The sequence below is a fragment of the Lissotriton vulgaris genome, chromosome 12 (assembly GCF_964263255.1).
Source record: "Lissotriton vulgaris chromosome 12, aLisVul1.2, whole genome shotgun sequence".
NCBI classification, from domain to species: Eukaryota; Metazoa; Chordata; class Amphibia; order Caudata; family Salamandridae; genus Lissotriton; species Lissotriton vulgaris.
The window spans coordinates 86772906-86844994 of NC_141700.1; the positions used below are offsets into that span (position 1 = coordinate 86772906).

The 72089-nt window shown below is 45.1% G+C and overlaps 1 protein-coding gene across 1 annotated transcript; it reads left to right on the top strand.

The window, feature by feature from the left end:
• Nucleotides 1–9810: 9810 nt before the first annotated feature.
• LOC147673422 (uncharacterized) lies at nt 9811–30984 on the top strand. The gene is made up of 5 exons (XM_086947267.1): nt 9811–10019; nt 15925–15996; nt 16123–16196; nt 18107–18248; nt 27139–30984. Exons 3-5 carry the CDS (start codon nt 16173–16175, stop codon nt 28326–28328), a joined length of 1356 nt encoding a protein of 451 aa, XP_086803393.1. The 5' UTR covers nt 9811–10019; nt 15925–15996; nt 16123–16172; the 3' UTR covers nt 28329–30984.
• The last annotated feature ends 41105 nt before the right edge of the window (nt 30985–72089 follow it).

The following is a 72089-nucleotide window of genomic DNA, read 5'->3' on the forward strand; positions in this document are numbered from 1 at the left end:
GATGGAAATTATGATTTGCGTGTCATCTGCATAAGAGAGGACCTGAAAGCCAAAAGATCTCACCAACGAAGTCAAGGGGGTCACATTAAGATTAAAAAGGGTGGAGCTGAACGAGGAGCCCTGGGGGACCCCACAAGGAAGGCTGAAGGCATTGGCGTTGAACCCGCCATAACTGACGACATTGGTTCTGCCGTGCATAAAAGAGTGAAGAAGCTGCAGGGCCCTCCCAGTGACTTCTGCTCCGGCAGTCGCTGAAGCATGTGAACTGGTGAGATGGTGTCAAATGCCACAGAGAGGTCAAGCAGAATCAACATCGCTGATCCGCCTGGTCGACCTGCATGCGATACAGTCTGAAGCTGCTATCTAGGCGTATTCTGGGCTATGACCTGCCTGAAAACCATGCTGTAAGCTGTCCAGGATGTCCTGCACTTCAATATATTTCATAAACTCGACGTTGATATATTTTTCCAGCATTTTGGCGGGAAGGAGGGAGATAGGCCTATAGTTCTTCAACTCTGAAGGGTTGGCACTGGGCTTCTTAAGGAGAGGTGAGTCAGTGGCTTCCTTCCAGATGTTCGGAGATTGACCAGATAAAAGAATATTATTGAAGACTTTGCACAGGAAATCGTCTGCAAGCTCCGGAGCAAGTCTGAGTGTGGACACCCTGCAAGGATCCGTGGGAGCACCAGCTTTGAGGCCAAGTAAGAGTTCCTGTATGCGAGGGACTGTAATAGAAGAGAAGGATGTCAAAGCAGGCATAGGAGGTAAGGATGCCAGAGCTGACTCTGCGGCATGGTCAGTTTCCTCAGAAGGGGAGAGCTGGCAAAAATTGTGAACTAAATGGGATTAATTAAGAGTAAAGATAAATGTTGAATCTGTAGTAGGATCTAGTATCCAATAAACGCTGTGCATTTGGGATTGGAGCATCTAAACGCGCTCCCCACAGTATCGTAGTAATTATGGTGCTCGAAGACAAGGCACGTCCCAGTTTTGCACGCAACTGTTTAAAGTTTGAGGAACGGACTATATTGAGAGAAATTACAGTGTGCATACCACCCCTTATAATGTTTCTTATTCATTCTTCTACATAATATATTTTTAGGGGGTAAACTTGAGATGGCCTTAGTGTGGGGAGGAAAAGTAATATCGAACTCAACCAGGCAGTGGTCAGCCCAGCTGAGAGACTAAACTGCCTTAATCTTAGGACTACTATTGTTGGCAAAGATGCCGTCCAGAGTATGGCTTGCCCTGTGGGTGGGAGAGTGAATAAGTTGTTCAAAGCCCATCGAGGTCATAAGGTCAAGAAGGTGAACAGAGTCAATGTCCTGGTTGCATTCAAGATGGAAATTAAAAACCCCCAAGAATGGTGTAGTATGCCATGGTGGCAAAGGGTTCAAGAGTCTGGCCCCACGTCTCAAGAAAGGTGGCCCTAGACCCAGGCGGACAATAAACCAAGAGGCCAGAGAAATTGCGGTTTTCCACAGATTTGATTCCAAAAATGGCTGCCTCCAGAGGCGTGCTGGGGGCACCCACCAGAGGGGTAAGAGTGCAGTTGAGAGAGTCCCTCGCAACCAAGGCTAGGCCGCCACCTATTCTGCTGGGGTGGTCGTATCTGAGGATAGTGTTGCCTGGGTGGATGGCATCCATCAAGTCAGGCCCCAAATGTTCCTTTGCCCAGGTCTCAGTGATAAAAAGGCAGTCCAAATTAAGTGTTGTGATAGTAAGGGCGAATTCAGTCTTATGCCTAATCATGTTACAAATGGGGGTGGGGTCGCACACTACTCACACACCGGCGGTGTCGCCCCTAAAGACTCTGGTTAATGTAGTAACGTGTTCGCGATGCATCATCTTTCGATCTTCTGCTATCTTCGCTGTCTTCGCCATCCCTGGACACGTGTTTCGGGGTATCACCCCTCGTCAGCAGGGGTTGCCGATGGCTGCCAAATATCTGCCAGGTTTAGTACCACTCAGGAGCATAGGTGCGGGATCCCAGGCCTAATCATGGAGCGAGTGTTAATGAGGGCTCCCTTGAAAGACGTAGGTCCACTGGTTATAGGAGATTTGTGTGCGTGCATCTTAGCTCCTCCAGGTCTCTGGGGCAAATCCGAAGGACCCAAAATGGAGGCCAGACCACTAAAGGGGCAGAAGTTGCAGAAGGGAGGAGATGTGGCCTAGCAGCTCGATTTGCTGCCTTTAGAACCTGCTGACCTCGGTTTGAATTCCAGGCTCAGCACCTAAATGCAACATCATGTGATCCGGGGCAAAACAGATAATCTCCCTCTGCTCAAATGTTTGTAGATATCTATTTGTGTAATCCCAACTTGATGTACATGATCTTGTAGACTGTGTCCCACCACCCCTCAAGTACACTGCTCACTTGATTTGTTTGTAGGTTTGTCCTACATAAACAGCAATATGTACACCAAAAGAAAAAACAGAAGTGTTAATGTCAACAGAAAAGTATTACCAGTTCATTTATTGAGTGCCAGATCGAAGTCATTTTGTCCTGTCTTCATTTAAATGACCTTGCAGCACATGCTCAGAGCTGTTGTAGAACAGCTTGTCAGTGGTAATTGTTTATTTATTTATAGCTTTGCACACCTTTGAGAACATCTGGTTATAACTTCAAGCTTTGCTTCCAAATACAAGAAATGTCAATGTGTGACATCATCCCAGTCTCCGCCTATCAAAGCTGTTACATTAAAATGCTTACCCTACTGACCGTTCCATTTAGATTTGATAGTTGGATAAATTATTTTTGGGGTGGTTCAATAATTTCATAAAATTAGGGAATGTCCTAGTAAATGAAGATAATATTTATGTGTGGCTAAATATAGCTGTGACTGCCTTGCGGGGCAAATGCCACAAGATCACAGATAGAAGAGCAACAGGTCTTCCCTCTAAGCCACTTGCTGTTGTGAGATCCAATCTCATGTGGATCCTGCCGCAGGTCAGGACCATTGCTTGTTGTAATATCCAATCTCATGTGGAGCCTGCCGTAGGTCAGGACCATTGCTTGTTGTAAGATCCAATCACATGTTGATCATGCCGCGGATTAGGACCATTGGTTGTTGTAAGATCCAATCACATATTGATCATTCCGCGGGTTAGGACCATTGGTTGTTGTAAGATCCAATCACATGTTGATCATGTCACGGGTTAGGACCATTGGTTGTTGTAAGATCCAGTCACATGTTGATCATGCCACGGGTTGGGACCATTGGTTGTTGTAAATATTATTTATCCAATGGAAATCTGCCTGTGCAAAGCCAAACGTTCATCTCACTGTTACATTAAGTCTATAATTAAACGTAGGGAAAGGCAGTTTTCCCGTATTTTTTAAGAGTACAAAGTTGTTACGTTTGGAGCAAGTGATGCAAGCTGCTGTTGATGATTCACATAAATAATTTGGAAGGAGGCACCTCTCCAGGTCACAGTACCCAAGGTGCCAACTCGCCGGATGCAGAACCTGAATGAAGGTATCTCAGCTAAATGTTGTTGAAGTTGGCTTCCGAATACTGATCAGCCCGCATTTATCAACTGATGTGTAATTCCATTCGTCCTTACATACAAAGCTTTCCCATTGCACCAAAAAGACAACCCTCCCATCAACAAGCATTCAGCCCTGTTACTGCACCAAAAAAGCACCTTGCTCCTTTAGAGAGAGAATGAAAAATGTTCCAGCCATCGTGTCGAAGAGTTTTCAATTCTATTATGGATACTGAGGCAAGGATTGTGTTTCTCTTTCTTTATCTACTGAAACACAGCAGTCAAAGAAAATCAGTATACAGAAAATACCACATTTCCCATGAGCTGCTGTGTTTCAGTACATAAAAAAAGAGAAACATAATCCGAAGTCTTTGGTCCTGCCATAATCGAAGATGAAGGTGTAGCACAGCAGTGTGGCTCCGCCAGTTTGCTTAGACTCCATTAATCCCATAATGCGCGTCATCAGTAGTATTCTAGGCCTCTCTTGTCCCTTTGGGGTTTCCTTCCCGCTATACCGTCACTGTATCCTTGCGGCTGCATGAAATTTATGCTACCAGAGTTTTCTTATAATTAACACAACTTATTAATTCCACTTTGCAGTCAGTCTACTGAGGGTAAAACAAAGCACTGGCAAAGCCAATAGTTGTGAACCTATCCGCTTTGTAAGAGGTTCTAGCCAAGCTGTACAGTATCCCTGATGCTGTACAGAATGGATTAAATGTTGTTTTTTTAAAACCATACCTGGCTGGCTGCTTGGTTTAGTAGGCCCCTCGAACAAACCATGTGTGTGCCTACAAAATGATGCAAGAGGGTTTTTATTTCTGTTTGACAATCCGAGCTGGATTGGTTAAAATAAAAAAAAAAGCAGAGCAGGTGGGAGAAGCAACACAGGGGAGGGGAAGCAACAAGGGTGTGAGCAATAACGACGTGGAGAGCAACACAGGGGCCTGAGCAACAGGAACGGGGATGTGAAGCAACACTGAGGAACATTTGGGGGAAGCACAAAGGAGGGCACGGGAAAGAAACATGGAGTGGATGGAGGTGGGAGCAAACAGAGAGAGGAACGTGAGCTAGGCAAATGGAAGTAAGAGAGTGTAATGTGGAGATGGGGAGAAGCACATGGGAGAAAAGGCAACATGGGGTGAGATAAGCACAGAAGGGCAGGGGGAAGCATATGACAGTGAAAGGGCACATAAGCGAGCACTGAGGATGGGGAGACATACATAAGGGAAATAGCAGCAAAACACATGCCCTCTCGAAGACTGCTTAAACCAAAAGAAAAAAGTAGCACCTGACAACATGAAGCAGTGGAAGGGCACAAGTAAAGAGCTCATTCTCCAAGGGAGTGACCAACCCAAAAAGAGGAAGTGGAGCCTGCACGCACTATTAAATTAGAAGCAAGCAAATAAGGGAGACAATGAAGTCAACCAATGGTAAGTAATGGGCGGGCTCTAAGTCCACTGTAAGCTAACAATATATCTCGCACCAGACAGTGCATGTGCTGTCTTAGGCGAGACCTAAAAACCAACCTTGATTTAGCTGACTCACTGATCCCACAGAAACTGATGTCTTTTCTGTACTGAAAAGACCACTGTACAATACCCACCTGCTTTCCTCCCTTTCCACCTTTCTCTCAGTCTTCCTCCTCTATCCTGTCCACAAAATGTCCCACTCTCCCTTGAGCATTCCTGCCCACTCCTTCCCAACCTGATGTAGACAGTCACTAGAGGGTGAGGCTTTCTATTGCCTCTGTGGCAACCTCACACAAACCAATGGTCAAACAACAAAATGGGGTGATCCTGTGTCCCTCAGAACCTGGGTATAGAATCATAAACAAAAAATGGTTCTGTCGGGTTCTCATAGGTTACTAATCAGCGCACTAAGGGGGTCATTATGATTGCGGATTTTCCGCATCCTCGGGGCCGGCGGAAGACACCGCCGGCCCCGAGGATGCGGAAAATCCGCAGCGGACTGACCAAAGACCCACCGCCAGATTAGGATGGCTGGTGGGTCCTGGTTTCCGTCCGCAGCTTTTCCGCCGCGGTCGGATTACAACCGCGGCGGAAAAGCTCTAATATGGTGACGGTGTCTTCCAGACACCGTCCACCATATTAGGATGGCCAGTAAAGTATGCTTTTCCGCGGCCGGTTTTCCACCGCGGAAAAGCATACGGAACTTCACTGCGGGGGCCCGTTGCGGGCCCCCTAGGTGAAGGGGGGGTGGGGGTGCACATGGGGGGTACCTATGGTACCCCCCTGCATTTGCATGCAGAAAGCGGCAGGCACCGCGCGGTGCCTGCCTCTTTCTGCATGCAAATGCAATGCGTGCATTTTTAACATTGCCGCGGGTGCAGCTTGAAGCTGCACCCGCGGCAATGTTAAAAATAGAGGATGTGACCGCCAGGGTGGCGGTCACATCCTAATTGCACAGGAGGGAACTCCGCATGCCATGCGGAGGTTCCCTCCTGCTCTGGGGTGCGTCCGTCCGCGATCCTAATCGACCCCTTAGTGTCGCATACAGAATACCCCAATAAATTTTGCCCATGAATCTCACACACGCCTGAACACAGAGGTTCAGTTCAAAATAACGACCATAACGCAGTATGTACGTATCTACTGTTCATATTTATCAGAATTAAATCATTCATGTATGTTCACTTCTGCAGTAGATTAAGGCTGTTTACAATGGGTGAAATATTTACATATACAAAGTGATCATGTGACATATGTGCTTGGTGATAAACAATTGTGCAGTATATACAGGGTGGTTCAGGACTTTTGTACAAGGGAAAGGGAAAAGATTAGGTGGCCAGACATAGAGCCAATGGCCCTGGTCGCTAATGGTGCTCCTTTTGGTCTGCAGAACCTTGGTTAATATGAGCCTTATTTTGTCGTCGACGTTTCAACCCACGATGTGCTCCCTTCGGTAGCCACTAAGGGTCTTCATCAGGACAGAGTGCGGGGGTGTAGTACCAGCCTAAGGATGGAAAGGACACTAGAATGTCAGCCGTGTGGATCGCTTATGTAAGAGCGATGCCTTAATCTACTGCAGAAGTGAACATACATGAATGATTTAATTCTGATCAATATGAACAGTAGATATGTACATACTGCGTTATGGTCGTTATTTTAAATTGAACCTCTGTGTTCAGGTGTGTGTGAGATTCATGCCCAAAATTTCTTGGGGTATTCCGTATGGGGCACTTAGTGTGCTTATAAGTAACCTATGAGAACCCAGCACACAAACTAATTTAGCAGGTGCATGAAGGCTAGCTAGAGTGTTTTAAGCTGCATGGTGGTTCCTCAATGAGGTCACTTGAGTGCCTGGTGTGTATTTGTGACTGCCCACTTTTTATCAACATGCCATCTCATCCACAACCAGCTGCTCTCTGCAGTTTCCTCATTCTGCCCGCTCTCAATCTCAGCATACCTACACTCATCAACCCTAGAGTTATCTTGTCATCGGAAATGCTGTGTTCCAGTACCATTCCTTTTACAATTCATGGTTTACAAGTGTCATACTTAACTGGTTCTGCTGAAGTGAATAGGTTTTCAATCCACCTTCTGTGAGTTGGTCTCTCTTTTAGGTGGCTTGTCCCATGGCCCATCTAGAACTGGTGCTAGATGCCAAATGTCCCGCTTTTTAAAGGTCACTGGCCGAACGCAAAAACACCAATCAGGAGCACACGAGAGGCCGCCCTGGACACCTCAAACAATTTGGAGGGGTGCCCCATTTTTAGTCTTTCAGCCTACATAAGCTGCAAAGAGCTAGCATTTTTTATTATGTAGCTGGGATGCAGAAGCTGCAGCACAGGTGTGGTACTGCACTATGCAACCTCATGGAATATATTTATCAAATATGAAACAGTCTGTTGCAATAGGGATCCCAACCCTGCATTGCTGTACTGCAACCACCAAAGGCTATCACTTTACCACCACATTCATTTTTTGTGAATAGACTATGATACAAGCCATCGTTACACCCTCAACCTGAGATAATATCCAATCCAGTCCAATTTTTACTTTTTAATATACACTTATTATAAGCTTTTAGACTGATTCTTAAAATGTGCATGGTTGGCAGAAAATGAGAGCAGAGGATTAAGTTAAAAAGTAATCATCCAAGAGCACACATTTGGACTAAAACGGAAGTCTGGCATTAAAAGCCATGCCTCCTAATTTCAAAGTTTCCAGTTAGTCCATAAAGGAGGAGGAGGGACTCTGATGGCAAGACTGAGGGACTAACTATAATTCCTGGTAATGCTGCCATTACTTGTCAAGTCTTTTAGTCCATGGCTAAAACATATCTGGTAGAAAGCTTTATTCGAGTTGCATACTCATAAAAGCACAACATACATTTTAAAACTTCGCAATTGATAATAAAACATTTAGTCAAATACATGTTTATAAAACAGTTGTGCAAGTTTGATCAATATAAAAATTAGCACAGATTTAAAACAATAATCAAAACACATTTGAGGAAAGAGCTCTCCGCCTAATGGACCAGGCCCACCCCAGATACTTAGCTATTCCCATGACAATAGGCTTCTCCGTGGTGGTACAGATAATTCTCTGAGCCTCAACAGCACTGGATGTCCCAAGGTTCTTACAAACTGGGGTTAACCATACCCTTCTTGGGGTGGCATAGGCGTTACAAGCAAATAGGAAGTGACCCACACTTTCATTAATTGCGCCACATGCTGGGCAGCACAGGGTATTCCGACTCTTCCACCTGCCTGTTAAATGTCTCAGGGGGAGGGAGCCAGATCTTAGCTGGAAAAACAACTTCCTGTCCATAGGGACAGTTATGCTGTCCCAATACTGTTCTAATATGGGACACATTTTCCTTTCCAAGAAGCGACCACCCATCGAATCAGATTTTACCCCCCTCCAAAGCCTACCATCTATCCACTCCCAATATAGAGTTTTAAGTGTGTTTTTGCTTGGGAAAACTTCCCCCGCGGGATTATCATAGAGGTTGGAAAGACCCAGTTCACCTAACATTACCCTTAAGTTTTTCAACCATGGTATTTTATGGAAGGTGTCCATTTTAATTATTGCCAGAAACCCATCTGCATAGTGCTTAATCTCGGGAGTGGACCAAAGTCGTCTCCAATATAAAATGGGACGCAATCTAGCTCGATCGCTGACAGATCTTCTCCCCAGAAACATATCCACTGGACCACGTTTTGTGGCTGTACCTACCTACCTGAATGAATTGTCTATCATGATAAGAGTCATGTCAACATGCTTATTTTTTTTATTTTTCATATTGCTAATTGTATTGAGCCCGTTTCTAAAATCTCCCAATAGTTTCATAGAATAGAAAGGGCAGAAGTAGATTATGAGACCTTTCCTGGGGGTTTTGGCCAGTAGGTGAGTTTACGGGCAGTATCTGTGGAGAATACTGGTGTTTACAATTGGTGGTTTTAGGGCCTGAGAGTATTTTGATTTGGTTGGGATGGATTATTCATTTTATAACACATATGTCTAGTAACAGCAAGTAATCAAGCTGTACTCTAGGAGGTGGTAAAGACATTGGAATCAAAGCACAGTATGAGACATTAATCAGGTACGCTGACTAATTAGGCAAAATAAGGCAGAAAGACGTAGAAAAGAATACAGATGACTTCATGTTAAGTACTACTACAGAATCTTAACACCTGAACAGATGGCCGGAATTTTCTCTAGGAAAGGTGAAAAAACTCAATGGCACTTAGTTGCCAACATTTGGAAAAGAAATCCTTGGACACTTAGCACCACAGGGCTGTTTCAGTTAGAAAGTTCTTGTTTGCGTACCTATATCTAATAAAGAGGAAACGTTTCTGCAACAATATTACCCGCGACAGTATCCAATTTGCTGGGACTGTCCCTGCAAAAACTGGACATTTGGCAACTATGATGGCATACATTGGCACACCCACAAATTTGACAGTGTAATTCATTAAGCCGATTCAAAACTTGCCACCCAACATTTGACAACAGGAAAGTGTGAGATTTTGAAAAAAATAATCGAGGTGATGTATTTTCCCATTGACTTCTATTGAAGCAGAAGCAATTTCAGCTGTGAAACCGCTGAAATAAAGCCTATTTTGGCTGCCAAAAAAAATCGGTAGTCTGCCGCCTGAATCCGGTCTATTTGCATGAATACTGATAGTAAACTTGTTCTGTAACCGACCTCCGTGGCAGCTAAAGAACCCGGAAATCGAGTAGTTCTGACTTCTGAAGGGAAAACGCTTTGACGTACCAGTTACGCGGCGTCGTTGCTAGGGACGCCAGAGAGCCACGTTCCTGTACTTGAAATCAGACGTTACCAAACTGTTATGCCAAAGTGACTAAGCACCGGAAGTGACGCGCTAGCGACGTAGGGCACAGGCCGACTGGCTCTCCTCAGAGGAAGTCTACTCACAGCGCCTGGCGGACTGTGGTCTCCCAGTCGTTTCAGGCCTAGGCGCCCAGCGAGAGGACAGGCAAAGGCACCCAGTGCAGAGCCACGCGCCGGCCGGGAGACGGACTCAGGACGGACGGCAGGTGAGTTCTGTGCCCGGGGACGGGTACGTTACGTGCTGGGAAGGCGTAAGGTGTCCTGGGCGGGCCTCGCAGCAAGAGCGAGCTCGGGCGGCAGCACCTGCCTACGCGGGCGGGTCTCTGCGCAAGTGAACTCGGGATCAGGCCTGGAAACATACAGAGGCCATTACCTGCTGGGTTTTCAACGCAGGTTCCCAAAAGAGTGACTTATTCTACGTTTAGTTGCCCCACGAGGGCCGTTTTACTGTCACTGGCATAGGAGCCACTGTCTACTCTTCAGCGACGCAGTAAAGTGGTGTTTTCAATTCTGTGCGCGTGAGAATGCTGTGTCTGCGCGTGGCGCCTGTCTCATCCCTACTGTTTGCCGCATTCTCATCAAGGTGGATGTGTCAGGCTTAAGATCTCTTACCCTGACACGAGACAGAAAGGGTCCAGCCCAGTTTGAATAATGTGTTTTGCACTGATGCTTTCCTTGAAACAGCAGTGTTGGGAGTTGCCCTTATTCAAGGAGCTATAGTTGGTTGGAACTTGTGTAGATGTTTTTTTTTAAATATGGTTGGAAGGGTTAAAACATACAGAGCTTGTCATTATTCTCATTCGATTTTAGTGTCAACGATTTAAAGACTCAAATTAACATTTCATTAAGAAAAGTAAATAATCATAACGCACCTTGATATCTCTTATATAGTTCACAACTTAAAAAATAATTCGCCTATATGTTACCGTTGGCTCTCTTCAGTGTTTTGGTATCCGTTTATCATTGCACCGTTTCCTGATCACTAAAGTGTCCCTACTCCATTCTGCTAATCCTCCTGAACTCTGGCCTTTTTCCTGTCCACCATCCCAAAATCTTTTTGTGTATCTATACTTTCCTTAGGATAATTTCTAGCACGTACTGTAGCATTGTGGGTTCCAGCTTTAGCCCTCACTACTTTATGTTCGCAATTGTCCTACATTGCCTTTTTGCAATTATGCCACCCATTTCTCCAACTGCTGTCGTTGCTTGGCACTCTGACTCGTTGAGTTAATCTAATTCCAACATATGTTGTGTATTTGGTTTGGTTTACAACAAAGTGGAAATGTGTGCACGTTTTACACCCTAGCCATATTGGTATTATTAGAAAGTGTCAGAATTAGTGGGAGTAACTACCTAATCTACTATCCAAAAAAGCAGAGAAATTCTAAATGAAGCCCTTTTTATGTTCTGCTCATATTGAATGGCTTCAGCAGTACTACATTACCGTGGCAAGCGTTTGATATGAAGAAGGCTTTCAAAATATAGTGTGCGTGTGTGTATATATATATATATATATATATATATATATATATATATATATGTACACATACTTTTTTATTTTAACAAATGGCATTCTACATTTGGCTCATCCCTATTCTAACCACGTATCAAGCTTCCATTTCCCATACTGTCAAACCTTTCATCTTGAACATTGCATTGCTCGGAATCCTCATTAAAAACACAGGTGAGCTGCCAATATAAACACAGACTCTAACTTTTATAGGTTATTACGCCACATTTAGTAATAAAAGCACCTCGTATTTTTGGTTATGATTCAAACTGGTGGCAACTGTGACCGTGATGTTGAATCATCTAAAACCGGAGTTTCTTTCAATACTCACAAAAATGCTGCCACCTCCTAGTTACTGATAGATGGAATAACCTGTTAACAGTGGCATTGCTTATAAACTGCTAAATCAAGCAAAACAATATGGATTCCATCTCAATCATAGATTTATTTGGTTCGAACCGTCGGTAAAATCAATAATGCTATCCAATTTTGGATTGCACTCCTACTGTTTTCATTGGTTTATCAAAGCCATGGTCATATGAAGATCATTTTCCTGTAACATCCTCGTTATTATTGCCCCCTCATCAACTGTAGGCTGTAACAAGAGGGTAGGTCATAGTACAGCTGCTTGTTTAACACCAAGAATGCACAATTTCAATTGAATTCCAAAATGTCATGAAATCGCCCCGTTCTGATAGAATTAGTCAAGCATAACAGTAGGGAGCACAGCATTTGTATGGATAACCTAAAAACCTTCTAACCTCAAAGTACTTTCAGGATCGTCCTCTGTACTGCCGCTGCAGTTGGACAAAATGATGTATTCACTGTTGAACCTTCAGTGAGCAGTGTCTTTTATTTACATACTCTAATGGTTCTGTAACATATGATGAATTTTGTAATACATTTATTTTTTGCTCTGTTTTAAAAACGGGCATGTGCTTTAATGCAAGGAGCTTTATGCCCCATAATGTGACAGAATTATTTGTAGGCATATGGCAGGGCTGTAGGCAGATGATGCCAGGAATACGGATATAGGCGATGGGTGATGGAAATATGAGTCAATTTCGGGGTGGTGATGGAAGCAGTGGTGGCAGAGATAGTGTTAGGGTGTTAATACTTAATAGGATTGAGCCAGCTTGACCCATGGAAGGTTCCAAATTGTGCATTTTATCGCACAATTTTCCATAAATTGTATTAAAAATCTGGAGTTTTGAATGTTTTTTTTTTCTGCTACATTATGATGTACCCTCACTAGGGGTGGTGTGACTCGCTATCTTCACGAACAATTGGCATTAAAATGGTGCTGCATAAATTCCCTAAATATTGACTAAAGAAAATGAGAAGTTAAATCAATCTAGTTGCAGTGTCAAACGGCCCATCATTTTTCAAAAAGCCTTTTTTCACTTCAGTTTTCAATCCACTTTTTTCCTTGTTTGTTCTAACTTGTGTTATGTCTGAGTTTGCGCTTTGAAGGGGCAGAGTTTGTAAATGAAAAATAACACCGATTACCCAGGCATAGCCCAAAGGCAACTCCTGCAGGCTCTTAAAACACTGCTATGGCCAAATATGTAGAGCTTATAGAATCAGACCAGTTACGCTATCTGTAGGTTTTCATGCCTCAAACAGAGATAGCAGTAGTATCATAGAAGCTTTACTAAGCAAACATAAGCAGTATGTGGCCACCAAAGCCCAAAATATTTAAAGGATGGGTCTACATTTTACCAGGAAAAGCGAGAATTATGCCTAGAATGTACACAATGTCATAGATACTCAGAATGTCGCAGTAAGTCATGCTGGGGGCTATATTATACCAGGAATAGATGGAATATCACAGACAAAACCCATAGTATTTCAAGGAGAACCACTATTATGTCAGAGATCGCCAGAATCCTCAATAGTGCATGTCTGTAAATTTGTGCACACTTTAAAGTGTTGTTTGCATTGATTGTCCCTTAACATTGTGTGCTTCTCAATGTAATCCATAGCACTACCTGCACCACATTTGACATTTTTTGCACTCTGCCCCTCCACGTTCACTTCTCTTCACCGCTCATCTTGAGAAAACACCTCCGCTCCTCCCCTTTGGGAGGTGTAGCCCACACCTTGGTGTGAGGGGGGAACCGATATGATGAAGCATGTCACCTAACGGTGAGTGATGGTTCTCAGCCTGAAAGGATTTCTCCCTTCATGCTTTCTTTGATATTACACAGCTCCTATTCCCTTTCTCACATTTAGCCAGGTGTACTTTGTGTGTTATAGAGTAATTTGAAGGGATCAGTACCCTCCTGGCTTTTCCAGATCCCTGTTGATCCTTTGTGTGTGTAGTCTCATTTATCCATGTCATTGGGTTTGGTTCCACTGAGCGTTGAATAATTGTGGAGCAGGAATAAGTCAGTGATCCTGTTTTCTGGAAGGTTTCCTCAATGTGAAATTGGAAATATTGGGGTCCCAATTCTTATGAATTTTGGAGGTGTTTAAAGAAGAATACATGGGGAAGTTGCATTTGTTTAAAAATGTAATAAATACACCGCTCCCTGCCATATAAGGCACTGCATTGCGTGCATACTTGCACCAGCTCTCCTTTGGTAGCTGTGCTCATTAGAGATGGGAAACTTTTGAAAACCTCTCCTACAGCAATGTAGCAAAAGCATTTTTAGTGTGCCCATTATTAGATGATCTCATGGCATTTATCATTCAACCTTCACTCAATGCCCTGATCCAGGATGGCCATCATCCTATTTATAGGGGCTGTCAGCTATTTTGTGTTTTCATGTATATGTCCTCCTCAAAATATATTATAATAGCTGAAAATATTGTTGAAGCGATTGGCAGATATTGCTTTAAGTAGGAACTAGCGGAGAATTATCTTGGAGATTATTTCTCAAAGATTAAATGCTTCCCCATACCTTTAACTTTATCTGCTGCATAATTTCGGTTGAAGCCTTTCAGGCAGTGCAGCTGTCTTCTTGCAAAAATTACTTCTTGTGGGTATTCTGAAAGTTTCTGACGAAATGCATTCCACCCATTGCTTAGCATTGTATTTGTGGTTTGTAACTCCACATTTTCTGGCTTTCTGTTTTCTGACTTTGTTTTTTGCTGTCCAGCATGTCTTTATCCATCCTGTTTGGCATACACTGCTCACCATCACTCCTTGTATTCTTCCACCTGTTTTTGCTTTCTTTAAACAGGTCTTTAAATGTTGTTCTTGTCACAATTGCTGTGCTTTCATATACAGAGGTCAAATGCCAGTCTCTAACTTCTAAGGGAGCTTGGTGCTTCCTTTTCTTTCTCTGACTTCAAAGTGAGAGGATTTTGGTGGCAATCTTGCTGGGTACTAGAAATAATTAGTTTTTTCCAGCACACACTCCAATTTAAATGTTTGTAAATGAATTTTGCAAATATTTCAGAATTAGGAAAGTGCAAACAAAGCACATTGTTTTGTAATTCTAAAGTGCGTTTGAAACAACTATTCTAATACGTTCAAATCGGTACAATAGGTGATGTCATTTCCACACATTGTGCGCTATATGGTTTTATCAGTAAAACTGTACATGCAAATGAAATTGATCATTTCAATTGAAAACATGTTGTCTGTAATGGTACCTCGCTAACAGACCATGTGTACTCCTCTCTAAACCACTCCGATGTATGCCACTCCACAGCATGTCTCTCTACTCTGACACTACTGTAGGACATGACACTTTCTGACGCTCCACGTTATACCACTATACTCCACTCCTTGCCACTTCAATCTCTGACATTCTACTTTACTCTGACACTCAGCCACTCTGTGCCCCTCTACGTTACTGGCACTCCACTCTACTTCACGCCACTATACGTCACACTATACTCCACTCAACTAGATTTTTTAACACTCAACTCTTTGCCACTCCCCCTGGCCAATCTACTCTATGCCAATAACTTTTAGCCATGCTGAACAGCATCCACGCTGATGTACAACATGCCTAAACACATTGACAAAGCCAGTGGCTCTTTTATAGGCGAGACCTACTGGCTTTGCCAATGCTGTGTAAATGAGTGTGTAGTTAATTTGCCAAATGGTTATTAGGTTTATGCAAAGGATAGCCCAAGGTAAACAGCTTGCCTAACCTTGGATAGGAGTTTCAGTTGGGGAAATTAATTGTTAGAAATTGGGTGTTCCCAGTTAGCTTTGTAACTAAAATACAGGACGATAAACAAATATATGATTTGTGTAAAGAATAGAATGTATTGCTGAGTGAAACTATGAAAATGTGCTGGTATTCTATTGCAATCCATTCATCCATCTGTGCATCAGACTTCTCTGTCACACGAAACAGAGGCTATTAGTCATATTAATGGCCTTGCTGCACACCATCTTGAATTGAAAGCTGTAAGATTAGTTGACAAGTCTGTGGTTTTGTTAGTTTCATGTGAGACAATTACTTTTGTCTGAGTGACTGATTTTGAAGAGTATCCCATAGTTTCCTCCTATTTGAATGACGATACATTGCAAGAACAGATTGTTCATACAAGTGCACTTAATGCAAATAAACAGAATATTAGAAAATGTTATTAGTAAATACCAAGTTTACTGAATATGTGTTTTAACTTTTCTACAGGTGGATAAGGCACAGAATGGACGAATATATAAAAAATAATGTGTTTTTGCTGATTTGATAACAACCAAAAATGTAAGTTGATAATGAAATTAAAACCTGTAATAGGAAGAAAGGAACTGTGTTGAGTAATAAATATCAGAAAGATGATGGAAGTTTGTGACAGACTAGAGCTAATCTTTGTTTCCTGACCCTTCGCAGAGCCTCTGCGCGCATGTCTCCTGTTTCCGGCACCTGTCTGGAGACTCAACATGACGGAACAGTTCTGTACCCAGGTAGGACATGGCAGAGGAGTGTTCACAATAATTTGGGTAGTTCATGGATACTTTTATCTTCTAGACACCCAGAACAAAGGATGCTTTAAAGTACAGAGCAAGCGGGGCGGGTGGAAATTTCACACCATAAGACATCTGTATGAATGTCATTCTTGAGATCGATGTACTTAAACTTTTTCAAGGAACTATTCCTACTAATCCATTGCATTATTGTTTTTCCAAATGAATGACATTTCCAGTATGTCAAATCTATGCTGAAGATGCTATGCTTGTAAAAAAAGCTAGTCCTTTGTCCCAGAAATACATACATGTCTCCTTTCTTCCATTTTCTCTTTGTTTTTTTTTGTTTTTTTTGGTGGGGGTGGCTCTCTTACGTTTTTGAATTAGGGCGGTCTTCTGTCACTAGTAGACCCTAGTTCCTCTCTGCGAGTAAATCATGAGCTACTCTAAGTTAGTATTCCACCCATGCCTACACCCTATTACATCTAATCCTACTTGTACGCTACTAACACAGGATGTGTATCCTAGAACTTATAACTTTTCCTGAATTGCCCTCCCTATAACCTGGAGCTAAGCCTCTTGTCTGTAACCTAGTGTACACTCCCTACTGCCTCGTATCAAACCTTACCTCCTAAATCGCCTAAACCCTAGTACCTTTGCAACTGCCTGTATCCTAGTACCTCTGCCTGATCCCATCAATAGTAATAGTACCCATTCTTCATATCTGCTTTCTTGGGTTTATTTTTTGGTCCATAATGCTTCCTCTTATTTCATTTTATATTTGTCTGAAATGTTTTACTGGTAAAGTGTTTTTCTAATTTTAGGAGATTTTAATATTCTCCTTTTTGCTGTTTACTCCATAGTAAAGTGGAGCCAATACATCCATGTATCAGATACATGTATATATCATACATTCTTGTAACTAACACATGGTGCATAAGGTTGATGTGAGAAGCTGTGAAGTGCTTGGCCCCGATTGTACTAAACTGACTTCATTTTGTTCCATCCTCAGTTAACTAGACCCAATGATACGATTACGTAACTCAATTAAAATCGTTCCTAGCTCAACTCTCCCTCATGTGGGGTGATTTACTACTGTAATTGGGAGACAACAAATGGAGTTTTCTCCAACTTCTGTATTAAACCTAGGTGTAAACCTGCAGTAAAGTTTGGTGTTGAGGGGGTAGGTTCTTGGATCGATCCGTCCACTTTAAGAGCCTTGGCCACTATCTGTTCATTTGCTTGCATTTAGCTGAAAGACCTTTGCATGTGCCCCAGACATTTAGGTTGACAATGGCAGCAATAGCAAAGTCGGGGATGAAAGTAGAATAGCCATCGCTTGAAGGCTTTGAAATCTCTCGTCTTGGCCTATCACTTATCTGATGTGATTATTGCGGAAAGTCAGCCTGCTGTGGTGGTTTTGGAAGTGCAGTTCCTGTGATCATATAGTCCAGGATAGTCTGCAGACATTATAATAGTTTTGTTACAAACTTACACATGACAATGAACACTCCATTCCACTCTCACTGTACTGGAAATGTAATACTCTGGTTAAAAAATAAGCATCTGTAGCGCGTTCTGTACTTTGAATAACCTTGTTTACACTGATATTTGTGATAACGCCGCTTCCCCCACCCCCCCCCCCCACCCCCCCCCCCCATTTCAGTTATTAACCAGGGGGCACAATTAGGGCACCCTTTCTAAACACCAAAACATTTCCCCAGGCAGAAATTTCGTTTTTTATGCTTCATACGTCGAATTGCTTTGTTAATAGTGGTCCAAAATATAATAGTGGTTAGTGGAAGGATATCCTAATTCTCCCCAGTAGACTGCGAAGTGCCACAATAGCAGACTTTCACTTACAATACTTGGATTAAGAACAGTTGATCATGCTATTTTTGTTATTTCAGGGAGGTACGACACTGTATGTTGCGGTCGTCTATATCGACGAGGAGCAAATAGAGCAAATACAAATAGGGGAAGCAGAGCAAGTGGTAGAACAAACATATCCAGCGATCACCTCAGAGACTGAGGCAACCATAATATCAGATGGTGAGTGTTGACTCTTTGGGTCTTTTTGTTTTGCTTGTGTTTTTTTTTTCTACTGATAATTGAAAAACAACACCTGCAGTGATGACCCTTCAGGTTTCTAGACGAAGTTGAAATCCTAAGACCATGGGCACAATGAAAAGAAAAAAAAATCCATTAGGTAGGTCTCCGAGGTGGATTTTATCGCCCAGCCCACATGTGAATGTTTTCTAGGTAGCCTTGTAAGTGAGCTTTCTCCAGGCACCTTGATACAAGCTTACAAGGTGTTCGATGCATTTTGTTTCCCCGTGGTTCAGAGATACTAAATAAGCATTAATGGCGATTATTAAATGTCTTGTTTATCAGCGTGTAAGAACTGGTAGGTATGTTGTTTATATGAAGATAAAAAGCGTATACAACCAAAGTAAAAATAAAACAAAGATTGTTTAGCCTATGCAAGGCAATCACAAAATCAATGATACGTTTGACTATTCGGGGTGAGTTATGCTGCCAAGTGCATGACCAGAGCGAGAAATCAGTATATAAACTACTTGTTACCACACAAAATTCTGCAGCTCGGGCTATCCTGAAACCAAAGGATCCATAGCAAGTTTGGTGCCTTATCAATGCCAGTTCAGTATATAAAACAACAAGCAGGGTGCTAATCTACTCCATTCACTGTCTGGCAGAGAAACGAATTTCCTTTGATGGACAAAGGCTCCCCAGCAGTACTGACTGCTGTGACTAGAAAGCCATTTCCCCAAAAATTGAACACACCTCACTGCAGCCTCTCCTGGTTCTGCACCCATTATTTGGAACTTCATGGCCCTTTTTTCTTTGATTCCAGAAAAAGAGAATTTCTGATTGAGCAGCCCTCCTATCCCTAACTAACCGTATGTTATTGCATTGTCTTCTAAACCTTTAGTTTCCCCCCCCATGAGGCTTTGGCATTCAAATTGCAGCCTCTTGTTCACGAGGCTTTGCGCATGTTATTAGTAATTATCTAACAATATGCTGGCTCTTTGTATACTGTTTATGCTTGAAATTATCTACCATCTACTTTACCATTGCTCTGTGTCTGCTCATGTATTTATTTCCCCTGATTTTCCAAGGTGCATTTTGTGTACCCGTTTTTCAAATGCTACAATATAGTTTTCCCTCCTTGTGTATATTTCCTATCTTGTAATGTCCAGAGCTCTGATCAGACCCCCCAGGATATAGCGGCATGGAATAGCAAATTTAGCGGCACAAAAATGGAAATTTAGCGGCACAAAAATGGAAATTTAGCGGCAATTTTGCGGCATTTTATGTGGCCATTTTTCCTACAACAAACACAGATATCTTAGTTTTTTTAGTTATTTAACAACGTGAAGCTATGTATATTTGGTTTCTTTACAATGTAGACACTTTGGGGCAGATTTACAAGCCCCTTGCGCTGCTTTTTTGCGCTTGGTGCCACTGTACCTGCTGCACTAATGATGGCTATACCTATCGCCCCTTTTATTAGTAAGCACGTTAAATAGTACAGTGTATTTTGAACACAACCTGATATCCCACCGGATGCCCGTTCCATCCATCTACCCACCCACTCTTCATCCATCCATCCTTCCCCTCATCATCCATCCATCCTTCCCCTCATCATCCATCCTTTCACCCACCCCCTCATCATCCATCCATTCCCTCATAATCTATCCATCCATCCACCCTTCCCCCTCATCATCCATCCTTTCACCCACCCCCTCATCAAACATCCATCCATCCATCCCCTCATCATCCATCCATCCCCTCATCATCCATCCTTCCCCTCATCATCCATCCTTTCAACCACCCATCCATCCTTCCCCTCTATCCATCCCCTCATCCATCCATCCTTCCCCTCATCCATCCTTCCTCATCCATCATCCATCCTTCCCCTCATCCATCTTTCCCCTCATCCATCATCCAGCTACCCTCCCACCCATACATCCAGCTATTTAAATTTTCTCTCCATCCTTCCCCTCTCATCAATCCATCCATCCTCTCTCATTATCCATTTATTCAATCTTTCATTCATCCAGTCAACCCATATCCTGGAGTACAGAAAGGTGCCATTGCTTGTTTGCCTTCTATGGCCTGTAGTCCTTTTTTTAAATTGGAAAATTGATACTCTGCTAATTCTTTAATCTATAGAATAAAACCATGATTTCATAGTATGCTCATAGAGAGCCCAGCGTTTTTGCACTAAACTTCAGCTTTAAGGAGAAGCTTGCTACGATCCAATGCTAAAAATCGTACATGGATGGAGCACTTAGTGCAACATCTTTAAAGCAAGGTCAGACATTTTGCTAATACAATTCACATTAGAGTAGAAGTGCAAGAACATAGACAGTTCCAGGTGTACATGCTGCAGATAATCTCTCAGCAATGCAAGATTCGAGTTAAAAAAAAAATATATTAACAGATTTAAGGTAGTGTGTCTTTTGTTTTCAATTTAAATTGTTCTCCGTTTCTTTCCCAAATTGACTTGCTGACTGTGTTTAAATTTGCCAGGTCAGTAAATGAGCCTTCTCACAGGCCTAAGACTCGAAGTTCCTATTCCTGTCACTGCAAACCCTTTCACATTACACTCGAAGTAGAACTGCTCTGTCCGATTCCTGCTCCATCCTCTGTGACAACAACCCATCCCCCCCCCTCCTGTTGATGTGCAAGGTGAGGGCTCCCATTGTCACTCTTGTGGGCCAGGAAGAGGTGTGAACGAGCGCAGTCCCGGGCAGCTCTGAATGACAAAGAGCCTAGACCTTCACACTGCCAGCTGCAGCCGAGCTGCTTTAACCCTCTGACCCCAGTGTCTGTAGATCATCTATAGGTGTGGGGCAACCGGTGCATGTCTTTGGATAAAGCAGACCCCCCAGGATATAGCGAAAAATGCCGCGATTTCTTCAAAAATGCCGATTTCGCAGGCATTTTTGTAAAAATCGCGGCATTTTTAAAAAAGTGCCGATTTCGCAGCAAATCGCAAAATCGCGATATCCTGGAGGGTCTGTCTGATGCAGTTTTGCCTGAGTTCGTGCTTACAGAAATTATACTTCCCCCCACTCTTTCCTCTTCGGGAGTAGGGGTGCATGCATTCATTTAAAATTTGTTTCTTTGTGCATGAGTTAGTTTCAGATATTTGAGTCCTTGATGTGATAATAATTATTGTTTTTTTGTAAATTCTCTAGAGCGACTTAATTATTAGTCCGTATCTACTTATGGTATGGTAAATTTCCACTTTAATAGTTTCTAAACCCTCTCGGGATGTGGAGCTCTGTGTCTAGTGCAGGAGCACGATAACCTCTTTGGTAACTTCGAAATACCACAAAGCAAAACCACGCTCACACAAGCTCTGGCCCAGTCCCAATACCCACAGGCTGTGTGTTAACCCCCCATAGACTTGTGCACAACCCCCTAATGAATGCAGTGTGGGTTTCGTCATTTGCAGTGGGTAGCTAGGAACTGCGGCCCACAATGCCCCATTAATTCCCCTATGCCCCACAATGGAAGCAGGCTGTTGGGTGCTGGTCGTTAGTCGGGGGATTGGGTGCAGGGCCTTGCCAAAGGCACAGTGCCCAACCAAGTAGTTTGCCATACGTCTTCCATGGGTGTTAGGCATATGTTAATCATAGAATATGGTAATAACAAGGAATATAAATCGCTATATTGGCAATTTTTCACCAATACATTTGAGGCTTGGGAGGAGGGGGGTGGGTTAATTATAACTAAAATGAAGATGCTAAGGGCAGGATTACAGGTAAGGAATACATATTTCTCCTCCTGGATCTCTTCACTATTGCTTTGGAATCAGTGTTAAGACAATAATGTCTTTCTGAAATAATGTCCATACCTGCAGGTGCCTGACTTTCACATGTCTTTATTTGAAATGTTTCACAATAAAGCCGCAGTAACCACTCTCCCTCTCATTAAGGGGGGTTGGGGTCTACTGGAAAAAAATGTGTTGCCATTACTGTAACAAGGTACAATACAGGAAACAATCCATCTAGATATGGACAGTTTTGAAGTGGTTAGCGCTATTGGTACTGGATTTAAAATACTGCCCTCTTTAAAATAAAACGGGATTTTCACAATTCAAATGGTAATATGCATATGCGTGTGTGTGTGTGTATGTCATGTGGCCAAGGCTCGATCTGAGCTGAAAAGCATAATGGTGGCATCGCAATAAAATAAATATATATATATATTACCTACTGGCGGTCGCCAGTAGGTAGTTATAGTTAGGATTGTTTTCTATAGGAAATCCGCAACATTCTATTGGGAATAACTTTGGCGCCGGTTGAGGAATCTGCCTGTAATTTTCCTTAAATTTGCCTCGCTGCGCTCCGCTCCTTCCCTGAAAGTTTAGGGTGGATTCGTCAAGCGGGGGCCGAGATAAAAGGGGGGTCCCAAAACGTGTTTTCCCTATGTTAATTTCCATAGGGCGGTTGGACTCACTTTTAGCCCGAACGGCTGAATGGATTTCCACAAAACTTGGCAAAATTGTAGGGACTGGTACCCCGATGTGCCTTTGCTATGTCTCAAGATATGTGCTCCGGTGGATTTTGAGTAATTTAGGTTCAAAAAAATATATATATCTGGGCGGAGCCTAACCACACATCTGATCTGATTGGCTGTCAGCACTTCATCCAAGAAGTGTTGGCAGCCATCTTGGGACCAATATACATGATAGCACGTCATTAAAAAGCATTCTAGTTCATAGAGGGTTTTAGGACTTTAGTTACATTATAAATCATTTGTTGATGGTACCATACTCCTTTTAGGAATTGTGGTGTGTTCTAAGGTGATTTTACCATGTGAAAAAGCCTTCTGCTGTCATATCATGAATCATGTTTGAAAGAAAACTAATATCTCATGATTTTCCCACAGTGGTTTGGAAGGGGATCTATAAGCTAAACTGAAAGCATATTTTCTGTAGAGGTGTAGAGGTGTAGAGGTGTAGAGGTGTAGAGGTGTAGAGGTGTAGAGGTGTAGAGGTGTAGAGGTGTAGAGGTGTAGAGGTGTAGAGGTGTAGAGGTGTAGAGGTAGAGGTGTAGAGGTGTAGAGGTGTAGAGGTAGAGGTGTAGAGGTAGAGGTGTAGAGGTAGAGGTGTAGAGGTAGAGGTGTAGAGGTAGAGGTGTAGAGGTAGAGGTGTAGAGGTAGAGGTGTAGAGGTAGAGGTGTAGAGGTAGAGGTGTAGAGGTAGAGGTGTAGAGGTAGAGGTGTAGAGGTAGAGGTGTAGAGGTAGAGGTGTAGAGGTAGAGGTGTAGAGGTAGAGGTGTAGAGGTAGAGGTGTAGAGGTAGAGGTGTAGAGGTAGAGGTGTAGAGGTAGAGGTGTAGAGGTAGAGGTGTAGAGGTAGAGGTGTAGAGGTGTAGAGGTGTAGAGGTAGAGGTGTAGAGGTGTAGAGGTAGAGGTGTAGAGGTAGAGGTGTAGAGGTAGAGGTGTAGAGGTGTAGAGGTAGAGGTGTAGAGGTAGAGGTGTAGAGGTAGAGGTGTAGAGGTAGAGGTGTAGAGGTAGAGGTGTAGAGGTAGAGGTGTAGAGGTAGAGGTGTAGAGGTAGAGGTGTAGAGGTAGAGGTGTAGAGGTAGAGGTGTAGAGGTGTAGAGGTAGGGGTGTAGAGGTAGGAATATCGCTGTTTGGGCAGATATGACCCAGGGACCCCCAGTATGCAAGGAGAATTAGTCCCCCCTCTGCAAACGCGCCCGTGGCCTGCGTGGCAGAGAGGTGTAAAAAGGGGCATAGCCTCATTACACCTCTGTGCAATGCAGCCCCCTGGCGCATACTGGAGGTTCCAGGTGGGCTAGTTGGCCCCCAGAGACCCCTAGTATGCAAGGGGAATTAGTTCCCCCTCTTCAAACATGCACGGGGGCTGCGTTGTGAGAGGTGTAAAAAAGGGTGTGGCCTCATTACACCTCTCTGCAATGCAGCCCCTGGCGCATACTGGAGGTTCCAGGTGGGCTAGTTGGCCCCCAGAGACCCCTAGTATGCAAGGGGAATTAGTTCCCCCTCTTCAAACATGCACGGGGGCTGCGTTGCAGAGAGGTGTAAAAAAGGGTGTGGCCTCATTACACCTCTCTGCAATGCAGTCCCCTGGCGCATACTGGAGATTCCTGGTGGGCTTTCAGGTCTTATATAGTTAGGATATGATATGGAAAATATTTTTTATCATAGCTTGCTTCAAGGAAGGTCTTTTTTTGCGGCACCTACACATGGACACCTTAACATGAGTGCATTTCTTCATACCAAAGAGACAGCCTCCTTGTCTTAAAAGCGACAGGGAAGGGAAGTGGCCTAATGGCTAGAGTGGTCAACCTCCATGCTGGGAAACTGGGTAAGTCTCAGCTGGGAATCTCAACATCATGTGATTCACGGTAAATCACTTAATCTCCCCGCTGGAATCTTTATACAGTTTGAGAGTGATTCAATCATGATTTACCAAGGTGTCCATACTCAACCATACAATGAAGCTTGAAGTGGTGATGACACATCTCTTCTCTACTGCTTTGAGAGGAGGCAAAGTAATTATCCAGGCTACAATTCCACCCCACTGACTACTACTCTTCAAACTCAACAAGGATTCACAGCTGTTTGGGTCTTACAGACCCACCCTTCTTTTAAATACCAATTGTAAAATATATGAGTGAATACGAACTACTTGCCAAGTAAATGTATGGTCAACAATACAGATAGCCCAATCAAGGTATATAAAACCCAGAAAAGCTAAAGAATGACATCTGTCTAGTTTGGCATCTTGATGCTGATATTGCCTGAAGAAATTTCCACTTGCTCTTTCTCTCGCTACATGCAGAAGCAACATTTGACAGAGTGGATTGATTATTCCTTCATGAGACCACGGAAAAAATATCCGAAGGCCTCACCACTGTAGCATATATTTGAACACATTTCGCTCAACTAACTACAATCATCAAGTTTAATAACTTTAAAACTCCTTATCACATGCCCATTTGCATTAGCAATGGAATCCATAGGTCAGAAAATAAATTCTGAGCTCTCGAGTGGTTAAACTGGACTTGTCTAGTTTCAAAGTAACACTTTTTGCTAATGGTGGGTTCTGTTGCATAAGAACTCTAACACATTGAGTTTCGAACCTGATGCAGTGTGTGCAGCCTCCTCCGGGGTATCTGGTTTCAAGATAAACTATTTAGGATCTGACTGCTTAGTGATTCCTGTGGCCTCTCTGTCCCTTGTGGACATCCTAAACTACATGGTTTTAGTCTAATGTTCTTATTGCTATTTAGGAGTCAGATTGCTGGCTGATTTGTTCTGTCTCGAAGTCTAAAATCCACCTGTGTTGGACTTTCTAAACAAAGCTCCATATAGTTGGAGAAAATTGGAAGTTTAATGGTTCACTCGCACAGAAAGCATAAAAAGGAACTTCCTCCCTAGTTTGTTACATCTTACCCAGATACAGTCCTTTATGTTCCCAGTGGAATTGTTGAAGGGGATCCAGGCTAAACTTGGGATGTTTAAATGTGCCAGGAAAACCACAAGGTACATTATTTAAGTCTGTCCCATGGCTGCTCCGGCATTCAGTTGGAGGTGAGAACATGTTGTGTGTTGCCTCAGTCATGCTGCAAACTGGAATATAGTTGTTAAACAATGGAGAGTCTCCATTTTTCCTTCCATTTTAAAGCCTATTCTGCACAACACTGGCTTCCACATCCCTGTGGAAAGCCACATGGTGGTGTTGGGATTGTATTTGAAATCAGCAACCATAGGCATTTGCATCATGTGAACAATTCCAGCAACTCCAATACAGACCCACACTGATACACTCAAATGATCGACCGGTTTGGTAGAAAGCATTGGTGCATATAGATGCAACAACCAATACATTTCTGGTAAATGTTAATGGTCCAAAAACTAGAATAGCTTTTTTTAATACATTAAGAATTACTCCCAAATCCTCATGTGATAACTGGCCTTAAAAATCACTGTAGTCTCTAGGCTGAACATTTTGCTAGGACAGCCACTGCTCCAATGTGCCGCAGGTGCATGGAAATTGGATTTAGGGTCTTGACTAGCACTGTACTCGTAATTGAAACGTGAACCCTGGTCTGTTATTCAGGGACATATGAGACTACGCAGAGCAGCCACTTATCAGGCAAGACTCTTAATGTGTATGCTTTTTGCAGCAATGCTTAAAGTTGCACATTCATGCAAGCTACATGCTCTCTCCCAAATTACTGTTTGTGGGCTCCATAATGGGCAAGTACAGCTTATTAAAAATGTCGGATGGAATGCATAAATCTGAAAATATGGACCCATTTTCGGACATATACTAGTCATCACTGGGGCTGGGGGGGTGGTTGGTGAAGGAGTGGTACCCAGGCCACACATCTGCAGTGTGTTGCATAGTTGGCGCATGTCAGACTAGTACTTTTTTGGGAGCCTCTTTGTCAAATGCATCATATGACTAGGGCGTGCCACTGGGGATGTGTGCTCCTGTTTAAGAATTGCATGCTGAATTTCTGGATATACATCTCTGTACTTCAAAAATGTGACTGTTTTTTTTTAGAAACTTGTTTTTAATAATCAATGCTTCCAGCTTATCCATAACAAGGACATACATGTAAACTTTCCACATATATGGTAATCGTACTTCCAAGACTTCGAACATGACATCTCACTGTTTCGCTTGTGACTGGGGTTTTGGAAAAAAAACTGAGTGGACTTGCTATTGTGAGAAACCTCAGCATAATGATTGAATTTCACAATGATCATTAATTGAACTTTGTTCCCAAATGTCTGTTTATCAAATATTTTATAACATTTACTTCAGAAACATGAATAGGACATTTCTCTCATTGAAAGAAGTTAATCGTGAATATAATTAAGGTGCTTTTAAAGTGTGTAACTGTGTGTTTGTTCTGTTTAACCAACAGACCTTGGACCCATTATTCATAGTACAATTAGTGATCATGGAGAATATATTCTTGTGCAAGCACCTGACACATATTCGGAGAATGCTGACGAAAAGGACCTACAAATTATGGAGTTGGGGGAAACCGTCGTAGAACCTAGGAAGACGGAAAGGAAGAAAAAGATCCGCCAAAAAAAGAAACCTAACGTGGCAACTCCTGGCAAGCCAAAAACGGAGCGTATACACATTTGTACGGATTGTGGAAAAAGTTTCAATCATCAGGCATCCCTTGTTAACCATCGCAGAATCCATACCGGAGAGAGACCATATGGATGTGAGGACTGTGGCAAAAGATTTAGTAAGAGCACACATTTGATTAACCATCGGAGAATACACACTGGGGAGAGACCATTTATTTGTTCTGATTGTGGCCGAAGCTTCAGTCAAAACTCTCACATTCTTAACCATCAAAGAATCCACACTGGGGAAAAGCCGTATATTTGTAGTATATGTGGGAGAGGCTTCAGTCAGAACTCTCACCTGATTACGCATCTGAGAATTCACACAGGAGAGAGGCCATTTCCATGTCCTCAATGTGAGAAATGCTTCAGTAACAACACAAATCTTGTTAACCATCTGAGAACTCACACAGGGGAAAGACCATATTCATGCACCCAGTGTGAAAAAAGCTTTAGTCAGAACTCTCATCTCCTTAACCACCTTAGAACCCACACTGGGGAGAAGCCATTTTCATGTGATCAATGCGGGAAAACCTTCAGTTGGTCCTCAAATCTAAATATGCACCAGAGAATGCACACAGGGGAGAAACGCTATGCATGTAGTGAATGTGACAAGTGTTTCAGTCACTCATCACATCTGAAAAAGCACCGGGCAACGCACACTTCATCTGTAAAGGTGGAGGTGGCAAATATGTCACCCAAGCCTGAAATTGTGCCTGGCACAGAGATTGAGGTATTCGATATGGGAAACCTTTCTTCAAAGCCAGATCAGGCCATGCACACTGCAGCAAATCTTTTAATTGAAGTGGGAAACCTTTCTCCAAAGCTCGACCAGGGAATACATGCAGCAGCAAACCTTCTAATTGAGGTAGGAAATATTTCACCCAAACCTGAACCGGGAATGCACACTGCATCAAACATTGTGATTGAAGTGGAAAATATTTCCCCTCAACATGATCAAGCCCAGAGTTGAATAGGAATGTTGTGCTTATGCCGCACACATCAGTAGCACGAGTGCACATACTTTCACTTCAGCTTGCCCCCTGGTAATAAACTAACAGGAAATAATTATTCACAATTTAAAACATGTCTGCAGGCTATGAAACTTAACATCCACTTATTTGTCATTTTGGTTCTGCCTCTAGCAGAGTGCTCATAGAGGTCTTGATCAGCACGATAAGCATGGTTGGAATTGTCTGGTCAGTTACAGGGCAGGAAATTAAATCCCATCCCTGCCACCCCCACCATGCCTCCCCCATCCCAAAACCAAATCTGGAGATCCCAATCTCATTACAGCCTCTTTAGTACTCCGTTCCTGAGCATAATCCAGCCCAGACAATTTTTTGGTTTACATCTATAGCCTCATTCGCATGCTCATTTATACTTAAGATTTCACTGCTAGTTCAACCGAATGCCATGCTTTGTGTATGACTGTTCTGCTGAAAACGTTACACCAGACGGAACAGCCTAGCTTTTGGTTTCCTCAAATATTTTGTATTCCTGCCCTACTTTCTAGAACACGTATGCAGTAGAGGCAGCTCTCTGATGTGAACCTATACTGCTTTCGATATATGGTCCTAGAAGGAGAGTGCACTAGTATTGTGAGCTCCTGCTATTATTTATTTATTTTTTAACTCTAGTTCTCGTAGAGAATAATGGGATGCTCTCCAGGGTCGCCTTATTCTAATCGTTTGATTATTTCTGCTCACTGTGCCATTGTACAGGTTGCAGTTCCATTTAATGGTGTTTGTCACAGTACCAATCCATCTGTGGTTACGGGTCTGTTTGACTGCAAAAACACCTATGAAAGAAACCCATTCGCTATTTATTTCTGCCCGTAAAAGGGCATGCGCAGAACCAGTCTTTTGGATTCTAGCTCGTTTCGCACTTCATCTCATGGGAATGTTTTAACATCTTATTCACCAGGGTCTAAGATACAGTCTCCTCTGTGGGATATTTTCTTGTGTTCCTGTACAATTTTAGGCCTTTGTCTAATTAGGAACCAATATGTAGCCTCTCCCCATCGCGTGTGGATCTGAACAATCCTAGGCCTCAGACTTAGTTCTCTAACTGGAGTGAAGTGTGCACCATTCAGGCAATGTGTCCCCTCAGTTTGGTCACAGGAAAGGATATGCTTTTTCACTTTCAAGTTCTGATGTAATATGCTGCTTTCCCTTCATAATCTATCCTGGTAATGTGTGTGTACCTGAATCAAGTGCCAATTGAATTTGCAAAGTGCACTATAATATACTGAATCGACAGGTGTGCAAAAATGTTGAGCTGGAATAACTCCTTCATTTGAAGATGGCTCTCAACGAATTTAATTTTCATGCTTTGTAGTTCTTAAATGTTATTCCATGTTCGCACTGAATGATCTATTGTTAAAAAAATATTATGAATATGTGCTTATCTTGATTTGTGTTTCTGTATTTTTCTGGGGAGTGGAGAACGATTTAGTGTTGTAAGTTACTGTTCGCTATGTATGCCACCACAATTCCTACTTCACGAAGGAGTAGAGCGGGAGGAGTTGTAGTCCAAGAACTGCATAGGTGATGGCCTAAATTAATGAGATTCATTTGCAGGCAGGCAAGGAGAGCAGTATTCAAAACCAGGAAGAGCCACACGCAAACATACGTCACTTGAGTGTTATAAAGGCCACGTCAAAGTTGAAGATCAACTTTCTAGTAGTAGTAATCCACAGCACACAAGAATATTCTTTCCGAACACTATTCTAGGAATGAGTACCAAAGGATGAAACCATGCAAGTCATCGTCCCAGAATAGTGTACTTAAGTTAGCAAGCCACTTACACACTGTGACCCATACTCATTCTCCTAAGCACGATGAATTAACAATTTTGAATAGCCTGTTCAGGAGTTATTAGCTGAATCCTAGTTACAAAAACATACCATATACTAGAAGAAAAAAACAATATCTTGTCACACTGAGTTCATACGAAGAGGGTTACACAAACATTATCTTGTGCACCGGCAGTAAATTTTAACAATCTATGCTCAATTTATCGGCAGCAGATAAGCTGTGACATTTCTACAAGGGCCTCTCAAAGACTGGGTCGTTAAAGATAGTTCTGAGTTTATTTGTATTCACCTTGGCAAAGGTCCACCATGGAAAGAGGCATTGCCATGGCATTCTTGAGTATTGTTCTGAATCTTAAAGAACAGAAGGTGGAAAATCAAACCCTTTATCAACATTTTAGTAAGTCTATCCAGTCCTATAATGAAACTGAGATCCCATAAAAAGTTGTACATTTTTACTTGGCCACACTTTTCACAGTTGCAGGGAAAGCAGAAGTAATAACAAACGCCTACCAGTGAAGCCTGATTAAAGGACCATATCACTGGATTTTTAAAAGACAATGGGAATTAAGGCTTAGGGACTGGTGCAATTGGCCAGACCATGCCTCGACCCAGTGAATATGGCATCAGGGAAAATAGTTTGAAAAGCTACTATTTCTATGATTTATGATCTTTTTTTTCCCTTGGTATTAGAATTATTTTTTGTGGTATTCTAAGCTAAGTTGTAGTCTTATTGTATAAAGAAGTTTGACAGTGACATGACCATCAAGCGCAAAATGCTTAATAAATGAAATGACTTTGCAAACCCATGAAACAGCTGACTATCTGTAGGATTTCTTTAGTGTGGAAGTTGAATGTTGGAGAAAAAAAGTTGGGTCACGATGAAATTATTTTTTTTACTGTCAATTTATGGGTGAGTTATTTTGACAAACGAGATTTGTCTGTGAGACAGGTTGTGTAAGTGTTGTGTGGTAAATGGAGAAATTAATGGATGATTTTGTGTCTGAATTGATACTTTGCTCGAGTAGAGTTGATTGGGTTGCATGTTGGAGGCGTGGGTGTTCAGATGAATGATCACATTTGTTGTTGGGAATCTGAATTGATGGCTTAACTGTATGTTGGTGAATGGAAAAAACGTCTGAAGAGGTTAATGATTTGAGTTGGCAATGTAGCTCTCTGCTGTGAGATCCTCTTTAATGTTGCAGCCTATCTTTACTCCAGTGAAATTCCAGAAACTATTATTTTGAGGTAAAACCTCGTTCACCAATAAGTATTTTTTTCCATTACCTACTTGAAGATAACTTTCTCTTCTGTTTAACTCTGTAAAGGATTAAATAAACAAACTAATAACTTTATTTAAGACACCCTTTTTAGATCTTGCCTGGCGTTAGCAGCGCGCATGCGCTGCTCTCGCCTTGCGAGAGCTTTTTGTAATCAATACGATTTCCGAAGGGGACTTGAAGCTCCGCCCCTTCTTCCCATTGGCTTGCGTCATAGCTTATGCTAAACGCTGCCTTTCTATTGTGAAGGAGGCTTTTTAATCCCTCCTTATTACCAAACTGTCCGCTTTTGGCCCGCCCACCCGGACTGGGTCTTTTACTGGTGGCGTTAGACTATGGCCTTTAGTTACTGGGTAAGCTCTATTTGTTTCCCCTTCCCTCTGTCTCTCTGAGACACAGCTGCATGTTCTCTCGTATCTTTACTTTGTGGGGATTGTTTTTCCTTTCCCAAGACGGCGACGTGCATCTAGTAGCAATCGGGACGCTGTTCTTTAATTTATGTTAGACATGTTTCCTGTGCCTTGTTTGCCCGCCTCCACCAGCCCTCCGAGATCGCAGTTTTTTTTTTTCACCCTTTCAGCGCACGCACACCACTCATGGTACGCTGTACTTTAATTTACATTGGGCATGTTTCCTGAGACTTTTTTTTTTTTAATAGTAGTCTGGCAACGTAGTTGGGTGGCAAAACAGATTTCCGGCTGGTCCTCATATATGGAGACTTTACCAGAGGAGGCTTCTCACCACGTAGTTTTTATGCTTACTTCTCTGCTCCCACTTCCGGGTGGGTGGTTGGGGGGGGGGGGGCAGGCTCAGTCCGCACGGTGATGCACGCCCCCTCTGTTACGTCACAGCACTAATATTCTGCCAACTGATGCAAGAACAGCGCCCGCCTCCGGACAATGAGAAAATGAGGACACATTGCATAGAGCTACAGAGAGTATCTCTGTGGACCTTGTAACCTCTGTCAGTGTATTATTTCTCAAAGGAAAAACAACAATCCTTTTCCACTTTCACTGTGAGGGCAGCATGATCTTGTTGGTGTAGTGGTATGGTGAAAATCACAAGTGTGCTTGTGTGCCACAGAAGCAAGGTACCATTGCCTCAGAGCACAGTGTGCAACAGGCGGACTGCTGCACCAGGCAAGTTGAGAGTTATGGCGTTTACTTAAAATGTTTTGTTTGCGTGTAAACTACTTCCCGTTCCGAGCCATGCACACTGTAATTAAATATTAAAGGTCCATTTGAGGCATTCTATGCTCCCTCTATGCCTATAGGAGAAAACCCCCTACCAGGGCCCTTTACTAGATAAGGCAATCGCGCTGAGAGAGAAAGCGCACAAGCTGGAGATGGGCGACGATCTCTTCCCCAGTGGAGAATTCTTGACCATGAGGCAGATGTGCGACCCGGGGTCACCCACTGCATCTGATATGTTATTGTATTATCAGATACGGGCAGCGTGCAAATCTAGATATGCTGAGTTCCCCAAGGAACCACCTACCCTGCTGACGCTGGAAAAAGTTCTAAATGATCCGTCCCCCCGCAAACTGATCACACGCATATATACTATAACACAGAGGGAATACCCTATTGTATGCACCACAGTTAGGGAAGCCTGGGAAGGTGGCGCGGGTATATAAATTACGGACGCTCAATGGCAGTTCTGCTGCTCCCAGTTGGAGCAGTTATCGCCTAATTACAGACTAAGATTGATTCACTTTAATTTCTTACATAGGCTGTATTGCACGCCGACACAGCTGCATCGCATGGGGTTACACCCAGACACTAACTGGAGATGTGGGGCACAGGAGGCCACGTTTGCTCATCTAACATGGTATTGTGGGCCGATAGCGACGTACTGGACAGACCTATTTCAACACATAGGGCTTATGATAAATGTTGTATTGCCAGGGTCACCTCTGCTGGCACTTCTGGGATATGTGAGAGATGTCTCGAAGGAGCATCGTAAGCTCGCAGCTATGTTATTGCTGCAGGCAAAACGAAAGAGAGCCATACATTGGAAGAGACAAAATCCCCCTACGATTACAGCATGGGTACGAGCTGTCATATATTGTAGAGATCAGCTGACCACCTATTGGGAACTTATGCCCACCAGGTCGAGACCAGTCGATATCTGGGTGCCATTCGCAGACTGGTTGAGATCAGGAGGAGAGGATTTGCAGAATGAAGTCTCCATTTAGGAGACACCGCGGGGTGTCTTTGGGGCGAGAGCTGGAGTCAGAGAAGATAGGGCATTGGGCTGGCAAGCTACCTGTCCAGCAATGTACCATGTTATTTTCTGAATGTAAGAGATGCTGGGGCGCAGTGGTAGTGCTGACCTGGCTGAGAATGTTAAGCAAAAAACGGCTAGTAGTGGACAGGACGACGGTGGGGAGGGGAGGGGTGGGTGTTCCTCTCAATCTTGTTAAGGGCATGTTGATGTTTATCATTGCATAATATTATTTTGGTGGAGTTATAAAAAGTGCGAAAAGAACATTACATACAGATGGATAATCGCTGCCTGCCCCATGGGTTGTTGGCAAACACAGCTGTGTAAGATATTGTTACGTTTATGCTGCCGGCCTCAGGGTTGTAGGCGAAGAAAAGCTGTGTAATTTGATGATCATTGCAATAAATGCTTTTAAATTAAAAAAATATAAATATATATTAAAGGTCCATGAAAACTACGCTTAAAACCAAGGAAACGTGAGATAATTAAAAGCAGCAGCTGCTGTCAGATAGGGGAAGGAAGATGTGAATAGGTCAGCATCATCCATTTAAAAAAATAGTAATTCTTAGGTTTTGCTTGGCCATAGCACTTTGTGTAGTGCTTAATTTTAGCCGGTGGTTCCTGGTGCTCAGGTACCGAGCACCGGCACTTATGTATCATCTCCGGCACTTTTCATGAGCCTCAGTTAAGGACACGTTCATTTATGGTTGGTCCGGGGAGTGATTCACCCAGAATCACAGGATATTGAGCTGATGGCTAGACTCGAACCCTGACCCACAGCTTCAAAGTCAGCAGCTTTGGCCATTTCACCACACCCTCTCCCCACTTTCATGTTTAGTAGTTGGTTCCGTTTTAGGTGGCGCTAACAGGAGAAATGGCCGGGGGCAAGCTGCCTCCTCACGAGAGACCGGGCACTTCTATTTTACTAATTAACCACTGTCAGGAACGCAGTGTTTCTGTCTGCTTCTGCCGTCTCTGGTGCTCTTTACACCTTGCACGTATCTGCGCAACATGTGAGATGTTATCAATCCAAACTGCTAAATCATGTGCACCGTGTGATATGATATAATTGAGTGGCTGTATCTAAATATTCAGACACCTCATCATTTGTTACTTTTGGGTGCTTTTGTCACAGAAAGACTGCATTGTTGTTGTTCAAACCTCACATGCACTCAGTCTGGTTTATGGTAAACTGAGCGCTTTGGAATGCAATGAGGTCTTTTAATTTAATTTAATTGCTGGTTTCTAACGCGGTAGAATCGACTCCCGAAGGAGTATCTCTGCGCAATAGACCGCTGGGGAACCCGTTCTGGCTTTCCCTGTGAGATGGCCCCTACTGGGTATCTCCAAGGTGAAACCAGGCATCCTGGCGTATGTGGGGGGCCGTTGTGGAGATGAGGCAAGCTAATGCCCAGAGTTGCCGAGTGTGATCCCTGGTTAGAGTAGGCACCGAGGTGAGAATTATCGAGTCCGCTGACCCTGGTCCATGACCCTGCCGCGTCGGGAATTGAACACTGGTCCCGGGCCGTCCTCTGCTCCCGGGTCTGCCGCCTCTAACCAGTGAGCCACACCACTCCACACTTTAGTGACCTGTTGTTCTTTAACCAGAATGGTGTTTACATTAGTGTACCTCAAACTCTTGGTTGATTTGTAATACTCATTTATGTTGACTTTTTGGTCGCATCCAATGCCATGTCTCAAATGTGTAACTGCCTGTTTGTGGAAATGTTATTTTCTTTAGAACACCTAGCTCATCTGGTCTGGCAGCAACATTCATTCCTGCTGACACACCCGGCACTTGCCAAAGCCAGGCCCTTGCACGTCCACACCTTTAAGCTCGATCTGTCTCATATCTGTATCAGTAGTGATTTCTGGTGTGGGTGTTTAGTTTACCATTAGTGCCACCAAACTCTCTTAGACTTTACAACTGACAACAGCCTGTAGGTAATGTGGCCTTAATGCAGCACCATACACATGTTCATTAAACAACAAGGGGGTGTTAAGCCCTCCTTTAATTCTACCCTGGCCTGTTCTTTGTTATAGCAATCAATTTTGGGATTGAATTATTGGCGTCTATTAAGAGTGTGTTTTGATTGGCTCAAGTTTTAGTAATACAACAATCTTCCTCTTTGTTGTCCAGATGCAATAATGTTATGGCCTAGTGCCCTAATTGTTGCATTACCTGCATGTTCCTGAAGACTTCCTCTGTTACACCAGCTCTATAATTTATTTCTACCTGGAGTTTCCATTTCATGCTGTGACAAATATTTCCTCCGAGGACACCCATTCATCTCACGCCCTTCACAATTCTGCTAACTGTAACGTTCCCACTGAATTTCCGTAGTCAGTTACCTTTATAATGATATTATCCGAGTAAATGGCTATTTTTTTGTACAGCGCATTTCTTTTGTAACTTACTGTTTTCAGGCTTGGAAGTCATTTCTTTAATATGAGTCTATCTCGCTTCCTGTTTTCTCTGACAAATGGCTACATTCCGTTTGTACAGCGGCTCTCTCTTCCTCTTCTGCCCCTCTTCAAATTTTGCATCTCACTGAAAGATTGAATATTCTGTTTGAAATAAATGTAGGCTGCTATGGATCGTCTTTGTTCTAAGTTTTTTTTGTTGTTTTTTTTTGTTTTTATTTTACAACGTCCACCTCCATTTTTCCCCTCTCCGTACTTCTCATTACTCGGCTGCATTACCTGGAGCCTCTGTTGCTGCCCCATCCTTATATTTTTTTATTCTATGTTTTAGGAGGTCCAGGCAGCAGCAGGTTTCTAGCGGGTTGATCATTTCTGTAAATGGGACAATTCACTTTTAATGCAACCACATGATATCTTTGTTTCTCCAGATGTGCAATTGGGAAACTCCAGCAGATTTAAAACGTGCCAGTGAGGTTGGCCTTTAAAATCAGGATAATGTGTCCACGCTTCTGCTGCACCTAGTTCCCTTCACTGACATCCTGTGAAGCAGTGTTAAGGCACTCCCATTAACCACACACTGCCACCCGATGGAGTACTGTAAGAAGGTGGTTCTGACACTAGGGACCTAATTGTTGAGCTTTTACTGTGGGGGAGCCTCATAATCTGGGACTCACCCACAGTGAACTCCTAATGAAGGAGACTGCATGGAGATTTTACTGGTGTCCCCCTGGCTTGACTAGGCCGCTGCGCAGCAGCTGGAGTATGGGGCACTGTGCTGGTTACATGCAGACAAAGGTGTACATGTGTGTGCACGTGTAGGGGCTGCGCAGGGGAGATTTCTTGCGTGCGCAGTCCAGGAGCATCTACAGAGTGAATGGTGTGGCAGGACCTATGCAGAATTGGGTGGTGACATGGAATAGGCGTTATACACTAAAAGGAAACATGCCAGGTAAAGTCAGTGTGTTTTACTGTGTTTTTCACTTCATTGTTCCCTTCTGGGAAGGTGGAACCCATGGTTAGAGTAACTTCCACAAGGCCTACAGATTCCAAACACACACTAAAGTCCAGTGTAGCGGATGTGAAAATGAGTATTCTGCAGAGTCCAAAGTCATATTTGTACTGCTTTTGGGTCGTCCAGAAATGTCATATTTCCCTGAGTCCCTGTCTGGGGTTTGGCCCTGGCAGGTTAGATTAATGACCTTTCTTCCCAGAGCGAAGATCTTCCCTCCGAGCAGAAAATATAGGCTACAAGCCAATCCATCAACTGCCGTCGCTGGGTGCCAGGCACCAAGCTGAACCACAGTGAGGGCAGTGAGGAGGGAAGGGGTTTGGTTTCAGAGGCCATGTGGCCAGAGACACTGGACGATGCCATTTTGAACAAAGCGAGAGCAGGGGCAGGGATGTAATGTGTCGCTGTTTGATAGGACACACAGACTTCCTGCCAGCCCCCTATTCAACTTTTAAAAAGTACTTGCACAGGAAGAGAAGATCTCTCTGGGGTGTGGTCTGCTGAGGCGGAAGTTGCTGGAGCCTGGCAATGGGCAGTTGGAAGGAGGACACCCCTGACTGCCCCCAGGCCCCTAACCGTGCCAGAAGAAGAGCCCAGGACCGGTGCGCATAAGAAGATGCCTCTGCGCAGGGAGAAGAGAGGCGCAGGGAGCCAGTGAAAACTGCTCCCTGCAGAATGAACCCTCTTGGAGACCCTGAGGACGAAGGAGAGTGCTCCCAGTGGCTGGGGGGCACCACCAGGAGCAAGAACGTGCAAAAATAGGGCAGATCAGGCCCCCAGGGGCTGAGATATGGCCCCCGGAAGGTAGGCGACCGTTGACCCCTAAAAAGACTGATGCGCGTGGGGTTCCGCTGCCGGTCTCAGAGATGCCCCCAGGGTGGGTCAGGTCTAGGGGGCTGCCGAAGTTAAGTCGGGGTGTGCTGTCGTGCACCCCTTGAAGCTGCTCATGCGGGGTGCCAGGAACCCACCCTGGCCCCCGTTGAAACCTGCGCAAGTGAGCGCTGTTGTGCTCCCCGAGTAGAGGTGCGGGAGCAGGGACCCGGGAGCCCAACTCCAGGCCCTGTGTGAGGAGGCGGGGCAGGAAGAAGACAGGAGGAGGGGCCCGGGACCCCATCCCCGGGCCCCAAAGTGAGGCGGAGGTGGGGGAGTGCCGCCGCACTCCCCCGAAGATGTCCGGGGGCCTGACGCGGAGGAGAGGGCCGGGGTAGTGCAGCCACACTCACCCGCCCCCGGCGGTCCGGAGAAGCCTTGCGCGTCTGCCCGCGGGCAGACCAGAACTGAGTGACCGGCTCCCGTGGCAGCACGCGAGGCTGCTGGCCGGGCGGGGTCCATCGGGTGGGCTCCCCAGGCTGCCTTCCAACGTATGGGCATGTGGGGGTCCCGGGATCCCCATCCAGAGAAGCAGGAGGAGCTGCACGGGGCCCGGGCCCCAGAAAACCGCAGAGCGGCCGGGGGGTGGGCTCCCCGAGCCGCCTCGCATTACCCACCGAGGCCCAGGAGATGGCACAGAGCACTAGAAAGAGGATCGTGGCTCTTCCCGGCACAGCGGGAGAGCCGCTGCTTCCATATGTGGGCCTACCAATAATGCCTTGCAGGCCAGAATCCTCCTGCAGGGTCAAAACAGCGTGTTCTCTGCTTGCGGTGGCCCCAGGAAGACTGGGTCACCACCACATGAATGTGCAGGTGCTGGAGAAGCGCGATCTCCCCGGTACGAAGAGAAAAGTCCCACTCTAAGTGTTTTGGGGATTGGAAAGAATAACCCCTCAAGGGCTCAGCCTGCATTTATCACCTTCTGGGCTGGAACTTTTGTTCTTCAGTTGAGGGTGAATTGAAAAGTGCTTCATGGATTGAAGGGCTGAGATGGAGATGTTTGGAGAAGGACATCCCCTGGAGGTGAAGAGGTGTAATTGCATCACAACTGTTTTTACTAGTGTTACTCTTTATAGAGGGACTGAAGTTTGTGTTTAATGTGAAGTACATGATTAAGGTGGAGTCATAAGTAAAGTGGATTTAAGTGGATAGACATTCCTGCTAGGGTGTCTGACTGTATTTACTTAAACCTGTGATTTTATCTGTGATGGGCTGTAATTGCAATGCATTCTAATGATATCCAAATGTTATGAGTACTGTCACTCTAAAGTGATGCTTAAACATGTATTCTTGCTGCTGCGCTTATGTGAAGAACCCAGACTGTTAGCCCGTAATATATAGAGGTGCATACCTTATGGTCAGTAGGAAATGCTCGGTCAGGGTTGTGTGTCACCAAGGCAGGGTTACCTATTTTAAATGCTGGTTGAAGTACTGGGGTGAATCGCCACTGGGATGGTGCCAGTGCGCAGGGCCCTTTCTCCAGGTTATGATTAAGGCTCCCGGTTTTATGGTATTTATTTTTTTGCCATTTCCGTCTGTATTTATCCATATTTATTTTTGGGGCATTTTATCTGTATTTATCCACATTTATTTTCCCACAAGAAAAAGACGACACTGCAGCTTGTATTTTTCCACATTTATTTAACCCCTTCGCTGCGGCGGCTATTCCGCCGCAGCGCTAACTGGGTAGGGCGGCCGCGCGGCGGTCACGTGCTTGTGACTGAACCGCTCCGTCACGGCACGCGGGTGAGCTGTCCTTATGACGGAACGGTTCCGTCACGAACGCGCCCGCTCAATGGAACGCGCCGCGCAGGCGCGAAATCAGCGCCGAGCGGGCCGTGACGGAACCGTTCCGTCACAATTACAGCTCACCCGTGGCTTGTGACGGAGCGGTTCCGTCACAAGCATACAAGGGGTTAAATTGACGAGTGTATTTGTAAGGGGGTTGGTGCATTGAAAACAACTTTTCTTGAGAAGCTATCGCTAACGTGTGTGAGTGTGGGGGGGGCAGTTCATGGGACTTTATTTCTTGTTTACTTATTTAAAAATGTATCTATTTAAAAATTATATAGACCTTATAATTGTAATTTTACGTTTGTTTTGCCATGTCAGCATAATATCCAACTTAATTAACTAAACTGAAACTGCACGCTCAATAAAACATTCATAAATCCTGCTGTAGTGTAGAAAAAAAACTAGGGAAAACATATTGGCTTTTCTAGACAAAGTATGTATGAGATAAATAATTGTATGCAATGGTTCAGTGTGCATTTGAGATGTAATACAGTCCTGCACTGCAATGCAAGTGATCTATAGGAGGTGGAATGATACAAAATAGCCTATGGCCAGAGGTGAGAAATAAATGGTCTTCTGTGAGCAGCCAGACCCCACCCTGTCTAGATTTTAAATATTTGGTAACAGTAGGTGTGTAATTGGGGCACTGTTAAGCCGGGCCTAAAAAGAGCATATCTGGGTTTACTCACTGCATAATGTCTTCTGTACATAGGTAAGGGCGTCATAGCATAAGCACCTACACCTACAGGGATCAGCGTTCATACTTGGGACCAGGGCCGGCTTTAGCGCTGGTGGCGCCCTATGCAACAATGTTTGTTGGCGCTCCCAATGACCACCTCCACCACGGATTCTCTCACTAGCACCCTTTAACAGTGACCAAGTCTCCATAACCAGTCTCTCAGATGCATTGAATTCCTTATATAGTGCTACTCATAACAGTAATGTAGCACTTTGCACCACACACACATTACACAGACAATCAATCATACTTGTGTAAATCAGTGTATAGGAAATGTTATATAAGCCAAAGGATTAAAGGTGTAGGGGTCACATGTCATCCATACTGGTAGGCAGTATAGTTTAGGTGTGCTTGGTGTGGAGAAGCACAAACTCAAGAGTTGGAAGAGAAACCGCATAGTTGGGATTTTTCTTTAATAAGAAGAATCCATTTCTACCCAAAGTAACCCTTTTTGCAACATGAATCCGTGTTCTATACTTTGCAGAGTGTATGCAGTTCTATGATGTAAGGTAACACCTCGCTATTCTATGTTAGGATTCTAAGTTATAAATTGCAAGTAAAAAAAAGGATGGCTCTTTTAAAAGTAGTAACCTGCTGATCTATTTACATTAAATGCACTCTGTAATCTATGTGGTGCAAGTTCTTTGCAGTAGGCATATTAACCCTCTGTGCTACCTTCACATAAGTCAAAAACTTCAACAACACAAAACTCTGATCTCTGGCCAGGAAGGAGATTAATCACAGGAGTTATCTTGACATTCTTGTTAGGTCCCGTAATTTCAAGCTGAAAGGAACACCGCAGCAGGTTCTTTAAAAGCATAATAAAGTTGCAAACATGGCACAGCGCCCCCAGGTAGCCGCACCGGTCGCCCCGCCCTAGAGGGCATTACTCAGAACAGAATTATAATGATAGTAAGGGATGTCCTTCCCTCAGAACACCTCATCACAGTGGAAACGAGACTTTTGTACTAATCCCGGCTTCCCAACTAGACCGTATTTCCGTGCTATTGTAAAGGGCACTTAAAAAAATCTTTTCCTTTTTAGGTCGAGCCTGGGAACACGCATCCGAAGGATGCGGTCCAGGTGGAGAACTATAGCGAGCTGACATGGGGGAATGACGGACAAGAAACTGCCACGCGCTTCTCCCCGGCTGGATTCAGCTGCCTGCACGCGCACCCACACTCACGCATGCGCACATCACAGCCACACGCATACACAGCACTCACGCATGCGCACATACACACGCATACACAGGCACACCCCCCGTCGCCGCCGCACCTACACGCATACACAGAGACCCCTCCACACACACCAGCCCCTCTCCTCCCGGCTCCACTCACCGGTGTCTGGCGGGCGCTCCCCGGGTCTCCAGGCTCCTTCCCTTCCTCCGCAGCTGCAGGCTCTCTCTCCACATGGGAGCCCCGCCTCCTCAGTGCGCCCGCTTCGCCCCGCGTGTCTTCACCCGGTCCCCCATCTCGGGACCGGGACTTTAAGGGAAACAGTATCCAGGGCTCCTTCCTGGTCACGGGAGCCCCGGGCCGCAATGCTCACACCACTTCCTGCTGCCGGCTCCTCTTCCTGGTTACACGTCAGGTCCCGGGGCAGCAGCCAATCAGAGCGCGGCCCGTGAATGACATCACAGAGGTGTCCCGCAGTACCGCCCCCGGCCTGCCTGACTTCCTGGTTGCAGGACAATTCTACTGCTGAACTGGGTGTTATAACGCAGTCTCCACATGTAACTGTCTGCAAAGGTAATGCAACACTTTTCAGTTCTCAATTACTTTATTCAGGCACTGAAGTGGGGAAAAAATGTAATTAGATTAAGTTGGCAGCCCTAAAAGATGTACTTGTTTATTGCCGAGACCGTGTACGATTCTAAGCTCACTCGTAAAATCATTTGTAAGTTTATTTTAGCGGAATGGTAACATTTCATCGGAGGCTCCTGCTCTGTAAATGCGGGTCAACTCAGGGTGGGTTAAATGTGCAAGAAATTCGCCATTAATGCGTCCGGGTCTGCACGGTCTCAGTTCTGGGTGCTTTCTGTTCACATAGAAGAAGAAAACAACGTATTCTGAAACACACTGATCTTCCGTTCGGGAAGTAACTGGTGGTTTACTACTCGACTCTCTCGTCGATTTCATTATCTCGTTTGTGTGGCCTCGATGCTGTGACAGTTATAGTCGCGGATCGTAGATGCACACAATAATCCTAGCTATAGATCGATATGATGAACCGCAAGTTTTGAATATCCTCCGGTTTACTTTAACGTCTAAAACCAAACCCGACTTTGAAGTCAAACGAATGCACAAACCTTGCAACTTGCAGTGTCACTTTTGGCAGGAGTCGGGATAGGTAACAAATTAATAGGAAGAGAAGAGCCGTGTCAGTGGCCTGGCTTGGCACTAAGAGCCCTTGTACGAGCCAAGCTAGCAACAGTGGGTGAGCTGTGGTTGCACTTTTAACTTGTTTGCTCGAGAGTTTCATGCTGTTTGCTCTGGCTCTTTCCTGAATTTTATAAAAGATAGCTCATAGTATTGTTGTGAGCTGAACTCCCACTGCGCAGTAACTGCTCACAGGAAAGAGCCAGATGCAACAGAAGAATAGAAATGAAATAGGTCATGGGGTAATTTTCACACGTTGCGTTTGTCTTAGGTAAACAGAAGCATACTAGAGATAAACAAAAAGCTGCTCTAACAGGAGACCCCTGCTTGTCACACAGTGAAAGTTCACTGGACCCTTTGCATTGCTTTAATCTCCAACACATCGACCTAAGCTGTAGAACCATCTTTCCCCTTTCACATGCACCCCCCCTTTTCTTCTATATTCATACCCTCCAAAACACACTACTGCAAACACTACTCCAAACACTACTCCATATACCCATTCTCCCGATATACTCCTATTAAATGTACTTGCACCCAAATCTGTCTGTACACTTACAAATTGTTCTTTCTTACAGACACAAAAACACTCATACTTGTCTTCCTGTACACCCATTCTTCTTTTCTCCGTTTGGTATGCCCTATTAGCAACCTAGAACCAGAGGCTAACTTTGAATTCTGAAAATATATCTTCACAGTTGTGCATCCATCTGCCCCAGAAGTCATTTTCCTCATGTGCAGGCAGTCTGTGGCACAAAATCCCAAGCAGAAACCACAGATGCAGGCAGAACCGCAAGCTAACAGGACATCTTCCACAGACATTTTTCACCCTTCTGACCCTTATACGATAAACAATCCTCTTTGTACTCTACCTAGCCTATCTCCTTGAGTCGATTTTATGTGTAAATCGATTGTGAGTGTCTTCACCGAGGGGGGTGAATGAGTCTGTGCCATACCCAGCCCCTTTTTAGGTCGAGCTGATGTGGCATTCATGCGAAGCATGAATGCATCAGCTCGACAACTTATGTTGCCCGTATTTAGGAAAGTGGACAGCAATCAGACGCGCGCTTCCACATTGTCAGATTTCCTCGGGAGCGCGCGTCTGCAAAGCCCTTGCTCACACACAGACACAGGCAGCCCCCACCCCTCTGCATGCACGCACGCACGCACACACACAGGCGCGCGCATGCACACGGCACACATACAGGCACACGGCACACTATCCCCTGCCTCGCATTCTCTCAATCACACAGTCACGCATGCGCACACACATTCCCTCGCGCGCACACACGCAAACACTCCCCCCCCCCCCCCCCCCCCCCCCCCCCACAGGCACGCACGGACTTCACATCAGCCCTGGACCCCACTCATCGACTGCGCTCTTCCGGCGGGGCTTCTCACGGCGTGTCTCCTCTTCTCAATCGGGGCTCCCTCAGGTCAGAGGAGCCCCGCAACAGGCGCCACACTCCTCCTTCTCCCCGGCCCCCTCTTGGGGACCCGGGCTACCCAGGACCGGCAGGGCGCTCCATGCGCCAGCAGGCCGTCTCACGGACCTCAGGAGGCGGGACTTCCGGGCGGCACTCTCGCAATCAACACAACAACAGGAGATGTGCACGCGACTGGCCGCTGGCGTCTCGCGTCTCTTCCGCCTTGTTTCCTGTTGTTTTTGTATCTTAATATCGCCTTCATGTTGCTTTCATATGCATGCCCGCGTGGGCTGTGAAACAAATGTAAAGGGTGTATTTTTATTGTTCCTCTTGTTGAGTGCTTCATTAATATTTTAATGTAGCAAATTAAAAACACAACCGGTAAATTTAGCGCCGCTGGACACTCATTCAAGAAATTCAGACGGACGGAAAAGATCTCCAGGTGTTTTCAGGTTTGCAGCCGGCATGTAGAAGCAGCAATTACTGAGCATGGAGCAGTAGAAATCTGGTTAGAGCCACTTCAGTCTGCCCTGGCCGGGGGGACCAGTTACACAGAGAATACCACTTTGTTTAGGATCAGTGCGAGCTCGCCAATAACAGCGGCTTTCCAGTAAGAACTGGACGCCGTGGGAAGCTTCTTGAATCCACCACGGTGACGCAGGCACATAAGTGACTGTGGTCTCCTTTCGTGTGCTAGAAATTTTTAGATTTACTAAGGGATACCACAAATTGCCCGGAGTTCCACTGGGAAGGGCGTGAGGACAGGGGTCATAGGCGCAAAAGGGGATGGGGCCAAATAGTCAGCCTGTTGTTCGCTGTTAAATTGCAAGTATGTTGTTTTGGAAAAAGTGTCCACAAATAATTTGAAACATGAAAAAATATGATTGTTAGGATGTTCTGGCCCGAGGCCCTCCTTCAGTTTTCAGACCCCCCTCCCCCACCCCATCGGTTTGCAAATAGAATGTACATATAAAAATTATTTGGGCACATCATTAAAATGTTTAACTTTTCCACAAGAAATATTGTATTTTTTGAACAAAGGGGGCGGCACAACTGGATACTTTATGAAGCTTTATTCACACACAAACACTCCACCAACGCGTTTCAGCCTCACAGCTTTTTCACGGTCAGCAAGTCCTTTTTTGCTTTTAGTTTATATACTGGCCCATGTTAGCCATTAAGTGGCATTATGGGATATGTAGTTCAACAAGCAATATGTTGCAAACAGTAAAATAAAAATAAGGTTAAAACAAAGGACTGGTGTGCTATGGTTATATGAGTATAGTACTCAAAGCATCTTAAGTTGTTATCACTTAGGGCTTATTACTTTGCAGTTCATAATACTTTGTCATTGGGTATAGTACCCTTTTTACAGTTAATCAAAGTTCATGCTGGGTTCTGTATCACTCCAGATGTATGTGGAGATCTTCTCCAAAGTTCATGCCTCTGGGATGTTTCGTTCGGAATTGGATTATGAGACGGGATTCCATTTGTCTTAAGAGACGTACTGTGTCTCCTCCTCTTTCAAGTTTTGTCAGCATTCTTAATCCATAGAAACTCATAGCTCGCCAATCCCCATTTTGGCAAGATTTCAAATGTTTGGCTGTCGCATATAGCAGATTGGAGTTTTTAACAGCTCGGATGTGCTCCAAGATTCCAATCCACTTTCCTTATTGTAAGTGGTAATGAATCTCGGAGGATCCTTGTCTTGTGGGGATTTTTCTTTTTCAATCAGTGTTTCTGCTCTGCTGATTTTGTCGACTTTCTTTTTGCAGTTATTTAATACATAGTCTTTATATCCTCTGGATTGGAATCTGGTTTTACTTTCAAGAATTTTTCTCTCCCCATCTTCTACTTTCGAGCAGTTTCTCTTTAGTCGGACGTATTCTCCGTACGGGATACTTCTGAGCAGTGATTTCGGGTGGAAACTGGTCCCGTGGAGGACACTATTGGTGGCTGTTTTTTTGCGGAACAACGTGGTTTCTAGTTTACCTTCTGAGACATAGACTTTGGTGTCTAGGAAGTCTATCTCCTTGGTGTTGGTTGAACATGTAAACTGAAGCCCCAGCTCATTTTGATTCAGTTTAATGAAGAACTCTTGAAACTGTGCATTAGTCCCATTCCAAATAAGGAAAAGGTCATCAATATATCTGACCCATAGTATAATTCGGTCAAGTTCTTCTTGTTCATAGTTGTTCCATACTAGCATTTTTTCCCAATAGCCCATGGTTATATTGGCGTAATTGGGAGAGAAAGAAATTCCCATGGCCGTGCCGCATTCTTGTTTATACAGTTCGCTGTTGAATTAGAATACGTTGTTTGTCAGGTATAGCTCTATCATTTTAAGGAGCATGGTTGTATGTTGTAGTTCCTTGATGTTGCGTTGATGTAAAAAATACTTGCAAGCTTTCAAACCTATTTCATGCCTGATTGAGGTATATAGTGACACGGCGTCAATTGTCACTAGGAGATAATTCGGATTCCATGGTATATCCATTAGGATTCTCAGAAAGTCTCCGGTGTCCTTTAGGTATGATGGCATGCTTTGGGCAATTGGAGCGAGAAAGTTATCAACATACCTTGAGACTTTTTCATACAATGAATCACATGAGGACACAATGGGTCTTCCCGGTGGATGGATGAGTGTCTTGTGGATTTTTGGTAGAAAATACACACACGGGGTGATTGGATGTTCCGTAGTCATGTATTTCCGCTCTTCTTCATTGATCAGTCCCTTTGCCTGCCAGAGTGTTAGTTGTTCCTTCAGATCGGACATCATTTTCCCCATAGGGTTCGTTTTCAGCTTACTGTAATGTTGTGGAACCTTGAGTTGGCGTTCCGCTTCTTGAATGTAATCCTTAGTATCAAGGATAGCGATATTTCCCCCTTTGTCGGCGGGTTTAATCGTTATGGCGGAGTTGTTCATCAGATTTTGAAGTGCCTTTCTTTCTTTGGTAGATAGGTTTTGTCTCCTATTATCTTTGACTTTGATGAGATTGTCAAGCTCTTCCAGCATAGCATCCGAGAACAGGTCGATTTTATTGCCTGGCGATAGGACTGGGCAGTATCGGGATTTGTTTTTCAATCCAGTATTTTTACTCAAGTTGGTTTGAATGTTCATTTGTTCCAACATTTGGGAATCAGTTGTGATGTTGCCTTCAGGATTAAACATTGCCTCAAATGTCTCTCTTAGGTCAGAAATTTGTTCAATGGTAGTAGTAATGTTTTCTTCCGTTGCCTCTTCTGTGATGTTATTTACACAATCTGGTGTAATTCGATTGGCATGGATTTTAGCCAATTTTAATTTCCTCACGAATTTGTACAGGTCAATTTTGGTTTGCGGATAGTCGAAATGGGCTTCTGGGCAAAATGATAAGCCTTTGTTCAATACATTTTGTTCTTCTTGTGTAAGTTGGTATTGCGATAAATTCACTATTAAATTGGTCACTTCCTGTTGCGTAGGGGGTATTGCCTTCTTTCGTTGCTTGGACCTGCTGGTTTTTCGGGTGCTGGTGAGGGATTTGGTTGGTTTTGTACACCTCTGCCTCTCCCTCTGTTTCGAAAGTGCGTTCTTGCTCTTCCTCCCCCTCTGGTGATGTCCTTTTCCAAGTTCACCATTTTTACCTCCTCTAAAATATTGAAGTTTTTTGACATGTCGCCTGTTACTTCAATAAGGCTTGCATCTGATTCGCTGCCACTAGAGACTTGTGTAGTGGAAGGGAAGTTCTTTTTGAGGTTATCGTAGCGTCTTGCGAAAGTTAGGATGCGGCCATGATCTCATTTTGATTACTTCTTCCTGTTTAGTTTCTTTGGAAATTAGATCCTCAATTTCTTTGAGGATCTAATTTCCAAAGAAACTAAACAGGAAGAAGTAATCAAAATGAGATCAGAAATGGAAACAAGACTGGATGCATATGAAACAGACATACAGGAACGAAAGTTCAAAAGAGATGAGCTTGACTATTTACATGGCCGCATCCTAACTTTCGCAAGACGCTACGATAACCTCAAAAAGAACTTCCCTTCCACTACACAAGTCTCTAGTGGCAGCGAATCAGATGCAAGCCTTATTGAAGTAACAGGCGACATGTCAAAAAACTTCAATATTTTAGAGGAGGTAAAAATGGTGAACTTGGAAAAGGACATCACCAGAGGGGGAGGAAGAGCAAGAACGCACTTTCAAAACAGAGGGAGAGGCAGAGGTGTACAAAACCAACCAAATCCCTCACCAGCACCCGAAAAACCCGCAGGTCCAAGCAAAGAAAGAAGGCAATACCCCCTACGCAACAGGAAGTGACCAATTTAATAGTGAATTTATCGCAATACCAACTTGCACAAGAAGAACAAAATGTATTGAACAAAGGCTTATCATTTTGCCCAGAAGCCCATTTCGACTATCCGCAAACCAAAATTGACCTGTACAAATTCGTGAGGAAATTAAAATTGGCTAAAATCCATGCCAATCGAATTACACCAGATTGTGTAAATAACATCACAGAAGAGGCAACGGAAGAAAACATTACTACTACCATTGAACAAATTTCTGACCTAAGAGAGACATTTGAGGCAATGTTTAATCCTGAAGGCAACATCACAACTGATTCCCAAATGTTGGAACAAATGAACATTCAAACCAACTGGAGTAAAAATACTGGATTGAAAAACAAATCCCGATACTGCCCAGTCCTATCGCCAGGCAATAAAATCGACCTGTTCTCTGATGCTATGATGGAAGAGCTTGACAATCTCATCAAAGTCAAAGATAATAGGAGACAAAACCTATCTACCAAAGAAAGAAAGGCACTTCAAAATCTGATGAACAACTCCGCCATAACGATTAAACCCGCCGACAAAGGGGGAAATATCGTTATCCTTGATACTAAGGATTACATTCAAGAAGCGGAACGCCAACTCAAGGTTCCACAACATTACAGTAAGCTGAAAACGAACCCTATGGGGAAAATGATGTCCGATCTGAAGGAACAACTAACACTCTGGCAGGCAAAGGGACTGATCAATGAAGAAGAGCGGAAATACATGACTACGGAACATCCAATCACCCCGTGTGTGTATTTTCTACCAAAAATCCACAAGACACTCATCCATCCACCGGGAAGACCCATTGTGTCCTCATGTGATTCATTGTATGAAAAAGTCTCAAGGTATGTTGATAACTTTCTCGCTCCAATTGCCCAAAGCATGCCATCATACCTAAAGGACACCGGATACTTTCTGAGAATCCTAATGGATATACCATGGAATCCGAATTATCTCCTAGTGACAATTGACGCCGCGTCACTATATACCTCCTCAATCAGGCATGAAATAGGTTTGAAAGCTTGCAAGTATTTTTTACATCAACGCAACATCAAGGAACTACAACATACAACCATGCTCCTTAAAATGATAGAGCTATGCCTGACAAACAACGTATTCTTATTCAACAGCGAACTGTATAAACAAGAATGCGGCACGGCCATGGGAATTTCTTTCTCTCCCAATTACGCCAATATCACCATGGGCTATTGGGAAAAAATGCTAGTATGGAACAACTATGAACAAGAAGAACTTGACCGAATTATACTATGGGTCAGATATATTGATGACCTTTTCCTTATTTGGAATGGGACTAATGCACAGTTTCAAGAGTTCTTCATTAAACTGAATCAAAATGAGATGGGGCTTCAGTTTACATGTTCAACCAACACCAAGGAGATAGACTTCCTAGACACCAAAGTCTATGTCTCAGAAGGTAAACTAGAAACCACGTTGTTCCGCAAAAAAACAGCCACCAATAGTGTCCTCCACGGGACCAGTTTCCACCCGAAATCACTGCTCAGAAGTATCCCGTACGGAGAATACGTCCGACTAAAGAGAAACTGCTCGAAAGTAGAAGATGCGGAGAGAAAAATTCTTGAAAGTAAAACCAGATTCCAATCCAGAGGATATAAAGACTATGTATTGAATAACTGCAAAAAGAAAGTCGACAAAATCAGCAGAGCAGAAACACTGATTGAAAAAGAAAAATCCCCACAAGACAAGGATCCTCCGAGATTCATTACCACTTACAATAAGGAAAGTGGATTGGAATCTTGGAGCACATCCGAGCTGTTAAAAACTCCAATCTGCTATATGCTACAGCCAAACATTTGAAATCTTGCCAAAATGGGGATTGGCGAGCTATGAGTTTCTATGGATTAAGAATGCTGACAAAACTTGAAAGAGGAGGAGACACAGTACGTCTCTTAAGACAAATGGAATCCCGTCTCATAATCCAATTCCGAACGAAACATCCCAGAGGCATGAACTTTGGAGAAGATCTCCACATACATCTGGAGTGATACAGAACCCAGCATGAACTTTGATTAACTGTAAAAAGGGTACTATACCCAATGACAAAGTATTATGAACTGCAAAGTAATAAGCCCTAAGTGATAACAACTTAAGATGCTTTGAGTACTATACTCATATAACCATAGCACACCAGTCCTTTGTTTTAACCTTATTTTTATTTTACTGTTTGCAACATATTGCTTGTTGAACTACATATCCCATAATGCCACTTAATGGCTAACATGGGGCAGTATATAAACTAAAAGCAAAAAAGGACTTGCTGACCGTGAAAAAAGCTGTGAGGCTGAAACGCGTTGGTGGAGTGTTTGTGTGTGAATAAAGCTTCATAAAGTATCCAGTTGTGCCGCCCACTTTGTTCAAAAATTAATTTTGGGGCCTTGATCCAGCTCTCGGGTTGAGCACACACTGTTGAGCGCTCTCAGGCTTGGAAAGGATCGTTTTGGATTCACAAGAAATATTGTATATGTACTTTTTTATGCAAAGAAAATGTAAATACTGCATAAATGACTTTTCTACAACACATATTTTATATGTACCTTTTTATGCAAAGAAAATTAAAATAGCGCATAAATAAAAACATTGCCATTTACAATACTAATAGCTCAAACTTAAATAATGTGAGACCTATTGTATTGCAAATGCTTGTTAATATGGGAACTGGAGTACGGAGGAAAAGAACGCTATGTCTGTCATGATGTCACCAGGCCTGTAACTAAACGTCTGCTTTTTCAAAACTCCCCATGAGGTTGAATGCATGCTTCCCAGCCCGTTTTAGGTGACCTCTCTTTCACAATACCTCCCCTCTTACGTGGTGTGGGGCAGCCGGGGCCTAAATACCCAGGCACACACACATTTTTTGTGCTGTCATCCGCATCCGAGTACTTCACAGGTTTTTTAAAGACCATTCACATATTAACGAGTCTTAAATACTGATAACACCAGAGCATACCATCCTGTTTTTCAACTCTCTGCTGAGCGTGGCAGCGCCGCAAAATGTGCTAGTGTTTTCCTGTTTTTACATAATAATACAAAGGAAAACTTGTTTTACGTCTGTATTTATATGTAAAAATCTGTTTAATCGGAAAACTGGGAGCCCTAGTTATGATCCACTAACTGCATTGGGGGCAAGATGATGTGCATACATGGGAGTGGTGGTACTAGACCCCACCCCCCCCTCGCTAGAGGGGTGGAAATGTTATGCAATGTCACAAAGTAATTCCAACAGCTTGTGTATAATTGGTTTATAGTATTGAGTAGTGTGTGTGTGTGTGTACTCTTACTTTTATAAAGCAAAGTACAGACTGGACAATCAATTGTGTTATTTCTGCACACTTGCAAATGGCGATTACTAGCCCACACCACCTCCCTTGAGTAAGCCTCGGACTGCTCTGCAACGCTACCCTCTGTGTGTCAGGCGCTACAATTGGGTGTTTGGTTCCCAGTGAAGGACAAATGTAGTCATGTTATTTGTGCAGGCCTCACAGATGCTGCCTCGTTTTCCAACAAGTACCCATCTGAAAATGTGCTTCATCGCCCCACATAGTGTTTTTAAGCGGCATCAAAATGCTACAGTAAAAAAACAGACATAAATGATTCTCGGCTGTAATGATGTGCAGGTTTATTTTGTTGTGCTGCTCTCGCTAGTTCCTGCAGATTCAGCATTCTCTGTACTCGACAGCAGGACTTGAAAGCTTCTCTAAAAGAATACTACCCCCTTGAATTTTTTAGGTCTCGCCTAGGCAACGCACATGTGGTGCTCTAGGAGAGGGCCTTTAGCAATCGGTCTTCACTTATCAAGCAGTCTCACTCATGCTTCTGATGGCATCCACCTTACAAGAGCGAACAGTGGCGCAGCCACGTTAATTGCAAACACATGTGCCCTGCATGCTGCTGCTTCCTTGCGCAAGGTGGATGCCGCCACAAGTGAGAGGGCTTGAAACGTGAAGACCGCTTGTTTTCTCTCGGTGATGGTTTGTTAAGGAAGGCTGCCTTTGCACATTTGCATTGATCCTTTGTTGTAAATGTAATGAGCACAAGTTTTTTATTTGTTTGTTTTGGGAATGGTTAAGACTTGCAGACACTGTGTTTACATTTTGAAGTCTGCGCACACGTGTTTCGTTGTTGTTGTTTCGTTTACCCCCTTCACTGCGGCGGCTATTCCGCTGCAGTGCTAAGGGGGCGGACGGCCGCGCGGCGGGCGCATGCTGGTGACGGAACCGCTCCGGCACCAGCCGCAGTTGCGCTGTGCTCATGACGGAGCGGTTCCGTCATAGCCCCGCCCGCTCAATAGAACATTCAGCGCAGGCGCGGAAACCGCGCCGAGCGGGCCGTGACTGAACCGCTCAGTCGTCAGCACAGCGCGACCGCGGCTGATGACGGAGTGGTTTTGTCACCAGCAAGGGAGGGGTTAAAGGTGGTTGCCTTTTCATTTTGCAGTGCGTCTTTGTTAATATAATGTGCACCAGTGTGTTTTCTGTTTTGGCACTAGCATGTAATGGTCTTTTGTAGCAATGTAAATAATAAAATTAATCTCTTAGCAAGTGTTTTGAATTTTCTTTTTCGGACCCGTTTATACATTTTCAATTGAGGATGTTTTAATTATACAGACTTATTCCCAGTCGACTTCACCTGTTTTTATTATTTTTAGATGCGCTCCCGTTTGTATCCCAGCTAGCTATACAGCGTGACCCCCCCCCCCCCCATTAGTCACTCCCCGCCCCCTCCCTAGTAGTTAAACATGTACACAATATGCATTGTTAAAGGTTTAAAGCGGGCTGCAATGTTACCTTTCTCCAAGCCAAGCTTACGTGTTGTTTTTCCAAAGGTTACATTTTTTAAATGCCCTTAACCTTAGTCCACTCAGTATCTTTATTTTATGTTGACTTATGCCTCTTTGGACGCAGCATCTTTTCTGTGTTGACAAATAGCCTCCCGGATTTCCCCACAGTTCCTTCTGAAATCTCATCAAACCAAACGCTTTGAAATGCTAATAGCCCATAAGGGGTGGAGTAGGAGGAAGCATTCTGTGTCAGCCAGCCCCGTAGGTATGTTTAACGCACTTTACTATGGGGAGTTCACACTTTTTTGTTGGCTTTGGGACGGTGCAACTAAATGAAGACAGACCTCTGGAGACTAGACACAGAGTTGCAATGCTGTCTCTTGCTTCCAGTCGGCTTTGTTATCCAGAGCAATAATATAAATGTTAGCAAATTACTCCCCTTTTTACAAACAAACCTGGCAAGTTACAATCACTCCGGTTCTTTTTTTACTTCAAGGAACTTTTACATATAAGGCGCACAACTGAGTGCTTTGATACCTCCCATCTCATTGCTAATATTTTCAACCGAGGCACCTTTGGTTATGCCTCTTTGGATGCTGCGTTTCCCTTGTGTTTATGAACACAAACCCTTTGCAACATTTACTCACAGTTTATTCTATCATGCTTCGAGTGCATTTTAAATGTATTTATGATTGTAGGGCTGGGTAATTGTTTCTTCTTAAATGGTTTCTCCGCTTAATGGCTACGTTTTTATTGGGAATTTCACATACAGCTGTTTGAGGTATAGTATTTAATCTCTATTCAGCACATGTCACTGTGATAAAGATAACAATCTTTACTCTCAGGTCACTTGTACTCTTGGTGCCTGCTTTCCGGAGAAGTGCAATTAAAAGGCTCACACCAACCTAGACTCTTTGTTTATTTGAAAGAATGGTATCAGTGTATCAAAAATTTGCTAGCATTCGCGACAAGAATTTTCAATTCTATTAAGGACACGGAGGCGAGGATTATGCTTCTCAATCTTTACTGCATAAAACACAGCAGCCAATGAAAATTGATATTTTCACAAAAAACAGTAAATAAAATTAATTTCCCATGAACACACATGAGTATAGGCACGCCCCCATAGTCCATAAGAACCCCTTGCGTGCTCCCATCATCCTCTTTCTTTGAGGCGAAACAAGTCCAACGAAACTTGCAGTCACAACTCCTTCAACGTGGAAGAAACATCTGCAGGTCAACATCCTGACATCCGACGTCGTTCAATCCGATTTATCAGATCCTGAAAGAAAGGAATAACACCACCGTAATCACTGGATAATAGGGTGGGCAAGCTTATTACATACTGTACATTAAGCCGGGTGGGATAATCCTCGCCTCCGTGTCCTTAATAGAATTGAAAATTCTTGTCGCGAATGCTAGCAAATTTTTGATTCTATTACAGGACCGGAGGCTTCAGATTATGCTAGTTTAACGCTGATTAAATACCACTGAAGCAATATCTCCCACCGGCTTATAATAAAACGTTTTAAACGTTGATTCAGAAGACCAATCTGCACAACGCATTATATCTTGGATAGTTGAACCCAAACCATAAGATTTCGACGCCATAGCGCAGGAAACCACCGTTACAACGCAACTATTACCACGCACACCATTACAACGCAGGATCCTTTACAACGCATGCCTTTACAACGCATGATATTACATAGCAGATGCTATTACAACGCATGCCTTTACAACGCAAGTATAGGTAAGTATATCATTTTATTTAACCTTTTTTTTTAATTTAAAAAATATTAAAAATAGTTAAAATAAATTATTAAGTTATTTTATATATATAGTTTGGGTTTTGGGGTACAGGGTTTTTTTGGGGTACAGGGTTTTTTTTAGGGTTCAGGGCTGGGTTTGGGTTTTGGGGTACAGGGGTATTTTTAGGTTTCAGGGCTGGGTTTGGGTTTTGGGGTACAGGGGTATTTTTAGGTTTCAGGGCTGGGTTTGGGTTTTGGGGTACAGGGGTATTTTTAGGGTTCAGGGCTGGGTTTGGGTTTTGGGGTACAGGGGTATTTTTAGGTTTCAGGGCTGGGGTTGGGTTTTGGGGTCCAGGGGTATTTTTAGGTTTCAGGGCTGGGTTTGGGTTTTGGGGTACAGGGTTTTTTAGGTTTCAGGGTTGGGTTTGGATTTTGGGGTACAGGGGTATTTTTAGGGTTCAGGGGTATTTTTAGGGTTCAGGGCTGGGTTTGGGGTACAGGGGTATTTTTAGGTTTCAGGGTTGGGTTTGGGGGTACAGGAGTATTTTTAGGGTTCAGGGCTGGGGCTGGGTTTGGGTTTTGGGGTACAGGGGTATTTTTAAGGTTTAGGGTTGGGTTTTGGGGTACAGGGGTATTTTTAGGGTTCAGGGCTGGGTTTGGGGGTAAAGGGGTATTTTTAGGTTTCAGGGTTGGGTTTGGGTTTTGGGGTACAGAGGTATTTTTAGGTTTCAGGTTTGGGTTTTGGGGTACAGGGGTATTTTTTAGGTTTCAGGGCTGGTTTTGGGGTACAGGGGTATTTTTAGGTTTGGGTTTTGGGGTACAGGGGTATTTTTAGGTTTCAGGGTTGGGTTTTGGGGTACAGGGGTATTTTTTGGGTTCAGGGCTGGGTTTGGATTTTGGGGTACAGGGGTATTTTTAGGGTTTTGGGGAACTGGGGTATATTTAGGGTTCCGTTTTAAAATAAAAAATTTAAATTAATTAAAAAAAGTAATTTTAATTAAAAAAATTTTAATAATAGTTCTTTATTAATAATAGTTCCAAATATATATATATATATATATATATATATATATATATATATGTGTACAAAATAATTATTTAAAAATTATTTAATTTATTAAATTAATTAAATTTTAATTAATTACATTTTTTAATAAAATAATATACTTACCTATACTTACGTTGTAATGGCATGCGTTGTAATAGCATCTGCTATGTAATGTCATGCGTTGTAAAAACATGCGTTGTAAATGCATCTGCGTTGTAAAAAATGCGTTGTAACGGTGTGCGTTGTAAAAGTTCGCGTTGTAACGTCGTGCATCCCCATAGCGCCTCTCACTGAATGAGCACCAAAGATCTGTATATCAACACCTGCTTCTTTCATAATGAAGCGAAGCCATCTGGCAATAGTGGCAGCTACCACCGGCTTAAAGGGCTTTTGGATCGCAATCAACAACTGAGTACAGCCCTGCGGCCGCAAGGCCTTGGTATATTCTTCGTAAACCTTCAAACATTGGACAACACAATTTTTCATTATCCGGGAAAGAATTGTAAGAAATATGTCGAGACAATGTTTTAGTGCGACCTGTAATATGGAAAGAAACCCCTTCCGGGGTAAACACTCTACCTGTTACGTCGAGTGCTCTCACATCTGAAGATCTCCTGCAAGACGATAAGCAAAGCAACATGGCCAATTTCGCCGACAATTGTTTTCTAGACAGAAGAGCATTGGTCGGCCATTTGGTAAATATCAAGATTACTAAAGAAACGTCCCATAACTCAGTATACTTGGGTTTGGGAGGGTTAGCCACCCTGATTCCCTTCAACAACTTGCAAACCATCGGGTGCATGCCTACCGGTTTCCTGTCTAACTGAGCATGCCCCGCCGAGATAGCGGAACGAAAATTGTTGACCGAACGATACGCTAAACCGTCTGCAGCTTTCTCCAACAGAAAATTCAAAACTTGGGGTAACTCTGCCCCCGCGGGATCCAGGTGTCGTCCCACGCACCAATCCACCCCGTTCTTCCAGGCTGCGGAATAACGTTTCTTGGTGGAAGGTGCCCATGCCTGCTTGATAAACTCGACAGTTTTGCTCGAAACTCCCGGCAACTGCCACTGTTCCCGGAAAGCCTCCATGCCACCAGCGACCGCCTGCCCTCCAGCAGCAACGGATGTTGCTCCTGACGAGAGCCCTGCAACAACCACTTCGAGTCCGGTAGTATCCGTGGACGATCGCGACTCCACTGTAACAACATTGGAAACCATGCCTGTGACGTCCACCACGGAGTCACCATGACTATTTCCGCCCGTTGTCTGATCACTTGAGTCATCACCCTGGGAATCAACAAGAACGGGGGAAAGGCATACTGAATCCCTTGAGACCAATCCTGCAGAAAGGCATCGGTCGCTGCCGCCATCGGGTCCGGTCTCCAGCTGAAAAACCGGGGAATCTAATAAGTCAACCTGCAGGCAAACAGGTCCGTCTGAAAAGGACCCCAAATCGCTCGTAGCCAGTGAAATACCTGGGGAAGCAGCTTCCAGTCGCTGTAATCCCGCAAATGTCTGGAATTCCAGTCCGCCACCTGATTGGCCTGACCTGGAATGTATTCTGCTATTACCGAGATCTGATTCTGGAGGCAATAGTGCCAAAAGTCGTTGTCTATTTGGACTAGAAGAGACGACCTTGTGCCACCCAACTTGTTGATATACCTCACCGCGGGCACGTTGTCCAGACGAAGGAGGATGCAACAAGATGTTTGCCTCGGGGATAACGTGCGAATCGCAAACTACCCCGCTAGTAGTTCTAAACAATTTATGTGAAGTTCGAGTTCTTACGATGACCATCTGCCGCCTGTGGAAACCTCTCCACAACGCGCGCCCCATCCCCACCTGCTGGCGTCTGACTCTATTATCACCTCTGACTGTGATCCGAAGATCGCCCGGCCATTCCAGGCGTCCAGGTGGCCTAGCCACCATTGAAGCTCGGTACGGACCTCCTCTGAAAGGGGGACAGAGTCCGTTTATGATAGTCCCCTCTGAAGATGCTTGATCTTCAGGCGCTGGAGGGCCCGGGAATATCGCCTGAATAGACGATGCCAACATCCCCACTACTCTGGCCAGCGCTCTGAGCGTGACCATTTGCTTGTCCAGTAGTTTCACAATCTCCTTCTTCAAATCTCTCAATTTCGCTTGGGTGCAGACACAGTTGCGCTGTCTGAGAGTTGATCGTGAATCCCAGGAATTCTATCACCTGTGTCGGAACCATCACCGACTTCTTTAGATTTATCACGAACCCTAAGTCCTGGAGAAGCGAAGTAGTCATTATCAACTGCTGCTGTAGGACGAACTGATCCTGCGCCATGATCAGAAATTGTCCAGGTAAATGATCAGTCACACTCCCCTTTCTCTAAGATAGGCTACCACCGGTTTCATCACGTATTCGTAGCAATGGCCGTTCCAGAGAAACTGCAGGAACCTGCGGTGTGGAGGAAAAATCGGTATAGAAAGATAAGCATCTTTGAGGTCCAGACGGACCAACCAATCGTTTTCTTGCAATTAATCTGCTAACAAATGAATACCTTCCATTTTGAAATGGTTGTACGTCAGGTACTGGTTGAACTCTTTGAGGTTGAGCACTAACCTGTTGCCACCTCCTTTCTTCTGAACAATAAAGACATTGCTGGAGAAACCACGAGGGCCTCTCTGACACCGAGCAATCGCGCCTTTCTTCAGCAAGTCTGCCACCTCTTTGTTTATGAAATTGTGATCTAGTTGGAAAAAATGGAGAGGTGGAGGGGGAACGCTTGCGCTGGGCGAGAGTAGAACTCCAGTTGAAACCCCTGAATGGTCTGCAGCACCCAAGCGTCATGAGTCAAGGCTTGCCACTGTGGCAGACAGTGCTGCGTGCGCCCCCCCAATGGAAGTAGAGAGACATCTGTTACACTCACCGGTATTTTGGCTTGACTTGAAGCTCGCTCTGTTGTTTCCCGACTGGAAACGTCCTTTGTTGAACCTCCTTCTGGATGGGTAGAAGGTGCCACCACGGGTAGAGTCCCACGACCGATCCCGCCTCGCCCGGCCCTGTTGAAAACCCCTTGATTTAGGGCTCGCTTTATTCCACTTTGTGCCTTGTCCAAGGCGGTAAAGGTCCCCATGTATTTAGTGACGTCCTTGACGAAGCGGTCTCCGAACAAAAAAACCCCTGCCAGAGGGCCTGGTTCAGCCTCTGCAAGTTCAGTCAGGTTACTGTCCATCTCGAGTAACAAGGACTTGCGCCTCTCCTCGGAGATTGCGCAGTTCGCATTGCCTACCAAGCAAATAGCGCGCTGAGCCCAGCCCGCCAATATGTCCCGATCCACAGGAGCCGCCCCTTCTTTGGCCACCAGGGCCATCTCCAATATTTTTGCCAGAGGCCCCACAACATCGAGCATCTTATCCTGGCATCCTCGCCAAGCCCGATCCAACCCCCGCTTGGGGTCCTTCGAAAATTTCTTCAAGAAAGTTAGCATGCTGGCATCTATCTCCGGAGTGTCAGCCACACCATCCGGGATATCTGGACTTGGACACTCCGACCTTAACCTGTTACGGACTTCCCTATCGAAGCTTTTCCTGAGGTTCTCATGAAGATAGTCGGAAACCTCTTGCGGCGGGACCCAGTCCGAAGACCGCGGATGTACTATATCCGAAGGGTCAAAGTTAAAGGTTTTGGCAACCTTGTCCTCCGCCGTTTTGGGGACAACCTTAGCCTTCTTGGGAGGGGGAGGTTGTTCCACCGAGGTATCTGTGTCCGTGTTGGTATCGGTATTGGTGGTGGTGGTATTGGTGTCCGTCGGAGCCGATCTTTTGTTTCTCGCCTTACCACTTGTATGGGGCAGGTCCGATGCCCCCTTTGCCGGCAGGGAAGCCAAAGACTGCGCATGTGGCCATTGCTGATCGGCCGAACCTGCGGTGGAAAAAGAAGAGTCTGCTTGCTTCCCTTTTCTCTTCTTATTGTATCCGTGGTGTTTCGCAAAGCCCTCTAGTTGTTTCCGTAAGGGGCGTAGGGCCACCGCAAGTGCCTGTTGCACTGTCTGAGGGACCTTCGTCTCCATGGCTCGATTCACTGAAGCTTGGACTGAGGCATCCAACGCTTCCACAATATTATCTTCCAAGACAGCTTCCTGCTGTCCTTCAACAATCTCCTCCCCATCGGCATATTCTTCGTCCGGGTACCGTACCCAATCCTCCATGGTGCAGGAATACACCTCGCGGTACAAGGGAGAACACTCTAGAATGTCTCACCTGGGGGGTCAGCCCAAAGCACACTGTACAAACGAAAATCCGGTAACGTTACCCAAACCCCCTCAGCAAAGCTGTAGTCAATTAGGTCAGTGACCTCGACCCTTAGATCTCCTGAGTGTGTGCACACCCTGGGCCACCACTATTTTCCAACCAAAATCTCTGGCGATCTAACAAGGAGCACGCCAGTGTGTGGAACGTGTGAGCACGTGCGTTCCTGTAAGCCAGGGTATCGCGCCGAGGCGCGCAGCCCAAAATCGACCAAAAACCTACCAAAAGTAGCCCAATTTGGTCCGCGATTAGGGCGCGCGCGTCGACCGAGAGCCACCCGGTCTAAATGTCAGGGCGTATCAGGGGAGCCCATGCGCGCCCTCGGGCAGCCGGCACCGGGCTCCACTGAAAAGCGCGACGGCTCCTTGCTGGTCAAAGACCGCCTGAATATACGCTTGAAGCGCACGCTCCACAGCGGAAATGAGAACAGCTGAAGCTGAAGGCCCAAAGTGAGATTATAAAGGAACCAAAGTCAGAGTGTGCAATAATTTCGAACAAAAAGGCACTAATATCAATAACAAATGGTAATGCAATAAGACCCCAAGTATAAGCGGGAAAACCCGCAATAACATCAAATCACTGCAATATAAACCCCAAACAGTATCCCAAACCACAAGCAGGTTGAGGGGACCCGAGGTGAGGTGCACTTAACTCTGACTTGTGAGCAGCAAAGAAAGAGGATGATGGGAGCACGCAAGGGGTTCTTATGGACTATGGGGGCGTGCCTATACTCATGTGTGTTCATGGGAAATTACGTTTATTTACTGTTTTTTGTGAAAATATCCATTTTCATTGGCTGCTGTGTTTTATGCAGTAAAGATTGAGAAGCATATTCTGAAGCCTCCGGTCCTGTAATAGAATTGTGAGCAGCTTTTCTGGTACAGCTAGCGTAAAGGCAACGTGGCGATCGTTCTCTGAACAAGGATTCCAATACCATAGGGAGACAGAATTATTGCAAGGTCTGCTTAATCTGAGAGGAGGCGGCATTCATACAATAGTACGGACATTTGATGAACCCTAAACAGGACGAAACTCGTTGGCTACCTGCAAAGAAAAGAAAATGTATAGAATAAAAGAAATTTGCAACTTTACTTGTTGGAACGGTTTCTTTTCCTTTTATGTGTGCTGATCAAATCTTCATTATAAAAGTTTTCATGTGGAAATTTTTCACATCTTCAGGAAACTATGGGGTCTTGTTTCCTTTGATCTTTGCACGATATGTCGTTACCCGATTTCCCGAAACACAAATAAGTGCGTTATCAAATCCTAGACCTCGTTTTGTAAATCAATCACTCGGGAACTATTACCCTGCGGTGTCTTATAATAAATTTAAATATTCTACGGTGGTAAATATGTAACTAAAGAATAAACACAGTTAGTGCTATTTCTGCTGCAGCCGACTGCTGCTTTGTTACCTGTCCCCAACTCAGTTAACATGTTTAAAGCGGTGATCTCCACAAACCAATCGTATTGCAAGCTTCCTTCTCTCGCCTTCTCCTACAGATCGTCAGAGGCCACACCACGCACAGGTCAAAAGCAGAGTGATCTCTCCCCAGCCCATCTAACATATCTAATGTTTTAATATGCAGCACTCTACAAAGCTTCCTCTTTTGGCACTCTCCTATAAAAAGTTAGAGGCATAGACCATACACATTGTTAAATGGTTAGAGCACCTCTTCAAGCTGACCTTTTCCCCAGTCCATGGTATGTGTTTTTTTATTTTTTAAAGTAACCTTTTGTAAATACACCCTATATTACTCCCTTTTTCTAAATAATAAACCTGTCCACTTCAGAGCGTTCTGGCTTTTTTGGGCCTCCAAAAGTATTTCAATTATACTGTACACCATTGCTTTGTGCACCAAGAGCTGAGCGGTTTTGTATTCATGGTTATTAATGTGGTATTGCTTTCATGTTCCAGAGCATAGCTAACATTTTCAAACAAGGATTTTTTAATTATAGTGACCTCTCCCCAGCACACCAAGTTTAATTTTTTTGTGGGATTGCTTCGGTGTTACATTCAAGCTAGTTAAACAGCGCCCTAACGCATTGTGCACTTTCAAACTTTACAATTTAAGACTTTGCCGTTTGGAGGGTGCAAGACTGCAAACTTTTCGGGTTTCATACTTAGCACCGGAACACCACTTTACTGTGTGGATGTAAACATGTCACACATAAATACGCACAGGGTTTGGTAATTCCAACCCAGACTACTACTGAGGGGTCAGCTCTCCCTTTTAATTCCACTGCAGATTACTACTGAAGGGTGAACTCTCCAAAAACTCAGCTAACCTATTTAAACTCTGGATCCCCAACAATCGTATTGTACTGCAAGCTTCCTTCCCTCACCTTTGCCTATAGATTGTTACAAGCACACACCATAAGTGTATTCGATAATGGGCAAGTGTAAGGCAAGGTGACCTCTCCCCAGCCCATCTAACATTTTCCAAAGCTTTAATCTACAGTAATCTGCAAAGCAGTAGAAGCTTCCTCCCCTGGCCCTCTCCCCCACTTGTTGAAAGCACACACAATCCCTCACCTTCTCCTACAACCGCACCAGCACAACACCACCTTAGCACACTTCAGCGCAGCACCACATCAGCATTACCTCACCTCAACAACTCCGCATCACTCTACTACACAAGCACCAAGACAGCACCAACCCCTCATCATCGCTCAGCACCTCTCCAGTATCACTAAGTACCACCTCAGCACACTTCAGCTTCACTTCAGCGCAGCACCACATCAGCATTACCTCACCTCAACAACTCAGCATCACTCTACTACACAAGCACCAAGACAGCACCAACCCCTCATCATCGCTCAGCACCTCTCCAGTATCACTAAGTACCACCTCAGCACACTTCAGCTTCACTTCAGAGCAGCACCACATCAGCATTACCTCACCACAACAACTCAGCATCACTCTACTACACAAGCACCAAGACAGCACCACCCCCTCATCATTGCTCAGCACCTCTTCAGTACCACTAAGTACCAACTCCGCACCACTGCAGAACCAACTCAGCACCACCTCATCATCAGCACACACCACTTAAGCAGCACCATCTCTGCATCAGCACCGCACTACATCCTCATCCCTTCACCACCACCAGTGCACTAACTGCACTACCAAATCTGCATCAGTGCAGTACCACCTCAGCATCAAGAGAGCCCCACCTCAGCCACACCTCAGCACCAACACAGCCCCACCTCAGCACCAGTGCAGCCATAATTCAGTACCAGCACAACCCTACCTCAAAAGCAATTCAGCACCACTTCAGCATAAGTGCAGCACCACATCAGCATCACTTAAGCAAAACAACTCCACATCGCTGCACACTCCACTACACCTAAGTACCAATACAGCACCACCACCTCAGTATCATTAAGCATCATTGCTTAAAAACATTACCAAAGCCAATAGCTCTGGCCAAACAATTATATGGCAATAAAGGCTATGCCAATGCTTGTGGTATAGTGCATCCCCTCTGCAAGTTTCTCTCTGCATGTAATGTGCACCTCAACCCGTACTTTACCAACTTTTTCAAACAAGTTACTGTTTTTTCACCTATCCGGTATGCCTTAACACAAAAGTAAAAAACATTTACAATGCCAATAGCTCCAACAAATACAAGACCTATTGGGTAAGGGGAGGACAGTGGCAGTGTCTCCCGACCTCGCTTGGCCCCAGGTAACATTTTTCAGAGCGGAACACTCTGAACAGCTTTGTGGACAATTCTGTCACTTTTAGAATTGAATAATAATTTTAAAAACTCACTTTCGCGGTATAACTTTGCTTATTTTTTTAAACTTCCCACGCTGTGTTGACATTGAAATTGAATACAAATTTTAATCACTCACTCACCGTGCACCCACGACCGTCCCCGGAGCTGCAAGGGGCATTGGGGCTCACTTACCAAGTCTGCACTCGGTGCTTCAGCCTGCCCGACCCGGTCCGGTTCGGTATCCAATACCGTTGAGCGGAGGGCGGGACAGGTAAGAGCCAGACACGCCCAGTAACCCCGAGACAGTCGAGCGGTTAGCGCTCTAGCCTCACTTCAGAAAGGGCTATTTAGGCGGCGAGGAGGCTTGGCTGATTGCGGTAAGGGGAGGACAGTGGCAGTGTCTCCCGACCTCGCTTGGCCCCAGGTAACATTTTTCAGAGCGGAACACTCTGAACAGCTTTGTGGACAAATCTGTCACTTTTAGAATTGATTAATAATTTTAAAAACTCACTTTCGCCGTTTAACTTTTCTTACTATTTTAAACTTCCCACGCTGTGTTGACATTGAAATTGAATACAAATGGTAATCACTCACTCACCGTGCATCCACGACCTTCCCCGGAGCTGCAAGGGGCATTGGGGCTCACTTACCAAGTCTGCGCTCGGTGCTTCAGCCTGCCCGCCCCAGTCCGACTCAGTATCCAATACCGTTGAGTGGAGGGCGGGACAGGTAAGAGCCAGACACGCCCAGTAACCCCGAGACAGTCGAGCGGTTAGCACTCTAGCCTCACTTCAGAAAGGGCTATTTAGCCATCCGACGGCTCAAGCGCGCAGCGGTTGCGCGCAGAGGGGCGCCTAAGCCAGCGCCTAAGATGAGCCAAAGACCAGCCCGTCTGCGACAGGACGGGGCCAGGGGCCAGTGACTATGGCAAAATTCACAGAAGCCCTAGGAACTGCCTGTTCCACTCGGGGACCCTACACATCACAGGTACTCGACGGTATACAAAACAGTCTCCCGAGGGGTTGTAGCAAGAGGGTAGAGGACAGTTTGGAAGGCCCATTCTCCTGCTATAATTGTAAAGCCCAATTCCACACATTACATGAGGACAGGATCCCTAATGGCATTCAGTCACAGATGCAACCACTTGATAGGGAGCCGATAGATGGCAACTCCACCCAAATTCAAAGGGTGAATGTTGATACATCTCTAGGGAGCAAGAATTTGCTTTGCAACATCAGATCACGGAGGTATGGGACCTTATCTCTTCTGAAGAACCTGATATATAATTCCTGATGGAAACTTGGTTAAAGCCCCATTCGGTCCCTGCTATAACCTTAGGAATCCCAGCTGGGTATAAAATAATTAGGCTAGACTGGCCTATCAAGACAGGAGGGGGAATAGCAATTGTCCATAAACAGGAAATAAACATCTCTGTAATTGAAGAACTATGTACCCCCGAGCTAGAACTTCTGATTTTTAAAATTATAACTATGCCCAAAGGGAGCAGGAAAGGAGCTCTGGTATATCGCCCCCCTGGTCCATGTACCAATTTCTCCATCTCACTTGTTGAAATATTAGCCCCTCATGTACATGAAAACAGTGACTTTCTACTTCTAGGTGACTTCAATGTCCATAGTGAACAAACAGAATGCAATGAGGCACAATCCTTACTAATGGATTTGTCCCTATTAGGACTGAAACAAGCGAATAGTGGCCCCACTCATCAGGCAGGACACACCCTGGACTTAGTCCTGACCAACTCCCCTCTGATTATTTGCTTTCCTCCATCTCAAGTAGAGTGGACTGATCATTTCGTTATTGAATTTTATACCCCTACTGTCAAACCCCCTTCTACCTGTCAGATTGCCTTACCCAGTGAAAGGAGACAATGGCACAAAATGACTCAGGAGTCTTTTAAAGACCGATATGTCGAACCTACCTGACCCCTTCTGAGAACATTGAGACTGCTCTGATTAAATTTGAAGGGGCGATTGCTGCAGCAGTAAACGACATCGCACGACTGAAACAATTTAAGTCTCGCCCAGCACATAAACAAGAAGTCTGGTTTTCAGAGCACCTAAGATCACTTAAACAAGCAGCTAGAAAACTTGAAAAGAAATGGAGGGCATCTCATCTGGCCGAAGACAAAAAATGTTATTGGAACTCCCTCACCACATATCACAAAGCCATTCGCTTTGCACGAAAAAATCCCATTGCATCCCAGCTCACGGCTGTGGGAAACACTCCAAGGGTACTATATCAAATCCTGCAATCTTTCGTGAAACCCACGGCCTGTGAGAGTTCTGAACTAGCGTCACAACAACTCTGTGATGGGATATATGAAAAGATTATCAGCATTAATCAGTCTTCTAGTAGTGAAAAGTCGCCGCCTCTGACAGTTGTAGAACCCCACTCCCTTGACCTGTTTCCCCCTATCTCTTTAGAAGAGGTAATATCGCTAACCCCTCAGATCAAGAGTGGATGCCCAACTGACATCATCCCAGCAAGATTAATGCCCATGCTTGCCAATGATCTACGTCCTGGGATTCAAAAACTTGTTAACCTCTCCTTAAATACAAGGGAAGTCCCCAATGAGTGGAAAAAGGCTTTGATTAGGCCAATCAGGCAAAATACTGCTATCCCCCGGACAGAACTAGCCAATCTAAGGCCAATATCCCTGCTTCCTTTTTCAGGCAAGCTCATTGAGAAGCATGTCAATCGTCATCTGTCCAACTATATCGAACTAGCAGGAGGGCTGGACTATTGCCAATCAGGGTTTAGGCCAAAGCACAGTACCGAGACCACCCTGATGTCAGTCGCAGACGATCTACATATGTACCAGGACAAGGGTTTTTCTGTGATCCTGGTGCTATTGGACCTGTCTGCGGCGTTTGACACTGTGTCACATAACATCTTGACAACTCGGTTGGCCTACATCGGTTTGGAACATAAAGCACTCGCCTGGCTTAAGAGCTTCCTTTCCAACCGCACCCAACGTGTGACCATGGGTGCTTATCGCTCAGCGGAGGTTGAGATTTCTAAAGGGGTGCCACAGAGCTCCTGTTTGAGCCCCACCCTTTTCAACATCTATGGGGCACCCCTGGCCAATATCATGCGAACATATGGTTTTACTCCGGTGTCTTACACCAATGATACCCAGCTCCTCTACCCGTTTAAGTCCCTCACCACCGAGATTAAGAACTCTTTTTCCCAGGGTATGAAGGCTGTGGCTCATTGGATGGCATCCAATTGCCTTCAATGTAATGTCGGGAAGACCGAAGTTATGCTGTTCGGAGAGGCTAAACTCCTGTGGACCCCGGACTGGTGGCCACAAGATCTTGGACCAGTTCCAGAACCTAAACAGGTCGTAAAAAACCTAGGAGTCCGATTGGATCAGGAGCTCTCACTGAAACAGCATAGCAACTACGTGGTGGGTTCATGTTTCCACGTGATTGGCCTTCTATGGAAAGTGTTCCCGCTACTCCCTGACTCAGTCAGAAAAACATTGGTGCAGGCTGTTGTCTTAAGTCGTATAGACTATTGCAATGGCCTGTTTCTGTCTGCTAACGAAGGAGTTCTGGCAAAACTCCAAGTAGTTCAGAACACTGCAGCTCGACTGGTCCTAAACGCCCCTCCCCGAACTCCTTCCAAACCACTCCTGGCAAAACTTCATTGGCTGGCTGTCAAACAGAGGACCAAATTTAAAGCATGCTGCATAATTCATAAAAGCCTTAATGGACTTGGCCCTGCATATCTGGTAAACAAATTCGCTCCCTACCTTCCCACACGCTCGCTCAGGTCCAGTGACCAAGGCCTATTAAGTGTTCCCCGGGCAAGGAAAGTTAGACACGGTGGCAGGGCTCTGTCTGTGGCTGGGCCCTCCTTATGGAACAGCCTCCCTAGAGCTCTCAGACAGTGCTCAGAACACCTATCATTTAGGAAACAACTTAAAACTTTTTTGTTCCAATTCTAACTTATTTTCCACCTGGCTTTTCCCCCCGTTGTTGCTGTGGCTGCCAAAGGCGCAGAGATACTCCTCTGGGAGTCGAATCTAGCGCGATACAAACCCGCAAATAAATAAATAAATTGCATGAGTAAAAAAACATTGCCACTTACAATGCCAAGAGCTCCCACTCCAACAAATGCGAGACCTAATGCATTTTCAATGCTTGTTATTTCTACCTTTCAATTGAAAAGTGCAGTCAACAGCTTTGACATAGCAGCAGGATGCCCCAGCATCCATTTGTTTAGTGACATTTAATGTTTCTGCTTCCCATTGTGAAGATACTACAACACAAGGCAATTCGCCTTTTTTTTGTTTCTGTTACCTACCTGCCACTGCAGCATTTTTGTTCCCAACGTTTTCTCTGTGGTTAATATAAACTAGCATTGAAAATGCAATAGGCCTCACCCTCGTTTACTTTAAAGCAATTCTGTTTGTAATTAGGTGGTTTCTTAGCTTTGATTACTGTTTTTCAAACTTTCATGTACATAACATGCATATGAATAGAGAGTTAGAGAATGGAGAGTAGTGAGTATATAGTTGAGAGTACTGCTTGCAGGCCAGGTCATCCCCTTGCTGCCCATACAGCTCCACCTGCTCCTCAGCCCGCCCGAGGACGATTGTGGGTTTGTGCCAGCTGCGCTGTTCGCCGTCTGCTTGGGGCTGAAGTCTTCTGGGCTCCTGTTCCCCTGCTCCGTATTTTATTTTTATCTTTATTATTTTATTTTTGTTTTCCCGCCGCACAGAGCGTTTCCCCCCCCTACCCCCCTGCTTGCGTCTACTTTTCTCTTCCCACCGCTGCCCCCTACGGCCACGCCCCCTCGCCGCCCCGCTCCGGCCTCACAGCTACTCCTCCCTCCCTCAACGCCTTAAATGGCGGCCGCTGCTGGACAGCAGCAGTGACCCCTGACCCTGCTTGCAGGCCAGGTCACCCCCCTGCTGCCCAAACAGCTCCACCTGCTCTCAGCCCGCTACGAGCCGATCGTGGGTTCGCGCCAGCTGCGCCCCTCTGCCACTGTTCGCGGTCTGCTTGGGCCTGAAGTCTTCAGGGCTGGTGTTTCCCCCTCTTTCCGCTCCTGTTCCCCTGCTCCGTATTTTATTTTTATCTTTATTATTTTATTTTTGTTTTCCTGCCGCACAGCGCGTTGCCCCCTACCCCCCGTTAGTCTACTCCCCTCTTCCCGCCACTGCCCCCTACGGCCACGCCCCTTCGCCGCCCCACTCCCGCCTCCCAGCTGCTCCTCCTCCCCTCACCGCCTTAAATGGCGGCCGTGCAGCAGACGCGCGCCGAACCGAGCCTGGACCGCGCCCAGCGCCAGACCCCCCTGGACCCCGAACCCGCCACGACGCCAGACGTCTATACGACACCAACACCCTCAATGCTCTCAACACTGGCCAAGACCACCGCTGCTTCCAGGCTGCACCCAAACGCACCCACGGACCCTTCACCTCCCACACCTGCAACTTCACGTGCGACAGGACCACCAAACCTCCAAGAACCGGACCCAACCACCTCCACTGCATACTCCTCAACACCTGCTCTGCACGCAAACATGCTGTCTAGCTCTGGGACATGCTCGACACCTCTGCCCCGGACGTTGCCTTCCTGACCGAGACCTGGTGGAACGACTCCTTGGCACCTGCCATGGCCATAGCCATCCCGGGCGGCTACAAGATCACCCGCAGAGACCGCACCAACGGAATTGCAGGAGGAATAGCCATCGTCCACAAGTCCACCCTCCAGGTCCTCACCCTCGCAGACGACTCCCTCAGCGCTGCCGAACACCTCCACTTCCAGATACACACCGACCCCCCCCCCTCCCCCGACACCACCCTTCGAGGAACACTCGTCTACAGACCTCCCGGACCCCAGCCTCCTTCAGCGACTCCATCGCCGACCTCGCGACCACCCACTCACTCGCCTCCATGGACTACATACTCCTGGGGGACCTGAAGTTCCACCTCGAGAACAACTATCGACGCCAACTCCACCTCCCTGATTGACAACCTCAGCCTCAGCCTCAGACAACTCGTCACCGAACCGGCTCACGCCGCCGGCCACACACTCGACCCAGTCTTCTCCTCAAGCACCCACATCCCCTTCAACCACACCACCGAAAGCCACTGGAACGAGAACCGCTGCATCCACATCACCTTCAAGAAACCAACCACGTACCACCGCACCCAACAGCTACCTCGCCGATGCTGGGGCAAAGTCACTGAAGACCAGCTGACCCTGACCCTCACCCAGAACCCGCCGACTGACCCCACCAACACAGCTGCCGCCCGCAACCTCAGACAGTGCATTGACGACTGCACTAACACCCTCGCCCCGCTCAAGAAACCCTCCAGCAACCACTCCAGCAAGAAAGCCGCCTGGTTCACAGAAGAGCTCCAGACCTCCAATTGTACTTGCCGGAAGCTGGAGAAGAAATGGCTCCACGACCACACACCAGACATCCTCCCAGCCCACAAGGACGCCATTCGCAGACATCACCACCTCTTCAGAACAGCCAAGAGATCTTCCTTCCAAGCCCGCCTGGACAACAAAGCACACAACAGCAAAGAGCTTTTCAAAATAGTGAAGGAACTCTGCAACCCCAGCGCCAATACCAACGATATCCCACCCTAGCAAGATCTGTGCGACTCACTGGCCACCTTCCATCACAAGATCGCTGACATCCACGACAGCTTCAACACCTCACCCGCCCCGACTGCTACAGACCCAACCCCGAACACCACCTGCACCAACCAGCCGACCTCCTGGTCCCACGTCAACAACGACAAGACACGCATAGTCATGCACTATATCCACTCGGGGTCTCCGTCAGACCCCTGCCCACACCACGTCTTCAACAAAGCCGACGCAGCCATCTCATCCCATCTACGGAAGGTCATCAACATCTCCTTCGACACAGCAACATTCCCGGAAAGCTGGAAACATGCCAAAATCAACGCCCTCCTCAAGTAGCCCAAGGCGGACCCCAAAGACCTCAGGAACTTTCGTCCCATCTCCCTGCTCCCATTCCCGGCAAAGGTCATAGAGAAAATCGCCAACATGCAACTGACACGCCACCTCGAGGACCACATCGTCGACCCCTCCCAGTCCGGATTCAGATGAAACCACAGCACCGAGACAGCCCTCATCGCCGCCACAGACGACATCATGCGCAAACTAGACAGCGAAATGTCAGCCCTCATCCTCATGGACCTATCAGCTGCCTTCGACATAGTCTGCCACCGCACACCAAGAACATGCCTCAAAGAAGCCGCAATCCAGAAGAAAGCCCTGGACTGGACCACGTCCTTCCTCTCTGGCAGAACCCAGCGAGTCCGCCTCCCACCAATCTGAAGCCACCAACATCATCTGCGGCGTACCCCAGGGCTCATCCCTCAGCCCAACTCTGTTCAATATCTACATGGCCCCCCTCTCACAAGTGGCCCGCAAGCACAACCTGAACATAATCTACGCCGATGACACCCAGATCTTCCTCTCCCTCCCGAAAAACCCGCACACCACCAAAACCAGCCTCCACGAGGGAATGAAGGCCGTCGCCGAATGGATGAGAAACAGCCGCCTGAAACTGAACTCTGACAAGACGGAAGTACTCCTCCTCGGCCCACCCCCTCTGCGTGCGACGACTCCTGGTGGCCGACCACACTGGGAGCAGCTCCCACACCCACAGACCACCCAAGCAACCTAGGATTTATCCTAGAGTCCTCCCTTTCCATGTCAAAGCCATCTCCTCCTCCTGCTACAACACCCTCCGCATGCTTCGCAGGATCTACAAGAGGATCCTACCCGAAACCAGAAGAACAGTGACCCA

Coding starts and splice junctions, on each gene's coding strand:
- LOC147673422 (XM_086947267.1), top strand. CDS start 16,173: ATGACGGAACAGTTCTGTACCCAG. Junction 16,197..18,106: donor CGGAACAGTTCTGTACCCAG/GTAGGACATGGC, acceptor TTGTTATTTCAG/GGAGGTACGACACTGTATGT. Junction 18,249..27,138: donor GGCAACCATAATATCAGATG/GTGAGTGTTGAC, acceptor TTTAACCAACAG/ACCTTGGACCCATTATTCAT.